This window comes from Cibotium barometz, chromosome 30 (genome assembly GCF_041138505.1).
Source record: "Cibotium barometz isolate CiBa-2024 chromosome 30, ASM4113850v1, whole genome shotgun sequence".
Taxonomy (NCBI): Eukaryota; Viridiplantae; Streptophyta; class Polypodiopsida; order Cyatheales; family Cibotiaceae; genus Cibotium; species Cibotium barometz.
This window is the reverse complement of record NC_141075.1, coordinates 9,532,847-9,604,935: the sequence shown is the minus strand read 5'-3', so window position 1 is coordinate 9,604,935 and position 72,089 is coordinate 9,532,847. Positions and strand designations below refer to the sequence as shown.

General features: G+C 43.5%; 1 protein-coding gene across 3 annotated transcripts; it reads right to left on the bottom strand.

Annotated features, from left to right (window-relative positions):
• Positions 1-15,866: 15,866 nt before the first annotated feature.
• LOC147621132 (uncharacterized) lies at positions 15,867-59,930 on the bottom strand. Of its 3 annotated transcripts, XM_086823866.1 has the most exons (14): positions 59,345-59,770; positions 57,388-58,405; positions 57,027-57,272; positions 56,582-56,823; positions 24,890-24,964; positions 24,685-24,756; positions 23,339-23,437; positions 23,178-23,249; positions 22,825-22,939; positions 22,653-22,721; positions 21,287-21,596; positions 17,062-17,206; positions 16,634-16,968; positions 15,867-16,550 (listed from the first exon to the last, which is right to left on the bottom strand). In XM_086823866.1, the coding sequence occupies exons 1-14, from the start codon at positions 59,471-59,473 to the stop codon at positions 16,487-16,489; spliced, it is 2,991 nt and encodes a 996-aa protein (XP_086679992.1). In that variant the 5' UTR covers positions 59,474-59,770; the 3' UTR covers positions 15,867-16,486. The 3 variants fall into 3 exon arrangements, with proteins under 3 accessions (XP_086679992.1, XP_086679990.1, XP_086679991.1); XM_086823864.1 differs by having other exon boundaries at positions 15,867-16,968; positions 59,345-59,930; XM_086823865.1 differs by having other exon boundaries at positions 15,867-16,968; positions 56,582-56,805; positions 59,345-59,760.
• Positions 59,931-72,089: the final 12,159 nt, after the last annotated feature.

Genomic DNA, 72,089 nt, shown 5'->3' with positions numbered 1-72,089 from the left:
CATTTTGGGAAATCTCTCTAGGTCTTGCTTTCTAGGTGAGGTGTTTCACTAGAAGCTCTTCTACCAGCCCCAGCTCATATCCACAAACCTGAGGAGACAAGAGAGAGCCCACGATATGCAGAGAGAGAGAGAGAGAGAGACAGAGAGAGAGACCCAAGGAGACAAGAGAAAAAGAGACCCACGATACCCCTCATAAAAATCCTCCACCGCCTAAAATCTTATAGAAAAATCTCCCTCGCCCCCCCACCCCCCCTCACGCACACGTGTATACAAGCACTAACCCCTCATTTAATATTTCCACTAAGGTCCTTTCACTTTAATCTTTCCATATCTCTTCCCATTAATTCATTAATGCAAAAAAATGTTTGGGACCATATTCTCACATGAAATGTTTCTAAAGTTTAGTAATGTCTATTCACTTATTCTTACTATTCAATTTTCATTTTTACTCAACTTCCCTATTCCACAAGTTTGTTCGCGCGTGTTGTACAAGTCTTTCCACATGATCTCTTATGGTAAGTTTATTGTAAGGTTGAAACAATAAAAATTAAGGTTGACTTCCCTGTTCCACAAGTTTGTTGGAGTGTTGTACAAGTCTTTCCACATGATCTCTCACATTTTGCCCGTATCTGCACAGCATGGCCTCCATCTCATAAAATAGCCACCCACCTTCACTCAAAAACCTTTGTTTGCAACAACAATCAGTAAGTAATACCTTGTAATATTCCCCAAAAAAAAAACTTTACGGGCTCTTATTTTTCTCTTGTCTAGCACTAGTTCCATTAAAAAGATTAGGTATATACCTTAGCTTGAATTTTACACAGATTAGAAAACACAAACATGATCCCCCATGATTACAAAACACCATTGTCCAATCTTCATACAAACCGGGTCAATGTTCAATTCTCATGTGTTTTATATTTCCATTAGTGCAAGTATACATTTCTTGTCCAATTTTCGTTCAACCTTCATCGACCATCTTCATTGTTGTCCATCAAAAAACATTCACCTGTAGATTGATTCCCTCTTACTCTTCTTGTTCACATTTTGAGGCAAGCCTCCTCCTCCCCCCCGTGTTCTAGCGCTCTTTGTTAAAATCAAAGTTCACTGGATTTTTTTCTAACTAGTAGCATTCAAAATAAATCTTATAAATTTAAAAAATCTATAAATCTCATAATACTTAATATAAATAGTCGAGAATGCACATAAACACTCTTAAAGCATAGATCTAGGCATGGCTGATTTAGCACATTCAATCGTGCCATTTAGGTCTAGTACGATTGATGATCCTACTTTTACAATCACCTGATTCTTGCACTAGATTCTTATAGAAATCATGGGATTCACAACACAATTCAATCATGCGATTCAAGACCAACTCAATCGGTGATCCAACTTATTCAATCATTCAATTGATCTTTTTTTATTGTTTGATTCAATCGACTTTTTGATGATTTAACTTTTTTGATCAAGCGATTCGACTTCTTTGATCGTTCGCAAATCTCCTATAGTAATCGTTTGATCTAGGACTTTAATCGTCTGATTCTACTACAATTCGATCATTCGAACCAACCTTAATAATCGTCGAAGTTGAGTCGATCGCTCGACTCAACTTTTGCCCGCGCGAATCTTCTGCAGAGCCAATCGTCTAATCGAGGACTCCAATCATCCGATTGCACTAAAATTTGATTGCTTGGATCAACTCGTTGTAAACCATTCAGAATAAAGTAGGAAAACATGGCATTATAACAGCAGGAATCAGGTATCCATCGGTGACCCGACGTACCCACATCTGCACATGGAATTATCGGTGTCCCAAGTTATCCATATCAACATAGAGAGTTATCAACGTCTCGATGAGTCACATATGTTCATCCGTAAACCATCAAGTTGACTGTATAAATCACCTAAAGGACGGAACTAGAGAAAGGAATGCCAACAAAGGAAGAATCCAAATTTCCTTAATCCGAACACAATAAGATAAACTCGTTGAACTCTAAAGAAAGAGATTTTAAGTGAATATGCCGACGAGGTTACCCTCATCAAAACATGCAGGCTATAGATAAAAGAAGTTTATCTAAAGAATGCCCACACAACAACTTTAAATGAATTCATAAAATGAGATTGTCTTTGAATGTTGAGGTCAACATGCTAAGTGATGTTAGCAAAGCAACAATCTTGAGCCCAAATTATCCCATAAGATAATATATGTGAGGGATTGCTAGCGTCCCATACCACCATGATACCACCTATACATACCTTACCAATTTGAAACTCCCTAGTTTGTCGTCTAAGAAATATAAATAAAATCCTGTATAAAAGGAATAAGATGGCCTTATCCTAGACTTTCACATACTAAAACCTGTCTCTATATTCCTGAGACCATATCAAGGAATAACTCTTTTCAAGTTAGAAAAGAATTTTGAATTATTGGCGCCTTTCTAATGATAACTACCCAATAAACACAATAAAGCTGGGGTTTTAAAAAAATTCGCCTAGATACATAAATAACTAGGTATCCAAGCTGGAATATGTACAAGAGTACAAGGAATATACTCCAAAATTATGTGCAAAAAATGAAGGCAAATGCTACCCTCAAAGCACATGAAATTATCCAAAAGATCAAAAGATCCTTATAAAACCATGGATAAAAGCATAGAAGCTCCTCGAATCCATGAAAACCATAGTTGATCATAAGAATCAATGCATACCATCTAATGAACATTAATCATGCCAAAAGAAGCATTAAAATTGGTGGCCAACTCATCAATCCGGAGTATATGAACGTGGTGTCGTTCAAGAAAAACTCCAAAGTAAGCAAGTGAAACACATGTGTGTAGCACTTATTAAAACCCTGTAGACACAAGTGATCTAGGCAAAACCTAATGAGTCCATATAAAACTTGGAAAACATCCAATAAAATCCACCAAAACAAACCGATCGACACCCATGATAGAATTTGTCTTAGGCTTAGGAAATTAAGCATAGACCACACTTAAAAAAGTGCAAAATAAATTATCATGGAAAAGTGTCAAAGGCGAGAGACACACTTTGAACACAAATTATAGCCATCATTGAAGAAATTAAGGAACATGTCCCAAAAAAATGGCTAAACAATGGTAAAAAATGGCTAAACAATGGTAAAAAATCATGAAAACATCGTTCAAAATTAATCCAAACAAAAATATATACTACTACGAGGTACAATCGTATTAATAATATGCGAATAACCCGCATCTATCTAATGACAGCACGAGAAAACAAACTTCAACATTAAACCCTCAAAAATATTAAATTCTCGAGAAAAATAATTATCATGATTTTTTTCTAGTTTTCCTTATTTGTATAGGGCCTCAAAATACAATAATTTTGAATTCCACCAAGCCTATCTTATGGCATTCCAAACCTATATTTTTCCAAAAAAAAAATTTACAAATAGATTTTGCCAAAATACCATTGATATTTAAAAAATACCAATTTTTAGGATTTCTAAAAATAATTTCTAAAATATTCCTAATTTCTCCTGAGAATCCCATCGTTCATGAAATTTCTAATTCCGCCCGACAATTCTCAAATCCAATAAAAATTTATAATTTTAATAGATTTTCTAATTTTTTGGGTCAAAAAATATATTTTTAAAGGATTTTGAATGGTCACAGGTGCCTCAATGGACACACCACATGCCAAACACCAACCCCATATTTTCTAGAATTTAAAAATAACCTTTGTCTAATTTTTTACTAATTTCTTAGAATTTTTTAAAATTTTTAATTTACCCCAAACGCATTTAGAATACGAACGGTCAAAAAATTTCGGAATCCCAATGGTCTTTCCGGAATACGGAAAGCCAACAGTTTTGGGAAAATGAAAAGACAAAAAAAAAAATCGGAATGTGAAAGGTCAAAAGTTTCCAAAATCCGAAAGGTCAAAAGATTTTCCGAGGTCAAAAGATTTTCTGAAATTCAGAAAGCCAAAAGGTTTCAAGAAAGCGAAAAGCCAAGAGGTTTCAAGAAGATAATTTTCAGAAAATTCCAAAGTATTTTTTTTCTCGAATCTCATATTTCCTCATTTTTTCAGGCTTTTCCAAGCTTTTTTTGTTGGAAAAGATTTCAAAAGCTTTTTTTGTAAATAAAAAACACTTTTTTTAATAAATAAAATCTTTAATAAAGCTTACTTAAGCTTTAAGCAAAAAGCTTTTTTAAAAAAATTCTAAAGGGGGGGCGATTTTCGCCCAATGGGCTGCAGTACACCCCCCCCCCCCCGCGCGTTGAAAAACCATGGAGAGGGAGAGTTCCCTCCCCTCTCCTCGCTCCTCCCCTTCTTCTCATTCAATCCTACTCTCACACCACCCCATCCTTCTCTCTTTTTTGTTAATAGAGAGGATTAAGCCTTAATTGAAAAACTTAATCATAATCAATTATTAATAATGATTAATGTTTAAGCAAATTATGCCATCTAAGAGGTGTTCACACGGGCACGAGAGAAAAATAGAAAGAAAATTCAGAATTGAGAGACGAAGAGGATCCCATGCACACAAGAGAGAATTCCATGCATCAATTGACTGCCCCACACTGCATCAATTGACTGCTCCACACTGCATTTCAGTAGAAAATTAGCAGAAGATCAAAAGCATATCCGCGGAAAACCCGCAACCCGCAAAACCCACAAAACCCGCAAAAATGCATTAAAAATACATTTTTAACCATAAAAATGCTCTAAAAGTTTCTAAAAAAATTAGAAAAAATTCCTAAAAATTATAGAAATTCAGGAATTCATTCTACCAAAAATATTTGTGATAAAATATGTGATATTTTGGTAAAAATTTACATTAATACTTATTTTAAACCATAAAAAATAGAGAAAAATAGCATTAAACTCACAGAATTTCCCCGTAACGTCGATTCATCCATTGAATTGAAGAAACACGTGTTCCAATTGCCATATCGACGATCCACGTGATAATCATCAACACAAATCAATAAACTAATATTTTTATTTAGTAAATATTAAAATTTACTTTAAAAAATGCCAAAAATTGCAATAAGAAAGAAAAATCAACAACAATTAACTAGAGATTGCTCTGATACCACTGTTAAAACCCTAAGATCTCTCTAGATAATTGTTATGCATAAACATGCATAAATCAGACATAATCTCATACACCCGACCACCCTTGAGCCCAAGGGATGCACACATAAATTATAATGAAGTACATCATACCTTTACCTTGATTTCCCATACCATCAAGAGGTATAACTCCAATCCAGCAGCATGTAGCTATAGTGTGAAATGGTAGGTGAGTAGTTATGATCCTCTACATAAGAGAGCATAACATAACCTAACCTCAAGAGAACCTCCCTTGAGTGTGCCCCATGCCCCTATTATATAGGAGGGCCCTCAAGTGACGCTTGACTCTCCATTTCCCATGTGTGACCCTTAGATGCCTGACCGTAACCTTAACCCTTAAGGTTAATCCTAACCCATGCTCTACTAGAGCTTGTTCCCATGCTCCCATGCTCACAAGCCTAATGTGGGTTAGCCTCCTAGTATATGCACACATAATGTGCATATAACACTAAGGCTGGCCATTATAGTCTTGCAAACCTTAGGTCGTCACTCGGAAGTCCTTTGGGTACTCGCTATAATCATCTCCTTGCATCACCTCTGCTAACACACAACTATGCTTACAACCTTGAAGTTAACAAAAACCTTGTACAAGCATTGATTTGATAGAAAGAGAAATGATGATAGGAATACCTAGGAAATCCGTCATCTATGATACCTAGACATGAATATCTCTTTAGCCTCTGCGTTAGAGTAGCTTTGATATTAACTATAAAGTCCTTCCCTAAATCTCCCTAAACACAACTAAAAACAAGGTTAGACCTTAACCAAATCATGAAGTAACAGGCTCGCTCAGCTCCCAACCGTAGGATCAATACTTCGATCCACCCTCGAGTCAGGCTAGGGCTCTAACACAATCCCATAGGCCTGTGTCTAACTCTGCTGTCCCATGCCACACCAAAGCCCGCCCATAGGTCTTCGACACACCAACCTACATACTTGCCATGTGCGTGGCATGAGCATGTTTGCTCTCCTAGTCCAAGTCAAACCATTAGTGGTGCATCCACATAACTATGCCTCATAATAATAACCCAAGATCTCACTTATATAGTGATAACTATGCCATAAATAGCTAACTCTCTATAAAAGGCCATTAATCTTGTTTTATTAATCTAAGAATCCTAGCCAAGTATCAGCCCATTAATCCCTAATCTTGGGGCTCCCCTAACTTATTGGATTAGTCCCTCGTCCATAGATTAGTGTCTGGGTACATAATATGAGCTAACCATTCGACCTCGACCACCAACTCCATGGCGTATCCTAGACCATCCACATCATCTGTGTCTCGACAACATCTTGAGATCTTACAAGCACACACACACACACAATAACGAAGAAGACACGCACACAGAGATGGAAGGCTGAAAACTTCTTCTACTTTTTGCTCTCAAAATATGTCTACAAAAGATAAGTGAAAACCAACAGAAGTACTAGAGTACTATGAACAAGTGTTCCACAACGCGAATATGCTAAGCTAGCAAGATAAGTATGCCATAACTTGGTTGGGCTAGGTAGGTGTAGTCCAACTGTAGAATCACTGGCAAATCATTGTCAGCAACTGTAGATCACTAGCGAGGATCCATCATTGTTAGCAACTACCAAACGTGCCAATGGTGTAAAGGTGGAACAGTCACCGAGGCATGTCATGAGTGCTAGATCCTGTTGAGCTTAGCATCTCAACACTCGCCCTCAAGCTCAATTCCATCTTCAAGACTCCAAGAAATGTACGAAATGTGTGAAGCTTCTCAGCTCCCAAGGCCTTGCTGAAAATGCGAGCTACCTGAGTACTGCTCCTCTATGCTAACATATATGAGATCAACATCTTCTGCCAAGACCTTCTCTTTGATGAAGTAATAATGAACCTCTATATGTTTGGTCCGTGCATGAAACACTGTGTTCTTGGCCAACTATATGCTACTAAGGTTGTCACAATATATAATAACTTGTTTCATGCAGCCACAAATCTACAAGTAGCTTACGTAACCAAGCTACCTGACATGTTGCCATCAAAGCACCCCTCTACTCGACAAGGCAATTGTCAAGCGCTTCTTGCTTTTTCATGTAACAACACCATTCCCAAAGAAAAACATAAACCCACTAGTAAATCTTATCCAAGATGCTACTAGCCCAATCCACATTACTGTATCCATATGCCTACAACTATATACCAACCTCATAGAAGAGGCCATAATCCACTATGGATCTCATGTAGCATAGTGTGCACCTCACACTATCCAATTACGACTTCTGAGGAACCTATATAAACTGGCTCTCCAAACCAACTGTATAGTTTATGTCTAGCGTGGTGATTGTCATGTAGATCAAACTGCCCATTATCTTCTTGTACATAGTGGCATTCTCCAAAATCTCACCTGTATTTGCACTCAGCTTGCCATTATGATCTAATGCTATAGAAAATGACTTACAGAGCCAGCCATACCATATTTAGAATGCATATTTTCCATCTTCCAAAGCAATTCTGCACCTGGAAAGCACCCACTAGTGAAATTCTTTTGCATCAATTTAATCCCAATTGGCAGAGTCCCCATGCCTACCCTCCACCCACAAGAAAACCTGAAATTTAATAGGTAGCTGAGTGGGGGGGTTAAATTTACCACAGCCCCAAGCTGAGCATAGAGTTCCCAGAAGCTCTACATCCCCCATCCCAAGCCATGAGACTGAAGCCTTCCTTCCACCTGTTGGTCAACATCCTGCATACAGAAGAGCCTATCATGTTGATCAGCATCCTGCATAAAGAAGAGCCTATCATCCTGCATACAGAAGAGCCTATCATCTTCAAAGGGGCCTAGGAAAATAGTTTGTCCTTCAAACCCAACCCCTTCCAATTTCCTTTAGCTTAAACCATTGATATCTCCACCAACTCTCTCACCATCATTGACCATGTTTCTTTTGTATGAATACATTTGGGAAGAAGCAAAGTAGCCCTTGCTAGGGTTTGGCTTGGTAGATACAAAATTCCAATACCCCCTTCCCCTTTAGGAATAGACATCTTGTCCCAAGCAAGCCAGGATGGAACTCTTCTCATAGATCTACCATTTCTCCATAAGACGTATCTAATGGGACCCACTATCTTTTTTCAATGACACTTTCCAAATTCAAGCATAGGACACCAAAAAATAATGTAAGCATTCAGCATAGTATTACATATTACTATCCTGTCATGAAAAGGAACTCTAATCCCCTCCCATTTATTTAACTTTCCAAGAAATCTATCTGATGCCCAATCAATCAGTTGTTCGTTTGTAACTTCAACCCCAAATGGGATTCCCAGATGTCTGACAATTTGTCCTTTTTTAACCACCTCACACCCCCACCTCTCCAGTTCAAAATCATTGTCCTCAATCAAACTTATAATTCAGGGTTTGTGAATGTTGCATCTGGATCCAGATGCCATAGCAAATTCATGTATGATAGACAAAGCCTGTCTCATGTTATTATTCTCAGCTTCTAGGAACAATAATGAATCATCAGTAAAGCACTGAATAATCAGTTGCTGTCACTGTGTCTCAACTTTAGTCCAGTTATGTTTCCTTTCCTACAAGCATCTTCCAAAGTCACCACCATGGGATGAGAAGCAATAGCAAATAATAGGGGGGCAAGAGGACATCCTTGTCTCACAGATCTATTGACTTCAAACCCCCCAACCACCCTCCCATTTCACAAGACATTAGAATGTCCACCCCAAGTCAGAATGTAAATACATGTAGCCATTTTAATTCCAAACCCAAGTTTTTCCATGACTCTTTCCACAAAAGGCCAATGCACCCTATCATAAGCCTTTTCCACGTCCAATTGCAACATGATGCACTTCTATTGGGTTTTAAAGGCCACATCTCTCCCCAACATGGCTACAAAGATATTATCATATATTGATCTACCCTTAATGAACCCATGCTATTTCTTAGAAATGACTTCTTGTCAAACATGAGTGATTCTAAAAGCAATCACCTTAGCCAAGATCTTAGATGACAATCAACAAGGTGATAGGCCTCCAATGACCAAATCTACTGCAAGAAGTTTGCTTAGGGATTAACTTCACTAAGCCTTCTTTGAAATCCTTATCGAGACTGCCAAAGCTGAAGGCCTTTTTACACACTTCCCACACTATATCCTTTAGGGATTGCCAAAAGGAAATGAAGAATTCCACAGACATACCATCCCATCTTAGAGCTTTGTCTCTTTCCAACACTCCTCAATATCAACCTCCCTCTCCAACCATCTAGCTTTGTCAGGATCCGCATTATTCTTAACTGGTCCTAACAATTTATTTTCTGTCGAAAACCTCTTGTGAGAGAAATCCTCCTTCAAACTAAGGGTGGATCCAAGGAACTCTACCCATTTTCTTGCAATTTGCTCAACATTCTCCAATTGTTGTCCATTCTCATCTAAAATTTTCCCTTCCTTACTATTTCTCCCTTTTGACAGTCTAAAGAGATATCTCTCTCATTTCCTTTTATTATTAAATGATTTTCATTTTGCCCAATTCCCCTCCTCTCTAGCACACCTATCATCCTCTTGTTTCAACCCAGATTGGCATCTGAAGTACATATTAACTTCCTCATCTCAGTAAGTTTGTTAACCTGTCTTTTCCTTTGCAAACTTTCCAGTTGCATTTGCTAATTCTTCCTCTCATGCCTCCTCTCCTCAGCTCTCAGATTACCAATAGCTCTGATGATTCCTTGCATCTCATTTAGCAAACTGTCTCCATGACCCCTCAGACATACCTCTCCTTTTCAATCTCCCAATGGCTTCCTCAGTGTATCCACAACAAAGACATCATCTTTGAGTAATAGATTATTAACTCTCAATTTGTTAGTAGGAAACTGATTCAGCTGCATTTCCTCCCAATCTGTTGAGTGCCAACCCCATTTCAAGGGCATGTGGCCAGAGATGGCAGTACTAGGGTCTATAAAAACCCTCAAAGTATGAGGGACCCATGAGGCTTGTTGGCTGAAAAAACACTCTATCACTTCTGGAAGAGGAATTAAGGTATTGCATGCTAAAGTAGGTATGCCCAGGATTCTCTCTCCAATCCCCTAAGCTCCAACTATCAACCAAACCCAAATTTCCTCTTAACTCCTCCCATTTTCCTTTCTCTTGAACCGTCAGGATGGTACTTCCCTTAGATCTATCTAATAGTCTCTCAACCATATTAAAATCCCCCAAAATGATGCAAGAACTTGAATGTTTAAATTGGCAATCCAATCCCACATCCCACTCCTAATCTTATGATTATGAGCACCATAAATGTTAATTATCCAGACTTTTTTCCCACTGACTTGAATATCCACCACAAGGATCCTACCATTAGGGTGATTAGCTATAATAGTCGCACCACCATATCCAGCCTTCACCCCCCCATACATCACCACCCAATCCCTAAACATCTCTCTCCTTAAACTATTAGTCCCAAAAAGGTTACATTCTTGTATAGCCGAACAGATAATCCCCAATCTTTAACTAACCCCCAAAAAGAAGTACTCTTTTTTAATCCTTAGTACCTTTAATATTCCGTGTACTACTAAAAATATCTATTAACTTATTCATGACAGGGCAATTTCAAGTACCATATCTACTTCCTCAACTTCCCTAATTGTCACATCCTCCTTCTGAATTCCCTTCCAAGCCTCCTCAACATGATAATTAAACCTCTGAACAGAGGAGGTGCCACTGTCCTCATCTAAGGATTAGAATACTCAGTGGGCTCAACTACCTTGAGACTTATTCTCCTTTCCTTCTCCCCCCAGTTTTGCATGGGTTCTTCTAGCCTCTTCTTTGGCTTGTCTGACACTGACTTTCCCTTTTACTCTAATCCACTCCCCTTCTAACTGACCCCCTCCCCCATCCTGCACCTTGTCTTTCCCTTTTACTTCTTTCATTTGACTAGTGTTAGAATCTATCTTTTAGCACTATTTTCTCGTCCCCTTATCCTCATCAGACTTACCATGTCCTTGCCCCACACAATTTTCGGCTATATGTCCGAACCCCCCACGTTTAAAACATGCACCCGAAAAAGAACCAAATTTCAGACCCAGTTCTAATATTCCTAGATCACCCAAATCAACATCAATTGTTTTAGGGATTTCAATCATAGTATTCCAAGATACACATACACTATTAGCTTGCCGACCCCCAGCTTCATCATTTGAAGATGTAATATCGGACCCAATGAGCATGCAATCTCTCGAAGTGCAAGCCTAAGACAAGGAGGGAGTCCAACTATTTCTACCCACACCGGACAAGCATTTTGCAGGCTTTTATTCACATCAGACAAGGGATCAAAAGGGAACACATGCACCAGCTTCTGCTCCATGAAGAGAGGAGATTTTGCAAACAATTCTGACACAAACTGCCCTTTTATAAATAGAACATTGAAAAAACCCTTGCCTAGATAGAACACCTTCAAATCCACTTTGTCATGCAAAATATCCTCTTGAAGCCACTTACCCACCTCAGCCTCTGAAGGCGGTCTCCCGGGGCAAAATATAATAGCAATACACAGAGAGAAGAGCCTAACCTAATTCCCAATCAACTCTGCATTAACCTTCAAGCATACCTCCTTCCCTCGATTCAAGGCTTGTGAGCTAAGCTTCACATTCATCCAGTCAGGGACATTCTTCTTCCTTGCACTCTCACCGCCTTCCCCTTCCCGAAACCACTTCATCTCCTCCGAATTGTTGACCTTCCAGTCCCCCCATTCGCTCGCAACTTCTACCACCCCTTGTTGCTAAAGGCTTGCCATCCCCTGCATGCAATCTCACACGGCTCAATGTACAAGCGCATGTGTCTAACGCGTGTAGATTTAATCAATAGTATAGCCCACTACCCCACTCATTCGCCACCTCACTCGCTCTCCTAATTTAAAAAAAAACTTTATTATATTAGGCACATGAAGTACATCAGCTAAGTACCTTATCTTGCCATCCTGAATAGCCAATGGCAATGTGAGCAATAGAATAAGTTGTGTCATTCCCCATCTTTACATAACCTGGTTTTTCTAAATTTTTAACATCTCTAAATCACTCACCATGACAGGTCATGTGGTTAGAGGCTCTCGAATCCACATATCATACATCATCACCGTTTGTGGATACATCTACAGTCATTGAATTCAATATGTGTTGCATAACAAACAAATGCTCACATCTATCTTTAGCATGCTTGCTTGAAGATGCATAATTGTTTTACTCTGCAACTTGTCATTTTTTATATCACTCTACGTCTTGCGACATTTTGCTACAAAGTGACTCGGTTTACCACAATAAAAGCAATCCTTTGAACCTGATCCCAATTGATGTCTTTGCCAATTTTCTCAGTCTCTATGGCTCCCCTGCCTTGAGACTCGCGTCTTTCACATGTGTGTGTTTGCTACTGTTGTGCAAATCATTGGATTGTTGCTGTTGTCCATAATTCTGATTTCCCAAACGACCACAACCTTCGCCTAAATCGTGACCTCTACCTCTACTCTACCTGAATTTCAATAGAAGGCCCATTCTGAAGTGTTCTTGCTTTGTGAGGAAGAGTATTCACCCAAATACTTCTCTTCTATGATTAATATAGATATCAAACCCTGAAAGTTGGGAACATTGTCTCTTACAGCAACATAAGTCTTGAATGGCTTGTATTCTTTGCCAAGCCTATTCAAATAGATACTCACCAAGTCATCGCCTTCCACTAAGACATTAATAGATCCAAGGGATTCAACAATACCCTTGATCTTCTACGCATACTCATTGATGGACATTTTCTTCTTCTCCCACTATATACAACTCTTGTTTTAGTTGCAACTTCCTTGCCTTTATGTTTATCTAGAACATCTTCACCAAGTTTTACCATGCAAATGCTGGAGTGTTGGCATCTTACATATACCTTATCACAGTGTCTATCACACTGATTGAAAGCCAATACATGACTTTTCTTGTACCCTAGCTCCAATCCTTGAATGCTTTTATCTCTACTGAAGTAGCATTCTCTTCACGCAATTCAGGACGCTTCTCATTGTCTTCTTCACCATAGTCTCAAAATCTTTTTCCCATCAAAAAATTAGTTGTTTTAAACTTCCACGCATGGAAGTTGTTCTTGTCAAGCTTCTCAGTGATAATTTAGTTGACGTTGTCAATACACATCTTTTCTTGCAACAACCAAAACTCTGCAAACAGATAATTTGTGTACACAACTTGCAACACAGCAGTATCTGCTGAAACAGTATATGTTATAACTCTTATAGCGATACTTCTGCATAATCTACATGTCACAACATGTGACTAGAGTACACATACATATACCCACAATCAGCAATACATGTGTAATCACTGTTTGCATACCCAAAATGTACTGCTGGATTGTAATAACCAAAGTTCAGACAGACAATTCCAAACTAGAACTTTCCATAAGTTCCCTAACACACCTTATACTAGCCAAACGGAGGCTGAAAACACCTTATACTAGCTAAACGGATGTCGAAACGCACCCAAAACGCAAATCTAGTCATAAAACTATTGTACAAAGTACTGCGCACATCATAGGTATCTCTGTAGCTGCGAAGATAGCTCGTCAATCGGAGATGTGTAGCTCCCAAAACTACCCAGGGGGTGTCATACCAAAACAAGAAGGGGAGGAGATGATGCTGCTGCTCTTATCCGTATACTGCTTCATTTGCCTTTGCGTAGCTTCCTTTTCTTTCCACTCAACTCCTTAGCCTGAACCACCTTGAGCTCTTGCAAGCACACACACACTTATACAACATAAGTACTAGAGTACTATGTACAAGTGGTCCATAATGTGAACACGCTAAGTAAGTGAGCTAGCAAGATAAGTATGCCATAACTTGGATGGACTAGGTAGGTGTAGTCCAGTTGTAGAATCATTGGTAAAGATCCGTCATGTCAGCTACCCAAAACGTGCTAGTGGTGCAAAGGTGGAACGGTCGCCCACGCACATCATGAGTGTCAACTCGTGTTAAGCTTGACATCTCAACACAAATTGGGTGACACGAAGACGCGATCGCCATTAAGAAGCGGGGTATGTTAACCACTCCATTGGTTAACATGGTGTTCCCCACACCAAGGCGCTTCATCATCTTGTTGCACGAACAACTTCACTTTTGTAAGACGACGCTGGAACATATAAAGCGGCCTTACCATGAGCTTAATGTCAAATAGAAAAATTCTAGTACTCCGTGTATATAGTTGTGAAGACTAGTAATGAAAGCAGGACCACTTTTAAGTTTGGACGGCCTAGTGTAAAAACTAGTCATTTTTATTTTTTACAATAAACAAGACAATCATTCTTTTGCAATAGTTTTCTTGTGAGCTCTTTTTCTTCCCTCTTCTTGCTTGCTCACAAGCTATTGTATTCTTACTTACTTGATGGATGTTGTTTGAACAAGTGTGATTGTAGGTTTCCCTCTTTCGTTAGCTTCTACTTTCACGTCTTTTGTAAGACAAAACCATTGTGAAGGACCAGCTATTCTTGCATCCATCTAGGCATTGAGAGCTCTCCCTTCACCCCTCTGACAAGTAGCAATCCGGTGTGACAACGGAGTGAGAATGCGATGAACGAGCTAGTGTACCCACAATGAAAAGTTGCATTTGTGGCTCAAAGGCAAGACCCAAGACACATGCTTCATCAAGGCTAAGGTGAGCTCTTGACTTGAACAACACCAAAAACATAAAAGTCACCAAGCTCGTGTATATACTTGCTCTTAAGACTAGAACTACTGTGACCTAAGAATATTTTTAAGTTTTGTTCGACCTAGTGTGAAAGCTAGTCATTTGCATATAAGTAAATTTTGACATTAAGCTACACATTCTTTCCTTACAAATAGGATACTCGTGATGAGCTCTCCCTCTTCTCTGCTTGTGTTTTGTTAGATTCTTGCATGTTTGCTGGTTTGTTTGCTGGTTTGAATCTGTTGCCCAAGTTGGGTATGACAATTCTTTTTCAAAAACCCATTGGGTTTTAGGAGTTTTAGTGGGTGAGTTGACATGTCAGTAAGTCCCACAGTACCTAGACTCCCTAACAAGAGTACTTGATCATTGTCACACACCTAGAGCAATTTACGATGCTAGGTCCTCCAAGGTCTTACCCTAAGGTTGCAGCTTATTGATGTGGATGCCCCAATAGTGGGCAAACATGCTGGGTGATGCCAATGGAGTGGCCCTTGCTAGCTAGTGTTTTGGTGTGAAGTGCCATTGTTAGTCGCAACTACAAAGGAATTTGTACATCCCGTAAAACTCTTCCAGTGTAACAATATCCTCCTGCAAGTTTTTTCTCTTTGGACTGTTTTATTAAGGACATTTCCAAAAGCTACAAATGTTTAACCACCAACATAACCAATTACTTACCACCCGTAAAATGGATGCATTCTCTCAAAATCAAAGCTCACTAATCCGACCTTGGAAGTGGTGGCTAGTGAAGTTGTCAAACTTTCCTTGAAATCAAAGTTCATATGTACGTACTATGAACAGTCCACCTTGTCTCAGTTGAGTTTGGACCAATAATACGTTCAGCATTTGCTCACTACAGCTAGAGTGATTGAATAGCAGTCAAAGGACTCGGTGTAGGTTTGAGCATGAAGGCATTATCAGTGCTCTTCATATTGAAAGGAAACGTACAATGAACTTAATCCTGCTCCCATCTCAAGTGGGGGAACCTGGGCACACTAAAAGAAGTTGTCTCATCACAAGAATGGTCCCATGCATTCACCCATTGAAAATAGTTAGGAGGGTGACAGAGTAGTAAAATTGTATTATCATGTTTCAAAAAAATTCTTTATAAGACAGCCCTTGAAGAGGCATGGAAAAAAATTTATTGAAATCTTTCATCTTTGAATGACACCCGTCACCTTCAATCTTTGTTACAATCAACAATAGAATACAACTAACCTATATCCATGAATCTTGGATATTATGTATAAAAGAACTGAAAGAATGTTAATGTCTCCGAGTTGAAGAAAAAAGGTCAACACCAAGGATGCCACAGGTTGACACAAAATCTCTCTTCACAGTCCTCCATCAGCAATACTTCCTGAAACCTGAAAGCCACACGAATCATACTCCCATCTTTTCAAAGATAGAATCCTGCCTGAATTCCACACAGATCATACTCCCTTTGCAGTCCTCCAACAGCAATACTTCCTTCAACTAAATTACTAAAACCTGAAAGCCACACAAATCATACTCCCATCTTTTCAAAGATAGAATCCTTCCTGTATTCCATCAATCAATCACTCGCCCTCTGGAACTCACCCGTCACAAAAGTGTTTTTTTTCTTGAGCAAAACAAACAACCCTTGATGTGGCATGAAGAGAACCAATGCACTGCTCTGCACTCATGGTTAACTAAAAGAGCTCCATGTATTCATACTCCCTTTGGGAGTCTGGCCACCTCCAAAAGGGCTGGTGCCTGAAAATAGATCATTATCATCAAATGATGGTGTGATATCCCGTCCTGCTCCAGCATCAAGCATGCTACTAAAGGAGTCAAACCTCGCAAAGCCGTTGGAAGGTTGGCTAACATCATTGATATTGCTGCTAAATGAGTCAAACCGGACGAACTGTTCCCGACTAGGCAAGTGATTATCAAAAAATCCTCCACTAGAACTGCGAACAGGAGACATGTCGTTGTAAAAAGGGGTGCTTGGAACTGAGTTATCAAAAAAGACAGAGGAGGTTTCTTTTGTGCGAATGGGTCCGAATGAAGGTAGATCTTCTTGTGAATCCTTGGCATGTCCTGTGTTGGACAGCATGTCAAAAGGATCACTGAACTCAAAGGAGGCAGCAGAGCTGGGCTTCCCTGCTTGAAAGCTAGTATGCAACAGAACCTGTGCATCAACACAAGCAGATATATTAAAACACTTGGACTAATCAAACATAAAGACAATTTGTACTTGATATTTGGGCACAAAAAATGTAACCTTAGAACTCGTGGTATCATTTATCGCCCAGGATGCATTCAAGTACATGTCATCAGTCCCGTGGCTGAAGACTGATGCCCAATCGCCTCCATTGTCAGCATTGGTATCAGCTCCAAATTTTGAAGAAGAGGAACCGTTATTGTGGCTGCAAGAAGCAATCAAGGGCTCAAATCTTGGTAGCATCATCATGCCCAACACACAAAAGCACATATTTATTACATGTGCATACAAATGTTTATCAACAAATCATGTATGATTCATGCTGCATGCAAAGTAATCCAACTCTTACATCAGATCGGTTGCACGCACGTACAAAATTTTAGTAAACATTCCAATATATGAATCATCAGGCATCTAAAAACATCTAAGCGTATGATGTATTTACATATGCCATACGCTGCATGCACTCTTTGAGTCAGCAGGAAATCATAAAGTCACTCCCATGAGGGGAAAGAACATTTGTTTTCCTCCACATAAAATATATTTCTATTTCCACCCTCCCTCCTGCGCCACCATTGCTTCTGGGTTTCTTGTCCGTGTGCATCAATCATTATGATTTTTAGAGTAGCCCTGGTCTTCCTCTCCCCTCCAGAGGAGACCATGGCAGCCGCTCACCTTCCCCAACCAAGGCCACCCTCTTTTGCCCATTTTCGAAAGCAAACCTCCAGCTCATATCATCCCCCATTGCCTCTCTGGAGGCCACCACCCTTATCAGCAGGTTCACCTGTAGTACACCGACCGAAGGGCAGATCTGAGATCTCCTGCGAGCCGCGCTAGTCAGCGAGCAAGGCCGCATTTCCAGCATCTAGTTCCTTGGCAACGAATATATTTGGTTTCAGTTTGACTTCGCCATCCTCAGGGATAGTCCAGCAGCTGAGCCCTATCACAGTACACAACGTACATGAGTCCTTAGCCATATGGCACTATGGCTTCACGCCCGACTCTAACCTGCTGGCCTCCACGATCCGCTTTCCAGAGACTGTCTGCTTCCCAAGCCCACCCATGGAGTATCATGAGCTCCTCCCGACCAAACAACCATAGCTGTCAGTTGTCATGGCTCAGGCTGCACACTTCCCGTCCATCTCACTGATTATCCCCTCATCCAAGAGCCTCCATATTACCTCTCAATTCCCTGCCTTGATGGCTCTCATTTCATATAGAGAATTGAGTTCTCAGGGCTCCCTGTACCATGCTTCGTATATCCCCAGGTGGTACATAATGCGCAGTCCTGCCTCCAGTGCTGCACTAGCATACCCCCCCCCCTCCCAAAAAAAAAAAGGGCAGATCATCATAAGTGGCATACCAGTCCCAAGTAGGGCTGGCAAACCCCTCACCACCATCAGCAGCATGCCACCAATCCCAAGTGGAACGGCTCCTTGGTGGAGGCCACGATCCAGGACCAGACCATTTTCTTTCTCGGGGCATCTACATCACACACAAATCTCAAGCATCTCCGCTCGCATACAAACGACCACTACTCTCTCAAAACCCCTCACAAAGTCCTCCCATCCAAAAGGGAACTTGACTAGAGTCCATGACCTCTTCCCCTGACCATGCACATCGTCTCTTGGAATGTATATGGGCTACCCGTGCAGTGAGCCCCCCACCTCCCCTCCCCCCCGCATGCTGATTTTCTGAGAGCCCCTGATAGCAGGAGCACAGTCCCAACCATTCCCAGAGAGGCCTAGCCATGTGCCCTCCAGACCCCTCCCCCTCCGGCAACAGCCTTCATATTCTCTCTTGAGGCACCGTCCCCCTGTCTCCCTCACACGCCTCTCCTTTTCCCATCCACCCGTTGCCCTTGACCCAACAACCTCAACCAGGCACCACTTTGTCCAGTGCTTGTCTGACGTGCTTGATCCGGTTATGGCCTTCGTATCCATCGTCACCCTTCCTCTGAAGACCCCCCCCCCCCCCCCCCCCCCCCCCCCCCGCACGCGGATCAGGAGGAACCCATTTCTGAAACACTCCTGTCCCACATGCAAGGTCGGTCAACTAGTGTGTAAGGTACTAAAAGGTAATAGAACAATCTTATTTGGGAATTGTGTCTCACGGAAAGGAGGTTATCCATAAGATTGGTTCTAGTTAGTATATACAAGTATGCACTAGGAAAAGAGTTGATGGTAACCAGGTAAAGCTTCTGAGTGATCATGACACTCGAGAAGTAAAAAAGAGCAATGAAAAGTCATTAACTGCATACAAGCCTCTGATCAAGGACATATGCAAAGTTGGTGGACATAATCATATTAGTTTGTCCTCGTGTTAAGCATCAACCGGAACAAAATATTCATCTTAGAAGAAGGTGTTAAAGCCAACCTCATTGTTTTAAAGGTAACATAAAGTTCAACACCGTCACATCTATATGGTGTAATAACACTTCAATGGACAGTAGGTGTTTTTTTTTTTTAAAGATACTCTCTAGTAGAAAGGGAGTTTAAGAACACATGAACGAGAAAGTAATATTCCTCTACTAAAGGAAGTGTTTCTATAATTGAAATACTTATAAAAGAGAACTTATTCCAAGTTGAGTAGCTACACTGAAGAAAAGGTTTCCTAAGTTTGTTTTCGAGGACGAAAACTTTTCTTTCAAAGGAGAGGAAATGTTATGAAACTGACAAGAAACACTATAAGATAAGACTAGAAAAGATTATTTATATGTAAAAGGTTTGCATATAAATAAGGTTTAGGGGATTTCAAATTGGAAATACCTAAAGGAATGGTTAATAGGCATTAAGGTCAATGTAAAAGGGATGTAGATGGTACATAAGAGAAGCCCAAAGGCCACAGAAGTAGGCACCCCCTTCTAGGGGGAGCTGAGGAGGCATTGGATAGTGAAAGGGCCATGCCTAGCCATTGAAAGGTCAAGGGGCTCTGAAGTTGGAAGTTCATGCATAACCCTAGGCCTATATAACCATGTGTTTAGGTTCCATTTGGGATATGGTTGGGTGGAGAATCAAAGTTCTAGTCTTACAAGTCCTCAAGCTTATGATGCAAGGAGCATTACACCCGAGCAAGAGCCGATGCGACAATGGGGGGGGGGATCCATCCCTCTACCGATAGCGCCCCCTGAGGAAGAGGAAGGTATTCCTTCCTGAGGCTTGGGAAGCATACCATCATGGGAAAGCCTAAAACGCTGGCCAGTGGGTCAGATGTGGATCGAAGCCATGCTGCCACCTCACAAAGAAGACCTGGGCCGTACGCAGTGTGACAAGGCTCAGCTGCATGACTCTATCTGACGCCGCTGGCGAGTCAAACTCAACCTAGTAGTAGACACACCCCAAAGGATGAATATCAGTAATCTTTCTAGGCACGCCGAGGCTAACCTGTAAAAGATCCCTAAGCTGTCCGCACACCAGGCAGCCACCAGCAATCTTGCACACCAAAGTGGAGGCCTCTGGGGATGCGGCTGTCGAAGCAAGGAGCTGAAGGTCCACTTCTGAAAAGGATATGCAAGGTACAGCAGCCTCGGTCAGCAATGATGGAGTGGCTGCCATGGAGTCCTCCTAGGGGATGAACACTAGAAGAGGCCGACGCTAGCCAAAAGATAAAGATGCCCAAGAACTCAAAACCTACCTTTAGATTACGGAAGAGAAGAGGCGAGAAGGGAAGAGGGAGTGGGAAGAGGAGAAGCCAAAAGGGACCAGGGAGAAGAAAACAGGTGGTGGAAGGGGGGGTGTGGGGGAAACGGAGATGGAGAAGGGGCAGGGGGCACAAGCATGGGGTGAAGGAGGGGGGGAGCAGCGCGAGAGGGAGGTGAAGGGAAAAAGGGGCAGCAGGCAGGCTCAAGGGAGGAGGGGGGGTGGCGGCAGCTAGCAGGAGTGGAGGACACAAGGGGCAGGGCGACAGGGGCGAGGGGGGATGGGGGAAACGGGGGGGGAACATGGGCGAATGCATGAAGGGGAGGGGGGGGAGGAGGGAGAATGCACGAAGGGGAGGGGGGGCAGCGATGGCGAACATGGGTAGGGCCGGCGATGGCGGGCAGGTACAGGTTGGGGGCTCACAGCTCACGTTCTTATCCAGGTATTTTGGGTTTATTTGAAAGCTTTAAAGCCTTTTACTCTCCTGATTACCTGCTTTTTCCCGCTATACACACTAATGCAGACGTCCTGACATTGCAAATACACAACTTTCCATGCCAACTATTACCCCAAATAAAAACACTAGCAGAGTCACAGGCAAGAATGCCACCAGGAAAGACAAATACAGGCCAAACCAAGTAACTCACTTATGTAACTCCTTGTCAGTTGCAGTTGGATAACTGAAAATGCCTGATTCAAGATGCCCTGGACTAGAAGGAGATGACTCCTCGTGCTGACTACTGTCTCCATTTATGACCACTCCACCATCATCACTGTCAGCTGGTGGAGATAAACTTCCAGCGTGTTCACTGGATGGCCTGTCTTCAGCATGGATCTCTACATCCTCAAAGCCATCCTCAACTCGACCATCATCATCCCAGCTAGCAATAATTGTTGGTTTGGCTGCATCAATCCCTGCACTTCCTTCCTCCATAAATTCTTGAACATATGCAAAGCCTGCTCAGAATTTACAAAAAATCTTGATCTTCTTAATACAAAAAATACCATAAAGAAAAATTCATTTATTGAAAACAGAACTTTTTCCAAGTAGAACATGCATGCTTTCAGGCAACAGGCCAACCAATATAGCAGATAATTGTGAAAATCCTTCACAGTAACAATCGATCTATTGCATGGCTATCCACAAAGCAGTATAAACATGTCCGATACTTTCACACAGCAGTCCATGTAATATATTGCTGTCCAAATAAACAAGCATAAAGAGTGAAAAGACAAAGGCAAATACATATCAGTACGAAGTGTATCCATGCCCTATCTGCCATAGCAAAGCAGCTGGAGATTGTGGCTGTATGTCAGCTGTTGCACCTGGTATCCTTGGTTTGACAGCTCTGGCATGATACTTGGTCCAAAGATGCCATTAATGGCCTGCCAATCCAATGGTCACTCTAACTGGGAGATGATTGGCAGCCTATGGCAAGGCATGTTCATGCCGCTGTGTATACCAAGGTCAAGATGCCTATGGATATGACTATAGATGCAAGTGGACAAAACATGGATTCCTGTGATGAGACAATAGATGCATGCAACATAATTACAGATGCCTGAGGACAAGACCAATGACTTCATTTAGGTGAACTTGAATAAGGGAGACTGCAAAACAACCAAGGTGACTCCTGGATATGCACCATAAATCCCTGGCCTTCTTTCCTAGTGTCAATACATTCAATTTGTTACACAATGTTCAAAGTTTGGTGACATGAATGGCAGCCGTAATGTTTTTCTGCCATAAGAAGTGCCTGAGAGTTGTCTTCATGTGCAAACGCACCATGCTGATGCAACTATGAACTAAAATCAGTCTTACAGGTGACATTTCTGCAGCCACACATGTGAGGTAGAGAGCAGCATATTTTATCAAGTATCTGCTTTCAAGATCAACATAGATAATATGCAACCTGTATTTAAGAAGAATAAAAAAAAACAGCAAGAGCTGTTGCCTAAACAGAGGAGCCAAGTCTAGCCCTTCATGCACCAGGAGTTCACTAATGAACAAACCTTCATCATGGAACTTGTCCCAATCCTCATCCCATTGTGCAGCGTTTTCCTGCACTCCTGGCTGCCAACCTGAGCGCAAAGAACTTCATTACGTGGCTTGCATTGCCAAAAGCAAAAAGCACGCAAGTCATCTCAACAAGCTAAACTGAAGATGCCAGTTTGATGAACTCACCATAAGGCAGCTCTACAAGAGAAGTGGGCTTTATTCTCAAACAAAAATGCTTGCATTTTGCATTTAGAGCTCTCCTTAATTCGTCCAAATCATTGTGTAACCGATCCGCATGAGACTGCAAGTACAGACCCCTTGCTCCATTACATAAAAATAACTTGACACAGCTCTAAATATCAACTGCATCAACCAATATATTGCTAATATATATTAGCTGCACAGAGAACTCTGAAAAAGGGGAAAAGAGTGGGCCCAAAAATGCCAGGGGAGCAGGAAAAACAGCTCATCAAGATCCACACGAGACAGGAGAATAATTCATCAAACAAAAATCATCTTTACACAGAGACTGCCATTACCTGCAGTAAAGCATTGCCATCCCCACCTTGTTCCATTCTGAGTATTGCATTGTAAAGCTCCAGCCTTCGCTCCTGATTACAATCAAACCCTTGTCTTCAAGTTGTAGAAGATGATGTATACCACCCAAATACGGTATTTAAGAGTATTTTTTCATCCTGACCTGGATGTCACGGAAGGCTGCTTCATCAGCAAGCAAACGAGACTGAGATTCCCCTGCCTGCTTGAATTTTTCATCATATCTCTTTGCCAAAGATTCCACCTGCACACGGCTATGATTCAGAAAACTGCAGCTGCAACAAAAAATATTCCAAACTTATCTTGAAAGTACAATAAGAGTGAATGAAGTGATCCAATCGGAAATCTGCAATAAGTAATATATGGTATTATTAGTAGTGTCTAAAAATAGAAGGCACTTTTAACTACAGCTGCTAAAAATTGCATAAGCCAAAGAAGCAGCAAATGCCAAGATGTGTAACTTGAGGCTATATCTACGGATAAGACAAAGGGCCTGTTTAAGAGAGTTTGAATGCTTGAGGGTGTTTTCAGTAGAACAGTTCTGAATGGGCCATGCCCCGCATCTGCACCATGAAATCAATCTAAAGAAGTAACCTTTGCTATGTGACTACTGTGCCTCAAGAGACCTCAGTAAATCCTTCAAAACCAACAGACCAAAACAATTCACCTGAGTAATTGTTTGTCTACTCCTGACAAACAAACATTCAACAAATCAACCTCTTCTTTGTCGTATCCAGAAACTGGTCCAAAAAATACCCCAGGGGACTCTTTCAAGGACACAAACTGCCATGCTTTATACACACACACACACACATATATACTTACACACACACACACACACACACACACACGTATATGTATATATTATATATGTATGTATATGTACATATCTATATATGTATATGTACATATCTATATATGTATATATACATATACGTATATATATACATGTATGTATATATATTTGTGTGTGTGTGTGTGTGTGTGTATCTATATATTATACATACATACATACGTACGTATATGTATTGTATATGTATATGTGTGAGTGTGTGTGTGTGTGTGTGTGTGTACACGCGCGCGTGCGCACATGTATGTATATGTTATGACCCTACTAATGAGGACACCTTGGTAAAGCAGCCCGCGGGTAAGGCATGGCGGCATACAATTGCACATCACCACTTATGAGATTAAGTATGAACAGGAAACGTTCATGGGTGATGGTTGTAGGCCAAAGACCCCGCACGGTACCAACAGGGACATAGAGGGCACATGATTATGGTGTGTGACTGATAAGGTACACATTAGACACCCAAGGTCGATGGTATATATAATGATTGGGTGGTTAAACTAAGTATGCCGTGCTAGGGTTGTTTTTGATATCTTCAAGCTGTAGAACTAAGGGGGTAGAGATGTTACGACCCTAACGAGGGCACCTACTCCATAACATACAAGAAGACTAGACAAGTTAAAAGACTAGATAGGCCCAACCTCACGCTTGTCACCAGCAGCTCTTTCAGTTATTTCACTGAGGCGATTATCACATCTAGTTTTAAACAGCACCTGCGAAGTGAACAAAGATAGCATTCAAATGTATCGGACAAATTTCCACAAAAAAGAAAAAAAGGATGGAGAATCGTATAAAACATAAAGAGAATCCAAAAACACAATACAAAGCTAAGGGGGTGAACCATACAATATCTTGCAGCTTTGAACGATAATAATCCATTTTTTCTTTGGAATCCATAATTTCTTTTTCCAATTCAAGTACCTGCTCCAGCACAATGGCACTTCAAACCACAGACTATGAGCACAACTGAGCTTCATTTCAGTGGAAAACTGAATATAGTAAGAAAAAAGCATGACCAATAGTACTCCGCATGCTTATAAGCAATGACTTACAACTCCCTCAACCTTCACTAGAGGCTAGAGATAGCCTACAGACTTCATTAGAACCAAAAAGAACTGCTCTTGGCATAACTCTTGTTAAGCTGCTCTAAGCTGCTCTATAATGAATCGATTAATGAACTTCCCCTCAAGTAGTTGTTAACAATAGCCAATTTATTTACTAACATTTAACTTCTGATGATTTCTGAGGGTGATAAACTTTTACAAATTCACAATGAGCTGGCACATATTTGTAGGCAAGCCCATGCACACTGAGTTACACAGAAGACCTGACTCAAAAAACGAGTCAAAGCTCCTCTCTTTGAGTGTGTTTATGGTGTGATTTGCCAGGATATGCAAACTCCACGTTTACGTTGTAGCATGTTTCAATGCAAATCTCAAATTGCTACCACCATAAAATTTTGTAGGCAGTAAAGTAGAGTTTCTCTTGATAGAATGTGCAGCGGAAGAAGGGAAAGTGGAAACACAAGAGAGAGAGTGAGAGAGAGAGAGATGGAGAGGAAACCCAGGTGAGAACCTGCTCTCAATATCATCACCAAAAGGAATACATGTCCCGAGCAAGAGGGGAGAACCTCGTATGTGAGGGACTGCAGCTAGACAAGCGGAAAGCAATGAATATGTGAGGGAGGCATGCCGGCTATATATACTACTACATGTAGGCAGCCGACTGGAGCAAAAGACCTCCACAACTGGGAAAAATACCCAGGACAATAAATGGGGAATAAATATGGGTAAAATATGAGTGAGGGGTGACCAGCCCCTCAGACTAACATGGTCAGCCCTAGAGGCTAAAATAGGAAACCAAATAGGAAGCCAACAAGTAGGGGATGATGTCTAACATCTCTATGGGATAAAACCACCATGAAATTCCAATGTACATGTAGCGTCTAAGTTTCTGGTCCAGATTCTTTCATCAAGCCAACCTGTGTTGAAGCCTGCTTCCTTCAAAAGCTTCTCTCTCAAATGCTACTCCATGAACCACTCGGGCTCTAAGTCATAAGATATATTACAAGTTTAGTTGTTGAAACGGTCCATTGACAAGGTCCCAATGCTGTTGCTCACGTTTGAGAGGTGTCACTGTTGGAAGTCACCTTGTCTCAAGGGGCGGTGACCTTGAGATTAGGTCCTAATCTAGGTAGGGTTCATTATTATTGATAATCCATGGTTACTAGCTATTTATGATTGGATGATTTATTATTTATAGCGGCAATAGTCACTATACAAGTAACTTATGGATTATTGAGGTCATATTGCTATACCATGGCCATGGTGGTCCACAAGCAGTCTTTGCCGAGGGTCCCATAGGACTTAAAGAGTATCATGATCGATAAAGCTAGGGATTTCTTAGCAGATATGCAAGAGATGCTAGTTACTGCATGGGATGCTATCAAGAGTGCTTAGGCAGATATGCAAGAGATGCTAGTTACTGCATGGGATGCTATCAAGAGTGTGCTTAGGATAGAGCATGATTTTATGCTAATAGGCAGCATTCACCGAGGGAGTTATCCAAGGGAATGTTGGTTTACTGTACCCAAGAGTTCTCACACGTTGCGGATGGGGAAGGTTGGAAAGTTGTCCCCTAGGTACTGTGGACCTTACAGGATCCTGAAGAGGGTTGGTGAGGTGCTAGCTGCAAGGTGGGTGGTTCGGCCCATGGTCATGCGATGTGTATGACAATGACGGGTGCGTGAAACCTCATCAGGGTTTTGGTTCTAGGTCAGATAATCCTGAAAAGGGTTGGTGAGGTGCTAGCTACAAGGTGGGTGGTTCAGCCCATGGTCATGTGATGTGTACGACGACGACGGGTGCATGAAACCTCATCAGGGTTTCGGCTCTTGAACGTGGTCTGTGAAGACCTTACACCGTGGGTGGAGACAACTTGCGCAAAGATTCGATCGATTGAGGAGAGGAGGGTGTTGGAAATTGGGTGGGGGGCCAAGTCCCAGGAGGTCACTGATCCCAATTGTGTTCACACCAATGCACACTTGACCGGAGGTTTCCAAAAATTGGTACCTCCGCTAAAGATCACCCATTGCACGCCCACCCCCGACTCTCCAGTAGTGGCCTCGTCACTCGACACTTGTCAACGTTGTGAGATCATCAGTAGCATTGCGGCATGGCACATCTGGCGCACATGGTGCAACAAGGCCGTTGAGGTCCCCCCCCCCCCCCCCCCCCCCCCCCCGCCTTCCTCCTTTTTCCAAAAAAGCAAATCCCATCCTTGCCATATGGCCAAATATCATTCATACCATCGCAACCAGTGGGGGAACTTCAGGGAGATTTCGACCGCATGCAGAGACGTCAAGACGCCTTCCTTCGCGGCCCCTTCCTCCCTTCCTCTCAGACAAGGCCGCTGACCCAACTTGGCACTACATGCTACCAGTTTGAGTCTCTCTCTCTCTCTCTCTCTCTCTCTCTCTCTCTCTCTCTCTCTCTCTCTCTCTCATGGCTTGTTTGCTTTAGACCTGCATAGCCCTCTACGGAGATCACGAGAGGATTGGCAGGTGTACTACATGCATCCGCCTCATGCGCTTCCCTGCACTATGATCCCTTCCACCCCAACCCCCCCGCAGCACTGCCCCACAGAACAGTTGGTATGATGATGAGTGTCGTGAGACACGAGCATAGCTACAGCGTGAGATTGCCATTGGGAGATAGGCTAGGATGATCTTTCGACGCCTTTTGCGGAGGAAGAAACGAGCCTACTTGGCTAAGCTAGAGGAGGAGATCTACCAACTCTTCATGGGGAAGGACACCAAGAGGGCATGGAAGAAGATGTTTCAAGAGAGACAGCCTGGTACTCCGATTATTGCACCTGAGGCATGGCATACTTTTGCTAGAGAGCTATATGATGCACCAGGACAGCCCCCCACCCCCCCTCCATTGGGAGCTAGACCGGCTAGCAACACCTTTTTTACTATGCGGATGGTGCTAGATGCGATATATAGGTTACAGAATGGAAAGGCACAGGATCATGATGGGCTAGTTGGAGAGCACTTCTCATATGCGCGCGACACTTTGGCTCCGCTCATCGTACATGTATTTAATCGTGCCATTTGTGAGGGTTTCCTGGCAAGCTAGACAGAGCATATCATTGTACCACTCTTTAAGAGTGGGGACCCCATGGTACCAGGCAATTACAGGACAATCATGATTGGTCATTACTTGGCCAAACTATATGGCTCTATATTGGAGTCGGAGCTGAGCCGCTGGGCAGAGAGGCATGGTCATCGAGCACATGGACAGGCCGGCTTCAGGAGAGGATTTACTACCTTGGATCACATACTGACACTTCGGGCACTTATTGCAGAGGGCAAGGCATAGAAGAGAAGGATATACTGCAGCTTTGTGGACTCCCGCAAAGCCTTCGATACCGTACCACATGCCAGGCTTATGCATAGATTGCATGACATTGAGGTACCCGAGGATATGCAGTGGGGGATATATGCTTTGTATGAGTCTATGACAGGCAGAGTCTAAGCACCAGGCGGACTATCCGATATGGTGACCAGCACGATAGGGGTGAAGAAAGGATGCCCGCTATTGCCCACCCTCTTTGGACTGTACATTGATGTTGCCTCCGATTATGACAGATTGGGAGGCCCAGGGGCATGCCTGGCAGGGGTGTTGATACCCATCTTGTTATATGCTGATGATATTGTTCTAATCTCGGACTCTGGTGAGGGATTACAGAGACACCTGGATGCATTACAAGCTTTCTGTGCGGATAGAGATCTGACAGTGAACCTTGGGAAAACCAAGGTTATGGTGTACCACACAGGCATGGGTGACGAGATCAAAGCCTCAATTCACTTTCCGAGGGAAGCCGGTTGAGTACGTCAGGTCATATGTTAACTTGGGAGTTACTTTCACAGGACCGCATTTCTCCCTGAAGGAGGCAGCAGCAGCTAGATTAGCTCGAGGGCATGCAGCCTTGGGGGCACTTGAGAGGCAGCGTGCACACATACAGTTTTAGGAGCCGCGCACCAAATTGTGGCTATTTGATACGCTTGTGACACCGACCCTCGTGTACGGAGCTCCAATTTGGGGGCCCAACATACATCACAGATGTCAGAGAGGGACGGATGAGGGATGGAGGCAAATGGCGAGACCACTGATTATGATGATTGCCCGCATGATTCGGAGCAAATCATCAATACCACATGAGATTGTTCGGGCTGAGCTGGGTGCCGCACCAGGTGACCGAGCCCTATTCCAAGCAATTACCTTTTTACAGCGGCTATGGGAGCTCCCTCAGCAGAGGTACTCCCAGATAATCATTGCTGGTACGCTCACATGAGATCATGGTTTGACCCACATGGTTTGCAGATAGAGGCAGTACCACCCTTTCAGTACAGTCTGGATTGTCCATTTTTGGATCTCACCCGCTCAGAGCAAAACCGCGTGATCAGGATGGATATCATCAGAGTGGACACAGAGAGGACATGGACTAGTCCCCTTGAGCCCTTAGGCACGAAAATGGCTCATTACAAGAGCCATTTTCTACACCTCTCACCAAATGATTTCATCACCCGCCCAGCGTACATGGAGTACACCTATCACATGGGATACGTTGTGCCATTGGACAGATCCAAACCTCATCACACCAACTGCGGATTGAGACAGGGCAATACATGGAGTACACCTATCACATGGGATACGTTGTGCCATTGGACAGATCCAGACCTCATCACACCAGCTGCGGATTGAGACAGGGCGATATGTGCATCAGATCTTGGATGACCGCATTTGTCAGCTATGCTACCAGGAGGCAGAGACAAAGGAGCACTACATTTGCCAATGTACAGTCTATTATGAGATCCAAGGGAGATATCACTTCCTCTTCCGAGAGGGTTTTGGGCCGTTACACAGGGTCATGGAGTTTGAGGATCAAAGATGCCTGGGATTGTTCCTACTTGAGCTCAAGAGACACAGAGAGACCCTCTTGGCAGACAGGAGACCGAGCCATGATGTACCTAGACAGAGGACCCTGACAGATTTCTTTGGCACCAGCACCAACAACCTTAGCCCACACACCTCCTGATACCTCCTCCATTGGGACATCAGGGCACCCAACCACGCTCCCAGGGAGTCACCACTGATAGAGCAGTCATCTTATGTCGTGCTCGTCGGCCATGCCCACCAGGATCCCGACCACGGCATCCTCGCCATCGCCAGATCAGAGCCATTATTGCTCGGTATCGGAGGCGCCTACCTCGCTTCTACGACCTCTCCATTCTAGACAACCCCATGGCAGAGATATTTGATCTAAGGAGAGGGCAACACTTCAACTGATCAGCATACATGGATCTACTTGATATACATTTTCCAGTATTTTCTACCATTGTCACAGGGGACGGAGGGGACAGACCCTTGGAAGGGGGGGGGGAGCCGTCCCGGGAACAGTGGGACGGGGACGAAAGGGGACAGATGGACGTCCCCAGCTGGGCGTCCCTCACAAGGGACGGCGTTCCAGGGACGGATCCAGAAGGGGACGGTTGTGGGGGACGGCTGCATGGGAACACCTGATGTTACTGTTTGGGCAATGGTCACATTTTTGACCTTTTTTTGGACCGTTTGGGAGGGGCTTTTCGTGGGCCTTTAGCCTTGGCCCATAGGCCTTGAGCCTTTGAGGCTTTGGGCCTTGGCCTCTCTCTTGCCTCCCTCCCTATAAGAAGACACACACATACACACTCCCTCTCACACTTCAAGCTTTAGCTTCACACACACACACTGTCTCCCTCAAGCGGAAAGCCTCAAGGGCCAATGTCTCAAGTTTCAAGCTCTCACACAAGCAAGCTGTAGCCTCTCAAGACACACACTCTCCCTCACACACACACTCTCTCAAGCTTCACACACACACACACACACCCTCTGTTGGAAATAAGTGCACACTAGGTGTACTATTTCTAGTCTAGTTTCACTTAAGTCTTTGTGTCTTGAGTCTAGTGCCATGTGGCATCTCTACATTTATCCCATAAGTCAGTCTACTCAATCTTGTACTTCTCACCTATATATTGTAGGTGTCACATCAATGAAAGTATCAATCTTGTGTCTTGTCTACACTCATCTCAAGGTAACTCTTTGTCTTTCATTTGTTTTGTTTCATTTCTAGTTTTGCTATTGCTTTCATGTTTCTCTACATGGTATCAGAGCAAGTTTTTAGGGTTTCCTTGTTTTTCTTATGAGCTTTCGCCATTCTCTCCAAGTTGTCCCACTCAACTCAGCGCAGCCCATCTGTTGCCCTGCGTAGATCTGCACATGTTGTGTAACTTGACTTGCATTTGTTGTCCAACGTCACCTCTCAAGCTGCACGTGCTGCCCAGCACATTCTGAACCTTCTGTCCGCCAGCTTTTGCTGTCCGCCGGCCTGTTTACAGTTGCTGCTGCCTGCGCTTCACCCTCTACAGGCTGCGCATCACTCCATACCTGCAGCTATTGTCGGTCTCCCTCTCCTCTTGAAGAATCTACAAGGTACATGCTACATTGTCTCCTTCAGTTTGCTGGTCAGTCCTTTCCTCATATCTGCAAACTGCTAGTTCCTCATGCTTCGATAGGCTGTCACATGCTATGGCCTTGACAAGTGGTGAGAGAGCCGGCTTCTAAAAACAGTTTGGATCTCTTTTTCATTCATTTCTGCAATCTTGTAAGGGAATAGACACTGCCCTTGCATTTTAGCAAGAGGTAAGACCTTCCCACATGGCCTCTTCTACTCATTCTCTCATGTCTATCGACAAATTCAATGGCTCCAACTTTCATACTTGGCAAATCAAAATCAAGTGCCATCTTATGAAAGAAGGTCTTTGGGACGTTGTTCACCATGCTGCTCCCGAAGATTCAGACATTGAGCAAGTTATCACTTATGCTCCCACTGCCAAGAATGACAAAGCCTATGCTATCATCCTGCTCGGTCTTGGCGATGATTACATTCATCACATCTCCGACATACAGTCTGCTTCTCGAGCATGGATCACTTTGGATACCCTTTTTGGACCTCGTTCTAAAAACTCTAAGATTGCACTTATGATCTCATTCTTTGATCTATATATGCAGGAGGGAGCTACTATAGCCTCTCATGTCAATTATTTTCGCAGTCTTATGGTTCAGCTTGCTTCAGTGAAGTCCCCCATCTCCGAAGATATTGCTATTGCTGTGCTTCTCAAAAGCTTACCTGAAACCTATGCTACTCTTGTCACTACCTTCAAGTATCACAATAATCCTACTCTTGAAGGTATCATCAATGCTCTCCAAGAAGAGGAAAGAACAAAACAACAAAAGGTAACTGACACTGCTTTTTTAGCAAAGAAAGGAGGTTCTAAGGTAAGAAAGCCTTGCACCCATTGTGGAAAAACTAATCATTTGGAGAAGGACTGCTTCAAGGCTCATCCATGCACCATTTGTGGCCGTGATAATCACCGGGAGAAGGACTGCTACTCTAAAACCTCTACATCAGCCCCTGTATCTACCTCAGCCCATGTTGCTACAGCATCTACATCAGCAGATCTTGCTGTTCATTCCTCACATGATGAGGAATGGGCTTTCTGATTACTTCACCTTTCTTGTCTACCACTTTGACCACCGATGATGTAGGTCAAGGGGTTCTAGTGTCTTACTCATTCTGCTTTAGGACCTCTCTCTTGTCCCTACTTGAGAGGCAGAGATTGCCCTTGAGGAGGGATGTCTTCAAGGTCCATCTGTTTGTCTACAGTCAGTTCTACAGTCAGTCTTCTGTCTATCTAGTCTTGTCTGTCTATCTATCTGTTGTCTGTCTATCTGTCTATCAATCTGACTGTGTCTTGTTTTAGATCCATCTTGTCCCTACCCTTGTGGACCCATATGAGGATATCACTTGAGGAGGGGTGTCTTAGGATTTTTTTTGTCTCTCGTGTCTAGTCTCTCAGTTTATCAGTCTTTATGTCTATCTTCTAGTCTTGTCTTTTTTTGTCTTCCTCCTAGTGTCTACTTAAGGAGGGTGTTGGAAATAAGTGCACACTAGGTGTACTATTTCTAGTCTAGTTTCACTTAAGTCTTTGTGTCTTGAGTCTAGTGCCATGTGGCATCTCTACATTTATCCCATAAGTCAGTCTACTCAATCTTGTACTTCTCACCTATATATTGTAGGTGTCACATCAATGAAAGTATCAATCTTGTGTCTTGTCTACACTCATCTCAAGGTAACTCTTTGTCTTTCATTTGTTTTGAGTAGTCATCTTAGCAGTCCATCTTGCATCTGCAAGGCATACATGTTACCCATGAACTCTCTGGGAAAGAATGACATCCATCATCAAAGGAGGACATAAGTTTTGGGCTTCAACTGGCAGCAGCAGGGGGTTTCTCTTCCACAGAAGACGGAAGTTTGCTCCAACATCGCCTCAGGAGGTTCAGAGCTTCAGGAACGACGGAGATGGTAGGTGAAAGGTTTCCACAGGCAAGTCAAGGTGACTCAGGTATTTCCAAGCAGTTTAGCAGCATTTGCCATTCAGTTCCCGCAGTACATGGAGTCTTGGCTCAGAGGATTTCACTCCTACAGACGACCTCAGTCCCGGCAGCAGAAGACAGAAGGGGGCAGTGGTTCGGAGGAGAAGGATCACAAAGGAGTCGAAGGTTGCCAGGTATACCACCCAGCAACAGTTTAGCAGCGGGGAATGTCACGTGCACACCATTCAGGTGTACAGTGACATGGCATCATTTTAGCATCATAGACATCATCAGGCATTTAATCATGATTTAGTCAGGCATATATGAGGGTGTTTTATCACCAACATAAGCATGTAAGGTATTCATTATGGGCAGCCAACAGCATATGGTGACCAGCCGACAGCACATGGTAGTCATGATGGGCAGCCGACCAGCATTTATGCTATTTTTGGCATTCAGTCGTGGGCTTCTGACATCTGGCCGACTGCAGCCAGGCTGGCCGACCAGCCCCCCTCACCCATATATATAGAGACCTCAGCATTCAGTTCAGATCATCATCATCATCCGTCATCAGCGCATCTCAACGCATCTCAGATAGCAGCATTCAGCAGGGTGTTCTCCAACGCATCTCCTCCAGGAAGCTTTGGGAGCAGCATATTCAACAACGCATCATCATCAGCATTCAGTACTTCATCTTCAGCAAACGCATCTATTCTCCTCAGCGTTTCCTTCCCAGGTAACAGGAGTACATCTGCGTTTCATCATCAAGTCAGCATAGCATCTGTTCCAAAGCATCCCTTCAGCGTTTCCTTCCCAGGAGACAAGGGAAAGATAGTGGACAGCAGTTCATATAGCATATCAGCATATTCAGCAGCATAGATCCATTTGGATCTCATTGTAACCGCATTCATCATCTAATATAGCTGCATTGCATTATTTGTCTATCTCTTAAACATCATTAAGTGCAGTTCAGTTAGACTAAGGTTGTGATTACTACGGTCTTAACCTCTCGCATGTCACACCGTAGAAGGACAACGGGATGGACATGGTGGGATGAGGTCAATCACACCCCATCCCCTCATGGAGGTGGTGCACAGCCATGGACATGCAATCTTTGCCCGTATAGGCGAGTGGGTGGTACTGACAAAATAATTTTTAAGTGCCGTTCCTACCCCCGTCCCCATTCCCTACATATGGCCGTCCCCCGTCCCGTTCCTGTCCCCATCCCCCGTTACCGTCCCCCGTCCCTTGTGACTATGTAAATTTCTACTCAGTATCATCTCGGAGTCTTACAATTCTGTTCTTATACCTGTAAGACACTTAGTTTATAGTACTTTTTAGTCTCATTTAGTTGTTCTCTTTGATAAGACACCAACTTCAGATGTACTCTCAGTTTTGGTCTCATAGGCCATTATGGACTCTTAGAGATGTGAATATATCATTTCATCTCTCTCTCTCTCTCTCTCTCTCTCTCTCTCAGAGAGCATTCTTAGCTCGGCTGGAGAGAGACATGTATCAGCTGTTTTTGAGTCGGGATTCTGGGGAGGCCTGGAGATTGCTTAGACAGCACCCCCCCGCCTCCGGCCATTACCTCTCCAAATACATGGGGCGAGTATGCAGCCTCCCTCTACACAGTACCAGGGCAGCCACCACTACCGAACCCTCCAGAGCCCTATCCACCCACTTCTACCTTCTTCACAGCAACAGATTGCATACAGGGAGGGCACAGGATCATGAGGGCATTGTAGCCGAGCATTTCATACATGCTAGAGATATGATTGCAGACTTGCTAGATCTCATGTTTAATAGAGCCATGTGTGAGGGGTTTCTTGGGACTTGGAGTACTTCCACGATTGTGCCGGTACTCAAGTCTGGAGATCCGAGCCTGCCGACTAACTACCGCACCACTATGATTGGTCACTCGCTGGCCAAGCTATTTGCGTCTATTCTTGAGCAGGAGTTGAGCAGATGCACAGAGAGACAAGGGGTCCAAGCTCAGGGACAGGCCGGTTTCAGGAGGAGATTCTCTACTTTGGTTCATATCTTTCCCCTCATGGCTATCATTGAGGAGGGCAGAGCACATGGGAGGAGGATCTACTGTGGCTTTGTGGATTTCCACAAAGCCAGTGCCCAGAGCTAGACTGATGCACAGGCTGCAAGACTTGGGGGTTCCATGTGAGCTCATTTGGGGTATTATGGCACTTTATGAGACAGTAGTTGGGCAGGTGCGGACTTCAGAGGGTCTCTCCCAGCCTGCGCAGATAGCATCCTGGTTTGAGCTCCATGGGTTCAGTTTAGACATACTTCCACCCTTCCAGTACTCTCTAGAGGCACCCTCTCTCACCTTGACACATTCTGAGATTAGTAGAGTCATCAAACAGGACCTCATTCAGTTGGACACTAGGAGGACATGGCTAGAGCCCTCATAGGAGTTGGGGACGAAGATGGCTTTCTATAGAGACCATCTTCTCCGCACCACTGAGGATAGCTTTATACTTAGACCGAGCTACATGGATACCCATCTGTCTCATGGATTGAGGTGTGCCATTGGGCAGATCCGCACCTCTTCACATCAGTTAGAGATAGAGACAGGCAGATTTAGAGGCATACCCCTAGGGGACAGGATTTGTCAGATTTGTTGGATAGAGCCAGAGACGGAGGAGCACTACATCTGTCGCTGCACAGCATATTATGAGATTCGAGGGCGCTACCATTGCCTTTTCAGAGAGGGATTTGGACCACTGGCTAGAGTCATGGACTATTGTGATCAGAGATGCTTGCGTTTTTATCTCCCGGAGATCTGCAGGCTCAGAGAGTCCATTATCAGGAGCAGACGCCCGACTAGCAAGGAGTCCACATAGAGACAGATTACTAACTTCTTTAGGGGGACTACCCGGGAGGGGACACAACCGACAGCTCAGCAACAGGCACCCCGTGGGACTCTAGTTGAGAGAGCTATCCAGTTGGGCAGATCCAAACGCCCGAGGGTTCGCGGATCCTCACATCGGAGACGGTGCCTACACCAGAGGATTCAGAGCATCATAGCAAGGCATCGGGCTCGTCCAACCAGGCACCTCACTATGGCAGATATCCAGGCCATCCGGCAAAGACCCATGCTAGAGCTCCTAGGATGATTACCACTCCAGCCATATACTGTTGTACTCACTGTCACTTTTGTACTCCCCCATATTCATGTATTCATGTATCCATGTACTCATGTACCCCATTTTGACTAGTAGCATTAGCTTCCCACTCTCCCTAGTTGCTGCTTCCGGATGCTCCCTACTGATGTATTGTAGGGCTAGATACTTACCTTCAGTTCTTTCTTTTCTTTTCCAGACAGTGTATCAGATGTCACATGGTTGTAACTTTGGTCTCATAGGTCACTTTGGCCTTTTGAAGACGTTAATATAACATTTCATTTCATTTCATCTCTCTCTCTCTCTCTCTCTCTCTCTCTCTGTGGAATAGCAGTGGATCATGCTATCTTGTCCTTCACTCTTACATTTCAGTTCAGCATCGCTCCATTGGGACAGGTCTCCACACACACTCGTTATACCTTTACGAGGGAGACTAACACCGTGTACACAGATGAGATATACAGACGCTTATGTGCCGAGGAGCCAGAACGGCCATTAGATGAGCTCACTCAGATATTGATAGATACGCTTCATGCTGCAGCATCAGAGGCATATCCCCATAGTCAGCCTACACGGAGACGATCTGGGAACATGCCCCAGAACAGTTGGTATGATGAGGAGTGCAGAGAGATGAGGATCAGATTACAGAGAGAGGTGCTCATGGGTGTTACCACTCACAGACAGTCACGGATTACCTTCCGGCACCTAGTGCGACGGAAGAAGAGGGCTTATCTTGCTCAGTTAGAGAGGGATTTGTATCAGTTATTTATGAGTCAGGACTCAGGCGAGGCATGGAGACTATTCCATGAGCATTCACCATCACCAGCCATTACCTCCACACAGATTTGGGGTGAGTATGCAGCATCCCTGTACACAGCAGCAGGACAGCCGCCCCTGCCAGACCCATCGGAGCCATGCCCAGAGACATGTGCTTTCTTTACTGCTGAGATGGTAAGGAAAGCTATTGACAAGATGAGGACTGGGAGAGCATATGATCATGATGGTTTGGTAGCAGAGCACTTTATTCATGCCAGAGATATGCTTGCAGAGCTTATTGCTATGATGTTTAACCGAGCCATGTGTGAGGGTTTTCCTGAGACTTGGAATATGTCCACGATTGTGCCTATCTTCAAGTCAGGGGATCCCATGCTTCCTGGGAATTATCGTACCATCATGATTGGTCACACATTGGCTAGATTATATGCATCTATTCTTGAGCACGAGTTGAGTAGATGGGCAGAGAGAGAGGGCATACGTGCATCAGGGCAGGCAGGGTTCAGGAGAGGTTTCTCCACTCTTGACCATATCTTGACACTCGGAGCTACTATTGAGGAGGGCAGATTATATGGCAGGAGGATTTATTGTTGCTTTGTGGATTTCCGCAAAGCTTTTGACACAGTACCGAGAGCCAGCCTGATGCGCAGACTACAGGAGATGGGAGTGCCCACAGAGCTGATTTGGGGAATCATGGATTTATACAGGACAATTGTGGGGCAGGTACGTACTACTCGGGGTATATCTGAGATGGTTCACTCCACTATTGGGGTGAAACAGGGCTGCCCCCTTTCTCCCACCTTATTTGGGATGTACGTGGATGAGGTTTCAGACTATGTAGAGCGGGAGGGTGACAGAGGAGCACAGCTAGCAGGGACATGGATTCCACTGTTATTGTATGCTGATGATATTGTGCTGATCTCAGATTCTCCAGAGGGGATGCAGCGTCATTTGGATGCATTGCACACCTTTGCACAGGACAGTGGATTGTCTGTTAACCTTGGTAAAACCAAGGTGATGGTGTTTAACACCACAGCACAGTGGGTTAGGAGGTCAGTACCCACCTTTACATATGGTCAGGAGACAGTGGAGTATACAGATGCATATACTTACCTTGGTGTGGTTTTCAGTGGCCCACTATTTTCCTTGAGGAGAGCAGCGGAGACCAGATTGACCAGAGCTTATGCAGCATTGGGGAGACTAGAGAGGATGTGTTCGCAGGTTCAATTTCAGGAACCTCGAACAAAGCTCTGGCTCTTTGACACTTTGGTCACTTCAGCCATGCTGTATGGAGTGGAGATATGGGGACCCTCAGTAGATCACCACAGCCGAGCTGGTAGCACTGATGGATGGAGACATATGGAGAGGCCCTTGGTTTCTATGATTTCCCGGATGATTAGGGCCAAGGCCTCCGTACCACATGATATTATCCGTGCAGAGATGGCTGCCCCCCCATTGGTAGTAGAGGCACTCACTCGATCAGTCTCCTTTATACATAGCACTTGGGCTCTCCCTAGAGACAGATATGCTCGCTTAGCCCTGGAGTCTTCACGACAGTTGGCATCACAGGGAGACGGATCATGTTGGTATGCACAGATGACAGCTTGGTTCCAGTTGCATGGCTTTAGTATGGAAAGGGTACCTCCATTTCAGTACTCCCTGGATGCACCCTCCCTCTCTCTCACACGGGCAGAGATTACCAGACTTATCAGGCAGGACTTGATTCAGCTGGACACTAGGAGGACATGGATACAGCCGACACAGGAGCTTGGTACGAAGATGGCTTTCTATAGAGATCATCTTCTCCAGCTCACGCAGGATGGGTTTGTGATTAGACCCAGCTACATGGATACTCATCTTTCTCATGGGGTACGGTGTGCTATTGGTCAGATGCGCACATCCTCACACCAGCTAGAGATTGAGACTGGCAGATTCAGAGGAGTACCAGCTGAGGCCAGGATTTGTCAGCTATGCCAGATGGAGCCAGAGACAGAGTTACATTACATATGTCACTGTCCAGTATATTATGAGATACGAGGCCGTTTTCACTGCCTGTTTAGAGAGGGTTTCGGACCACTTTCTAGAGTCATGAGATACCAGGATCAGAGATGCCTCGGATTATACTTGCTGGAGCTTCGTAGACATAGAGAGGGTCTCTTGAGAGGGAGGGGATCAGAGAGGGAGAGACACCTACAGAGGCAGATTACAGACTTCTTTCGACCAGAGATTGAGCAGTCAGGCCAGCAGGCATTGCAGCTAGCCCCAGAGTATAGCTGCACTAGAGGTACACTGATTGATCGGGCTATAGAGCTGGGGCGGTCCAGGCGCCCCAAGATGAGAGGCCCATCTCGACACCGGCGGAGACTACAACAGAGGATCAGGACCATACTAGCACGGCATGGGAGACGTCCAGTCAGAGTACTCACCATGGAGGACATTGAGGATATCCGCCATCGACCGATGAGAGACTTCTTTGGATAGTGATGTGTATGATGCTTACCTTTGTTGCTGGAGTTTTCCTCCCAGATGTTATCCATTAGGAGCTCCTAGTACCGTACTTTTCCTCATAGTTATTTCAGTTTCAGTTAGTTGTTTTTAGCTTTTCTTACACAGACATTGTATCAGATCCACCAATTGTTGTAACCTTTTTGGTCTCATAGGTCATCTTGGCCTTTTGAAGACGTTAATATATCATTTCATTTCTCTCTCTCTCTACCGGGAGATCACGACAGAGGATGTAGGGTTGCAGAGATCAGCACAGGATGAGGGGGAGATTACAGATTATGGCAGGCACACACTAGGGAGTGCACATGGATTGGTCATATACAATGGCTTATCGAGATGGCAAGGATCAGATGCTCTCACACACTGGAACTCTAAAGGGGGGAGCAAGCACACTGGACTACTTGATGGGATCTCCTTCATTGATACCTGATGTGCGGGGTTTCACGATTCCCAGTCGGCCCATTGGCATAGCAGCCGATCATGCATACCTGAGTTTCACACTAGTAGGTAGATCCCCGAGAGATGGGCCAGCCACTCATCTACCTAGATACCCAAGATATCAGTTTACACGTGAGACAGTTGGGGTTTACCGAGATGCAGTATCTGATGGCTTGTTCGCTTTAGACCCACATAGCCCTCTGGACGAGATCACGAGAGGATTGGCAAGTGTACTACATGCATCCGCCTCATATGCGTTTCCCTACACTATGATCCCTTTCACCCACCCCCGCAACATTGCCCCACAGAACAGTTGGTATGATGATGAGTGTCATGAGACACGAGCACAGCTATAGCGTGAGATTGCCATTGGGACTCACACGCATAGACAAGCCAGGATGATCTTTTGGCGCCTTGTGCGGAGGAAGAAACGAGCGTATCTAGCTAAGCTAGAGGAGGAGATCTACCGACTCTTCCTGGGGAAGGACAGCAAGAGGGCATGGAAGATGTTTCAGGAGAGACAGCCTGGTACTCCGATTACTACACCCGAGGCATGGCATACTTATGCTAGAGAGCTATATGATGCACCAGGACAGCCCCCCACCCCCCCTCCACTAGGAGCTAGACCGGCTAGCAGCACCTTTTTTACTATGCGGATGGTGCTAGATGCGATAGATAGGTTACATAATGGAAAGGCACAGGATCATGATGGGCTAGTTGGAGAGCACTTCTCGTATGCACTCGATACTTTGGCTCTGCTCATCGTACATGTGTTTAATCATGCCATTCGTGAGGGTTTCCCGGCAAGCTCGACAAAGCATATCATTGTACCACTCTTTTAAGAGTGGGGACCCCATGGTACCAGGCAACTACAGGACGATCATGGTCATTACTTGGCGGCTCTATATTGGAGTCGGGGCTGAGCCGCTGGGCAGAGAGGCATGGTCATCGAGCACATGGACAAGCCGGCTTCAGGAGAGGATTTACTACCTTAGATCACATACTGACACTTCGGGCACTTATTGAAGAGGGCAGGGCACAGAAGACAAGGATATACTACTACTTTGTGGACTTCCGCAAAGCCTTCGATACCGTACCACGTGCCAGGCTTATGCACAGATTGCATGACATTGAGGTACCCGAGGATATGCAATGGGGGATATATGCTTTGTATGAGTCTGTGAGGTGACAGGCAGAGTCTGAGCACCCGGCGGACTATCCGATATGGTGACCAGCACGATAGGGGTGAAGAAAGGATGCCCGCTATTGCTCACCCTCTTTGGACTGTACATTGATGTTGTCTCCGATTATGTAGACAGATTGGGAGGCCCAGGGGCATGCCTGGGAGGGGTGTTGATACTCATCTTGTTATATGCTGATGATATTGTTCTAATCTCAGACTCTCCGGAGGGATTACAGAGAGACCTGGATGCAATACAGGCTTTCTCTGCCGATAGAGATCTGACAGTGAACCTTGGGAAAACCAAGGTTATGGTGTTTAACACCACACAAGCATGGGTGACGAGATCAAAGCCTCAGTTCACTTTCCAAGGGGAGCCGGTTGAGTACGTCAGGTCATATGTCTACTTGGGAGTTACTTTCACAGTACCACGTTTCTCCCTGAAGGAGGCAGCAGCAGCTAGATTAGCTCGAGGGCATGCAACCTTGGGGGCACTTGAGAGGCAGTGTGCACACATACAGTTTTAGGAGCCGCACCCCAAATTGTGGCTATTTGATACGCTTGTGACACCGACCCTCCTGTACGGAGATTGTTCGGGCTGAGCTGGGTGCCGCACCAGTAGTGATCGAGACTCTATTCCAGGCAGTTACATTTTTACAGCGACTATGGGAGCTCCCTCAGCAGAGGTACTCCCGATTGGCATTGACCTCATCCATACAGTTGGCAGAGGATGGAGATACTCATTGCTGGTACGCTCAAATGAGATCATGGTTTGACCTACATGGTTTGCAGATAGAGGCACTACCACCCTTTCAGTACCTTCTGGATTGTCCATTTTTGGATCTCACCCGCTCAAGGCAAAACCGCGTGATCAGGATGGATATCATCAGAGTGGACACAGAGAGGACATGGACTAGCCCCGTTGAGCCCTTAGGCACGAAAATGGCTCATTACAAGATCCATTTTCTACACCTCTCACCAGATGATTTTATCACCCGCCCGGCGTACATGGATGTACACCTATCACATGGGATACGTTGTGCCATTGGACAAATCCGGACCTCATCACACCAGCTTCTATGGATTGAGACAGGGCGATATGTGCATCATGATGATCTTGGATGACCGCATTTGTCAGCTATGCTACCAAGAGGCAAAGACAGAGGAGCACTACATTTGTCGATGTACAGTCTATTATGAGATCCAAGGGAGATATCACTCCCTCTTCCGAGAGGGTTTTGGGCTGTTACGCAGGGTCATGGAGTTTGAGGATCAGAGATGCCTGGGATTGTTCCTACTTGAGCTTAGGAGACACAGAGAGACCCTCTTGGCAGATAGGAGACCGGCCATGATGTACCTAGACAGAGGACCCTGACAGAATTCTTCGGCACCAGCACCAGCAACCCAGCCCACACACCTCCTGATACCTTCTCCATTGGGTCATCAGGGCACCGACCACGCTCCCAAGGAGTCCCCACTGATAAAGCAGTCATCTTACGTCGTGCTCGTCGGCCACGCCCACCAGGATCCCGACCACAGCATCCTCACCATCGCTAGATCAGAGCCATTATTGCTCGGCATCGGAGGCGCCTACCTCGCTTCTACGACCTCTCCATTCTAGATAGCCCCATGGCGGAGATACTTGATCTAAGGAGAGGGCAACACTTCAACTGATCAACATACATGGATCTACCTGATATACATTTTCCAGTATTTTCTACTCAGTATCATCTCGGAGTCTTACAATTCTACTTTTTAGTCTCATTTAATTGTTCTCTTTGATGAGACACCAACTTCAGATGTACTGCCTCTTAGAGACGTTAATATATCATTTCATTTCTCTCTCTCTCCATCTTCCCTTTTATGAGGTAGTTCCCTCTAAGAGAGGCCAGCCAGGCAGGGGACAAACCTCACCAGTGTCTTTTCCTCCTTTGGAGGTTTTGAGCATATATTTCAGCCGGTTGGCTGGTTTTTCTTTTAACTAATAGAAAGATCTATTTCCCGGATTTTTTTTTTTTTAAAAGAACCAATCTCTTTTGATGAAGCACAAGAGGATCAGAATTGGATGCACACCATGCATCAAGAATTTGAAGAATGGCACTTAGGATTTAACTGACTTGCGTTTCGGCAAGAAAGCTATTGGTATGAACTGGATCTATAAGATCTAGAGAAAGTTTAATGGTAGCATTGATCGCTACAAAGCTAGACTTGTAGCAAGGGGCTATGCACAACAGAAAGGCATATATTACAATGAAACCTTTGCACCCACGTCTCGTATGACCTCCATCGGGTGCATCATTGCTATGGCAGCACATCATGGTTGGAATGTGCTTCAGTTGGACATTTAAAACGCCTTCTTGAATGTTTATTTTCACAAGGAGGTATATGTTTCTCACCTACGTCGCTTTGTTTAGCAAGGTTAGGAACACAAAGTGTGTAGGTTATGGAAGGCTTTGTATGGCCTTAAGCAGGCTCCCAGAGCATGATACGAGAAGATACATGCATACTTGGTCTCTCATGGATTTTCTAACAGTTGAACACAAAGCACCCTCTACATCAAGAAAACAAAAGAGGGTTTGTTGATCATTGTTTTATACGTTGATGACAAGCTACTCAGTGGCTCCAATGTTGAGAAGATTTCAACCTTTAAGGTGCTTCTTTTGAGATGTCGGATTTGGGCCCGTTGCATTTTTATTTGGGGATTTAGTTCTTACAACATGATGATGGGATAGTCATGATGTGATCAAAGTACATACAGAGACTGCTAAGCCCGTGCCTACACCAGTTGAGACAGGTGCCAAGCTTAGCATTCATGATTTTGGAGAGCCTTTTGATCAAACACTATATCAACAAGCTATTGAATGCTTGATCTACCTATGCAACACACAGCCAAACATTCAGTATGAGGGGTCATAGTTGAGTAGATTTATGCATTATCCGGGTACGAAGCATTGGTAGGCTATCGAGCTGGTTTTCGCTACTTATAGGGCACCCTGTTACGACCCTTACATGTGGCAACACGTGGGATGTGTACACACTGATACACGAGATTTACACGACAGTAAAGCATGGGACACGCAAACATTGTGTGGGAAACCAATGGCAGCATACTATTACACATCACCACTTATATTAATAAGCATGAACGGGTAACGTTCATGGGTGACGGTTGTAGGCCAAAGACCCAGTGATGTGTAGCATGGGAATAACAACGGGGACACAGGGGGCGTGTGAGTATGGTGTACACACTAGACACCCGGTAAAGTTCTTGGTATATATAATGGTTGGGTGGATAAACACGGTATGCCAAGCTAGGTTTGTTTTAGCTATTCTTGAGGAGTTCTTCTTCTCTCTCACGTTTTTGCATGAAGCTAGTTTTTCACACAGCTAGGCTGCCTTGCATGGAAGCCTGACATTCGGTATCAAAGCTTAGGCTTTTCTTCTTGGCTATGGGGAAAGCCTAGCTGCACGATTGAGCTTCCAAAGGTGTGGAGGATTGTTTGTTGTAACCGTCAATTTTTTTTTTCCTTGTCGCTACCGAATTTCCGTCATCCACTGTCGTTCCGTCGACGTGTTGGTCACCATTCTGTCCGCTACTGCCATTAACGTACTAGTTGCCATCTGTTCATTTCCGTTGTTGCTGCCGTCGAGCTACCGTTTACATCCTACTACCGGCTATCGCCACCACACCAAAATGTGGCTAAGCTTGTGTGGTGCTTGTGCTCTCCTACACAACCCTTCGCTATCTCGACCCTGTTGCAGTGCACATCACACAAGCCGCCCACGCCATCGCCATCGCCATCGCCATCGCCGTCGAAAACAGTAGCGTAGAAAAAAAAGGAAAAAAAAGAACCCACATCTCTTTTACACAAAAGCTTATTACCAAAACACAAAAAAGAGAAAGCCTAAGGTTTTCATTTCAAAGGTTTTAAGGGGAAGTTCCTGCGCGGTGCATCTCAGCAAAAAAAATTCCCTTCCGGTGGTCCATTGATTGCAAGTTGCAACACTTGACACAATCTTTGAAGCTGTAGCTCTACACGGCTTCCGTCTTCATCGGCTTCGACAACCATATGACCAAGAGGGCTCACTTATCCCTTCTCTTTTTATTTTCCGTCATTTGGTGCTTCTTGCATATTATTGGTTTTTAAAATGAAATCCGATCACTCTACCCCACAATCATTGGAATCTGTCCCCCTCTTCGCTAACAAACGCATGATTTGCAAGAGTAAATGAATTTATTTATGAATGATATCCACACTATGATAACACCTATAGTACCTCAGCCAACTACAGATACCCATTCCGTGGGTAATTGTAAGGGTACATCGAAAAAGGGATTAAAGCCAAAACTTGCATTAAAGGATTTGAAACCACCAAAGTACACTGACACTTTACCTTCTCACACAGCTGATGCAATAGATCAGCAGCTTTCTAAGTGGGAACAATGCTTTACTTTATGTGATATCACAAATGAGCACATTAGAATCCAACATGCTACATATAATTTACAAGATGTGGCTCATCGTTGGTGGAGAAAAATTCAGAAGGATAAGGCAATCCCAAATACTTGAGAGGAATTTTAGGATATGTTTATTCAAAATTTTGTGCCACCAGATGGGCAAAGTAGAGCCCTTGATACTTGGTTTTTTTCTCTCAAAAGAATCTTACAATTCAGGAGTATGCAGACAAGTATCGAGAGGTGCTTATGAAAATTCCACAAATTTTACCAGATTTCTTACAGGTTCATAAATTCGCCTTGGGGTTAAATGATAAACTTCGACCATTAGTGCCCCATGAGAAGTGTCAAACTCTATCCAAAGCTATAGAAATGACTTTAGTTTATGAAGATGGTTGAAAGGGTCAAAATCAGGCAGTGGGTTAAGTTTCCAAGTCTCATTTATGCGACCTACTTATGAAGCTTCGAGGTACACTAGTGGGCAAAAGGGAAAGGCATCTATGTCTAGTGTACATTCCTCTACAACGACTCTTGCAGGAGTTAAGAGAAAGGTGTCTTCTCTCACTCCAAAACAGTTTGAGAAAGCAAAAAGTGAAGGCTTATGCTATGCTTGTATGGGAAAGCATCAAAGGTGATTGTCTAGTGAAGAAGCAACGCATAGCTGCAAATATGACCACTGAGTCTATAGATTCAGATTACGGGGATCTCGAGGAAGATTTATTGGATGATACTCTAGAACAGACACCCCACCATTCTACTAAGCTACTTTCAGTGTCAATTGAGAAACAGGTACCCACCGCTGTAGATACAGTCTTATCTTCAAAGGCTAGTCGCGGTTACCAGTTTCCGGTTACAAAACTTAGTCATGAAGGGTTCAATTGAAGGGACTAGTGAGGGTACTCTTCGATACGAGCTCTAGTCATAATGTGGTTAGTTCTCAACTTGTCAAGAAGTTAAAATTGAAGACTCAACCATCGCCATATCAGTACACAGTTAAGCTAGCAGATGGCAAAGAAACAGAGGTTTGGGATCAACAGGTTGTAGGCCTTGGTCTCACCATTCAATCCTACTTTGAGAAGCGCAAGTTTGATATTACTCGACTAGCATGTTTTGATGTTGTGGTAGGAAAAGAATGGCATGTTCAGAAGAAGCCTCTCATTGACTTCGCAATGCATGTCTATCGATTTACGTGTGAGGGGAGGATGCATCACATTAAAGGTGAGGGGAGGATGCATCGCATTAAAGGTGAGGCAAATCTACCCAAGAATGCATTAATTACTGCTACACAAATGCTTAGAATATCTTATAAGTCTCTTTTTTTAGGTTGGGTTCATAGAGTTCCAAGTGCTATAGACACGTATGAAAGTGGAGCTCCAACTTGTAATGCCACAAAATCTTTGCAAGAGAAAATTCTGACGGAATTTTTTGATGTTTTTAAATCTAACCTACCCTCTTCTTTGTCTCCGTGTAGAAATGTGAAGCATCGAATAGAGCTTGTGCCCGGTGCAACTACGATCGATAGACCTCCGTACCAGATGAGTTTGGTTAAGGAGAACGAGGTGTCAAAGGTGATTGAGGAGTACCTAGCAAAAGGACTCATTCCCCCCACTTTCTCACCGTTTGCTTCTCCGGTTTTGCTAGTTAAGAAGAAAGATGGTTCTTCTCGAATGTGTATCAATTATAGAGCCTTAAATATGTGAAGAAACAGCACTTTTCCAGCCCTAAAAAGGGAATTTCTGGTTATTTTATATTTTATATTTTTGGGGTTTTTGTCTTGGCTGCTGGCCTACACCTTTATGGTGACCGACCAGCACCCCCGTTTACTATAAATCGCATTGCCCATACCTCATCATCAGTGTACCACTTCATCACCATATCAAGTACCACCTGGCCGCCTACAAGCAGAGGCTCATATCTGCGTTTTCCTCTGCTGGTCCAGGCCGCCTTCTGCAGGGCTCACATCAGCCAACATCAGGCTGTTTTCTTGGCGCTTACATCAGGCCTTCTTCTGCTCACATCTGTGTTTTACTTCAGCACTTGTCAACGCCTACATCAGAGCATACATCAGCATACATCAGCTTACATCAGAGCATACATCAGCTTACATCAGCGTTTTGGTTCAGCAGACATCTTAGTTTTGCTGCGCTATACATCAGCCCACCTCTGCGCTTACATCAGGCTTACGTCAGGGTTTATATCAGCGTTTATCTCAGCCTTCTTCAGTGCATACATCAGGGCTCACATCCAGCATATCTTGTGCGTTTTGGCACAGCCCTTGGGACAGCAGCCCTCTCTACTACTTCGGGACAGCAGCCCTCTCTGCTTCAGGTACGTAGCACCCATGTCACCAGAGCTTGCACCACTCGGGACGGCAACCCTCTCTGCTCCAGGTACGCAGCACCCATGTCATCAGAGACTGAACCACCATCATCGTCATCGACGTTACCTTTCTCCGCTGCCACTATCACCTCGGAGTGCTTTGCCACACATCGACGCGAGCCTTCGTCACTCCGACGTCCTTCTCTGCTTCAGCACTGGTCTTCTTTTTGCTCAAAGTCACCTCTCATATGAGGGCTCTTGTACATATCTGCACTCACCTTTTTATATATATTCACTCACATATCTATGTGGTTTTACTCTGATCTCTCGTACATCTAATCCTTCCGTCCTTTTGCCCTCACATGGTCTCAGAGCTATCGTGAGCAAAGGGATTGAAGACCTCGAGAGCACACAGCATGGATCGTCTACCCGCACTCCCAGAGGACCGATTCTTCTCACTAGAAGATGCTTCTCCAAACTCTGATCTGGACCACATAGGGAATGGGATTTCTTACTCAGTGGAGAATCCTGTTCAAGATCATACTTTGGGAGATGATCAACGCATGCACATCACCTCATCCACACCACCTTTGCCATCACGATTGCCCTCTCCAACTTTATCAGATCTTGTTTCCAGAGGGGGATACATTCCTTCCGCCATTGTGTTTGTGTGGGACCCTGGCATACTTCATCTTCTCTCATGGTCCCCTTTTTGGCCTGAGAGGGGGTGTGAAGAAACAGCACTTTTCCAGCCCTAAAAAGGGAGTTTCTGGTTATTTTATATTTTATATTTTTGGGGTTTTTGTCTTGGCTTCTGGCCTACACCTTTATGGTGACCGACCAGCACCCCCCTTTACTATAAATAGCATTGCCCATACCTCATCATCAGTGTACCACTTCATCACCATATCAGGTACCACCTGGCCGCCTACAAGCAGAGGCTCATATCTGCGTTTTCCTCTGCTGGTCCAGGCTGCCTTCTGCAGGGCTCACATCAGCCAACATCAGGCTGTTTTCTTGGCGCTTACATCAGGCCTTCTTCTGCTCACATCTGCGTTTTACTTCAGCACTTGTCAGCGCCTACATCAGAGCATACATCAGCTTACATCAGTGTTTTGCTTCAGCCGACATTTGCCTTTTGCTGCAGCATACATCAGCGCTATACATCAGCCCACCTCTGCGCTTACATCAAGCTTACATCAGGGTTTATATCAGCGTTTATCTCAACCTTCTTCAGCGCATACATCAGGGCTCACATCCAACATATCTTGTGCATTTTGGCACAGCCCTTGGGACAGCAGCCCTCTCTGCTGCATCGGGACAGCAGCCCTCTCTACCTCAGGGACGCACCACCCGTGTCACCAGAGCTTGCACCACTCGGGACAGCAGCCCTCTCTGCTGCATCGGGACAGCAGCCCTCTCTACCTCAGGGACGCACCACCCGTGTCACCAGAGCTTGCACCACTCGGGACGGCAACCCTCTCTACTCCAAGTACGCAGCACCCGTGTCATCAGAGACTGCAGCATGACCGAAATGAGTACGAAAAGCACTCTTAGATACATCTTAGTCTTTCATACGAATATGATGATATCCACTTTTTAAATCTATCTTACTGAAGACCTTAGCTCCACCTAGAGCGTCTATCAAATCATTGATCCGTGGCATTGGATTTTGATGTTTTATAGTAAGTTTATTTTGTGAGGGCAAAAGGACGGAAGGACCAGATATACGAGAGATCAGAGTAAAACCACACAGCATGAAATATGTGAGTGAATATATATAAAAAGGTGAGTGCAGATATGTACAAGAGCCCTCATATGAGAGGTGACTTTGAGCAAAAAGAAGACTAGTGCTGAAGCAGAGAAGGACGTCAGAGCTGAAGCACGGTCGATGACGAAGGCTCGCGTTGATGTGTGGCAACGCACTCCGAGTTGATAGTGGCAGCGGAAAAAGGTAACGTCGATGACGATGATACCTTGTTATGCCATTTGGGCTTACTAATGCACCAGCCACATTTATGATGTTAATGAAAGGCTATTCATGGATAAATTTGTGGTGGATTTTATTGATGATATTTTGGTTTATAGTAAATCTTTACTACAGCACGAACCAAACTTGTTTACTGTATTTGGCGTGCTTAGGGAAAATGTGTTATATGCCAATAAACAAAAGACTTTCCTATGTCAAGAGGAAGTTGAATATTTGGGACACTATATCAGCACTAGGTGTAAAGATGGATCCAAAGAAAGTAGCAGTAATCTTGGCTTGGTCTATTCCACAAGACATTACTGTGCTCAAATCTTTCTTAGGACTATCTGGTTTTTATAGAAAGTATTTTATTTTCTATTTTGAAATAGCAGCACCATTGACTGACTTGTTGCAAGTTACCGTTGTTTATATCTCCACCGACATTCAACATCAAAGTTTTGATAAATTAAAGCAAGCAGTTGCAACTGCACCTATGTCGAAGATCGTGGATCCATCATTACCTTTTGTCATTGAGACAGATGCTAGTAGCATTGCTATAGGAGCTGTGTTGAGCCAAGAAGGCTGACCAGTGGCGTTTGAGAATAAGAAACTCAATAGTTCGCAACGCAAGTGGCCTACACATGAGCTTGAATTGTACACACTTATACATGCACTCAAGGTGTGGAGGCATTACTTGTATGGAGCTAAGTTTAAGGTATACACGGATCATGATACACTGAAGTATTTTTGTAACCAGCTCGATTTAAGAGGCCTCTAGCAAGATGGGCCGATGTAAACCGGCCTCGGTCTTCAGACAAAACCAGGGCAGTGCAAAAACTAACTTGCACACAAAACACTTCAACACCTTTGAGGACCAAGAAAAAGAAAACAAACAGAGGGAGCTAGAGTGCTCCTGCAAACAGTACACGCACACCGATTGGCCCCAAAACGCAATGGCGCCCCTTGCAGTATTTCTTTATTTGATTATAAGAGAGCTTTGATTACAATAAGGCTGGAAACTCAACCGTCACAGTAGAACTCCTGAAGCCTACAAAGACCCCGCATCATGGCTTCTTGTCCACTCAGCATCCACAAATAATTCCAACTATTGTTCACATCAAAAGACTCTTTCACATTGAGTCCTGCATACATAACCTTTCTCCCATGATCAGGGCTGCCACAACCATCCATCCATAGCCTCTCACCCTATGAACAGCATCACACCCTGACATATCCAGTGCTCCTGCATCACAACAAAGACTCCAAACTATTCTCCAAAAGAGAACTCACGTCATAGCAAAGCATACCATACAGTCGACACACCTCTACCAACTCCCTCTGCCTTCCAAGGGTACTATCCATCTCAGTCATGGATTCCCAAACCCCTGTCCAATCAGCAGCAAGGCTATACCAAACATGTGTCCATTCCTGTACCCTCTGCCTGCATGTGACCTATCTCCTGGCCAAACCAAAAACATGTTTCCTCGAGAAACCTACGACCTGTTTCCACATGAAACCCTTAGGCCTGTTTCCCCTTGAAACCTTTGTCATATTTCCATACAGAACCATTCACAGGACCATTCAACAACAATGCCAACAACGGCATACATCTAGTTACCTGTTCCCTCACGAAACATACGGAAACATAGAGATGCCCATAACTGTAGGTCCCTCTGTTCCTTTCCAGCAGGAAGAAAACAATCTGCTCCATGAGCATTCAGCCATGCGAGCTTGCATCACTCCCATGCCAAGAAACACATCCAAGTGACCTGTACTTGCAGCCAGAAACTAAAGCACACAGCTGAATTTGCAGCCAACCAAAAACAGCCCATAAACAGTCCTCAAACTGACCTCAAAACAGTCCCGGAATTGCTCATGTTCGTAGCCACATGCACTGCCACGAAACAATCCATAAACCCTTTCCAAAACAGTCCTGAACCAAAGCAAAGAGAAGCTGAACATTCCATCAGTTGAACGCCATCAACATGATGTCTGTGTTCATGTGTTCGGAACCACCAAACACCAAGCTGATGCCGCCTACAGCCCAGCCTTCCGACAAGCAAAAGCTCCTATAGGCTGTGCGTGTACTGCAGCCGGCTCTTCCCAGAGAGAGAAAGCACACGCTTCAGGCTCCAGCCTTGCCCGCCTTGCTTTTCACTAAGAGAGAAGAGTATGCAACCCTGTGCGCCTACAGTCCAGCCCTCCGTGTGCCAAGCGAGCGAGAGAGAGAGAGAGAGAGAGAGAGAGAGAGAGAGAGAGAGAGCATGTGCCGCAGCTGTTCAGCCCTCCGCTTTTTGCACCAAAAGAGAAGCGCCCAAAAGCAGCCCGCCAGCCCCTTGTTTTCTCCCAAAAAGCAAGAGAGAGATAGAGAGAGACGTGTCTCCCAAAAGTGGAGTAACCTCCCAAATTAGCTTTTGGGCCACCAAAGGTTATAAAACCTTTTAAATTAAAATCTGTGTCCCCTTCACACTTGGGGTAGTCCACACATGGGTCTCCTTTTTTTTTAACTCCAAACTCATGCCATTCACACTGTCCACAATGTCCCCATGCACACCTGCATACTATCAAGAGAAAAACACAGGGTCGTGACAGCTAAATTGATGCAAGAGTTTCACGTGGAAATCTTGTATCGACAAGGAAAAGAGAATGTTATTGCCAATGCATTGTCTCATATAATGTATTAGATGAGTTTCAGTATAATCGAGAATGAGATCACTCATAGAATACATGAAGCTTAAAAGACGGATCCGTATGTTCAATCGTTATAGAATAAAACTAGCCAAGTAGATGAGGAATCAGCCGTGTCTGATTTATTGTCTGGTAAGCGTAGATTTACCATTGAGAATGAAATTCTCAAGAGAAACGGCAAGATATTTGCTACAGGCTCAAATAATTTGAGAGTCCTAGTGACACGAGAATGTCACGATAGTCCATGTGCTGGACACCCAGGAATTAAGAAAGCCATTGAGCTCATTAAACATTTCTCAAGAGGAACAGCAAGATATTTGCTACAGGCTCAAATAATTTGAGAGTACTAGTGACACGAGAATGTCACGATAGTCCATGTGCTAGACACCTAAGAATTAAGAAAACCATTGAACTCATAAACATTTCTACTTGTGGCCACAATTAAAGAAACATGTTAGTCATTATGTGACACATTGTTTACAGTGTCAGGTTACTAAATTCAAGCGTGTGAAGTCACTTGGATTATTACATCCGTTGCCTATTCCAGACAGAAAATGGCAAAGTATTTCCATGCATTTCATTATGGGTTTACCCCGAACCAAGAAAGGTTATAATGCTATCTTTGTCATTGTGGATAGATTATATAAGATGACACATTTTGTTCCTACTACAAACAAAGTTGAAGCTCCGCAAGTAGCGGAATTATTTATTGCCAACGTGTTTAGATTACATGGCTTGCTAGAATCCATTGTATCAGATAAAGATCCGAGGTTTACAAGTAATTTTTGGCAGCATGTTTTTAGTGAACTTAGCACACAACTCTGCATGAGTAGGGGTGATCATCCCCAGACTAATGGTCTCACCGAGAGAGTCAACCAAGTCTTGGAGGATATGTTAAGAGCTTATGTCGGGGAATGACAGAGCGATTGAGAAAAGTATTTACCTTTACGGGAGTTTGAGTATAATTCGCGTAAGCATTCCTCTACAAACTTTTCTCCATTTGCATTGAATTCTAGGTATAATCCATTGATGCTAGGTACAATTGGATTATCTCAAAAGACACCCAATGCAGCTGAATTTCTGTATCAGATGCAGTTAAATTTAGCTACAGCTTGAGATTATATCCGTCGGGCTACGGATCGGGCGGTTAAGTATGCTAAATCTCAAGCGGATAGCTCGTTCTTTTAAGGAGAGGGAGAAAGTGTTTCTACTTGTTCTTCGGAGGACTAAGATGCTTCGTGCAGGTAAATCTACTAAGTTGTCGCCTAGATATTGTGGGCCATGGACGATTTTGAAACAAGTCAGAGATGTGGCTTATAAGTTAGACTTACCACAAGACTGTCGTGTCCACCCAATATTTCATGTGAGTCGATTGAAGTGTTATCTTCACGACGGTGATAATTTAGTTGATGGTATGATTGCTTTGCAAGAACCTAATCAAGAAGATAATAGACCAGAACCAATCCTGGAACGAAGAGAAAGAGGATTGTGAAATCATACTCTTCGGGAGTTCCTTGTAAAATGGAAAGAACATCCTTTGATAGATGCAACTTGGGAAACGGAGTTCACACACCCATTATATGTTGGAAGACACAAACATGTGCACACATGCTCGTCCTTGGGTTTAACCGAGTGTCCCCAACCCTTGGCACAAATACACAGATATGCTCACAAGCATAAATCAAATGAACAAATGAATGCACAAACAATTCCTTGGTTTTGACACCGATTTCTTGGTTTTTACACCAGTTCCTACTATAGTCCAACTACCCATGTCAGTGTCTGACTATGGTAGACTAACAATATTCATATCCATGTACTCAGTTCCAATTTCCTTCACTGATAGAACAGTGCCTCCATGAGATGGCTAGTCCCATGACTCTTGTACAAAGGATTTAGTGTTGTTCAATCTCAGAATTGCTCCTTTTGGATACAACTTGGACAACAACCCTCAAGCTCGAGTTCTAGAATACTCGATTCCCTACAATGGAATATAAACCTTAAGCATTCTCCTTTGTTCCTCGTTCCTTGGATGTCAAAATACAAAGGCAGTGACAGTTCACAAGAGGTTGAACCTAATAGAAGGAAGTTTTCGAGGACGCGACGAGCTTCTAGGACCGGAAGTGACTCAAGAGATAGTAAGGAGTGTAGACAGGTGGAGGATCTTATGGAGGTGTTAATGTCACTAGCACTAGAGTCGAAGCAAGTACAGAATCACTCTCATAGAGGCTAGAGTTTGTGTAGTTGAAGGTCATCCGGTTCCAATTCCCGAGATCCATACCGGCGAGGGTGAAAGCACCAGTTCCAAGACGCGTACCTTGCAAGTTGTTTTAATGGAGATAGCAAAGCAAAAGAATTTGGAGCAAAGCCTACGACTGAACCACACAGACGGAAATGTGCTTGTAGCTTCCTCATATCTGTTGATTGTGACAGGTAGTTTACTAGTAGTTGCAATTGCCGATTGTGAAGACTAGAGTTCCGCAAGTTGTGTGACAGTTGGTATGTTGCTTTTTTAACCATTATGTGCGGTCACTCCACTTTCTGACAGATAGGTGCTAGGAGGCCATCATCACGGAGTGACTAATCCAAGCAGAAGTGGAGAAAAGGTGCATCATGTGTCCCACTGCTCCAAGGTTAGCAGAAGGGCATGCGATGGGCATGCTTAGGTAGAGTGGTACATGGACATGTGTTTCGACTACAATAGCCTGAGGGGCGATTTCCCAGGGGTGTGGACCAGATCACCAGTGTTTGGGCAGCAGGATAGTGGACTGCCAGACCCCACAGTCAGGACATGTGTGGACAGCCAAACAATGCACTCTATTGGATCGTGGATAGTTGGCCAACGGCCAACCAGTCCCTAGCATCTGAGCAGCCTTCATGTATCTAAAAATTAGGCAGCCCAAGGGTCATTGTAGGCATCCATAAGCAAGAATCTGTAAAGCCAGAGTCATCAGCACAGCCGAGGGTGAATTGTAGGTCATTACAAGGCAATTACCCAAGCGTTTTCCAGAGGACATTTGAACCATCAGTTTAGATTTATGCATGAACCAAGGTTTGCACAGCGTACAGGACAGATCTAAGTTTACGATCTTTTCATGTTTTGGCAATATACTATTAGGTCTCTCTGGTCTTATCTATTGTGTACTTGCATAGTTGATTAGCGTTTCTTAATCATGTTAAATTAGTATTAATTAGATCAGCTTCAGCAGCTATATTATTCTAGCATTATTTGCATATATTTTTCAGATAATGTAACATGCTGTAAACAGAACACTACATAGAAAAATGAGAATGGACTTGAAAAACTTACACAAGACATGCTTTTTAAGCATCTTATCAAGGCTGAAACTTCTACAAAATGTACTCCATAGAACGTAAGCAAGTGGACTTGCCTACTCTTAAAACCCCTTTCTATAAACCCTTCATATATTAATGGCTTGCTTGAGCCAGGCTGAGCCCACCACTTTGCTAGTATTGAACAAAGAATGAAACAATCAAGTTGTGCATAAAAAATTGTAAAATGCCATCCCCCGAAGTACATGTTCCAAACTTCTATAAACAAGCTTACACAGTTCTAGAGGACTTAAGTGCACCTTTTTTTCAGCATCCAAAGTTTCCTGATGCTTGGTCTGAAGTGTCAACTGGTCATCTGCATTTAATTGATTAACAAGGTTCATCTCCAGCACGGGGGCTCTGGAATTTTGTTGTAGTGCTTGCCTAGGAAGTGCTGGCGTTGGTGCAGGAAATGGGACTGGTGCTTGAGGCAACACCGAACCTGCAGGGACTGGCCGTGGCGGTAAACCAGGCATAGCATGCCCTGAATGTTGAAGTATGCCTGCACAAGGGTCAATCAAATAAATCATCAAAATCAGGTCAAAAAAATCATAATATAAAACGCTGCACGAGCACCCAATACTTTCTAATACACATTATTATTAATCACAAAAGCAACCCATCAGCATCTTTGATTTATAATTTTTCCACCATGTAGCTCTTTGCAAAACCCAACTTCACATAGATAGCAACTGCATATTGTACCTGGATTCTGCTTCCAAGCTGGTAAATTGTAGCCTGCAGAGTTCTGAGCAACTGCAACCTGAGCCTCGGCAATACGAAGAGCTTGAATACCAGACTCCTCAAAACAATACACAGAAGGGATAGCAGCAGGCAACCTATGGCCTTCCCGATACCGTTCCATGATGTAAAGTGCAGTGCAAAACTCACGCAAAGACAGCATACTGTCATGATCCTGATCAGACAAATCCCAAATCTGCTTCAAAACCTCTGAAAAAGAGTCAATGCCTTAGAATGGATGAGAAGGGTACTGTTAAAAGCATGACAAACTTGGACTGGTATAATAATGAGACAATATAGTCTGAAGAAAAGTAACATATCCAACCTCGTGGAATTTTCCAGCTAAGGAACAGATCACGAGCTTGTATACCACTAATCTTCCCATCCTTGTCAGTGTCCACTTCAAGGAAAACCTTGGTGTAGCGCTGCACTACTGAGTCTCTCATTTTGGGCCACATCTTTGACCCATCATTTCCAGGTGTAATTCCAAATCCTCGATCCTGCAAATCTGATCTCACTGGCATGGCGACAGGTTGGAGCTGGTTGGACGCAGCAGCTGGTGCAACAGGAGTAGGAACCAACGCAAAGGATGTTGGATCTGTGCAAACAGGTGGTTGTATTCCCCTTGACTGAGGTGCCTGAGGTGCTGGCAAGTTTGCTGGTAGTAAGTTCAAACTTGGCTGTGATGCTGACGTATTTCGCTGAGGTGGAGCAGCTGGAGGCTTCACTGGGACAGCTGTAAAAATGTCTCCTCCAAAGAGGTCTGGCTCAGCACTACTAGAAGGTGGGGCCTTCGTAGCATTTAAGTTACCTCCGGCCTGAAATAAGCTTCCCCCAAATACATTTTGTGGTGCCCCTTGAGGAGGAGGAGTTGTAGCTGCTTCCTTTAACTGAATATCGGTGAGGTTACTACTTGAAGCTGGGCCCGGCCATGACGATGACTTGCTGGTTGCCCATTCAGCTGGGCTGCCTGTTGATCCACCAAAGGTTTGTACAGTGGGAGTTCTAGGTTGAGATGTTAATGCGATTGGTCGAGGCCCTGGGGGCAAAGATGGGACAGGCTGGGAAACTCCACTGGGAGATTGTTGAACCTGTTGTGAAGGAGGTCCTAGAGGGCGAACAGGCCTTGCAGCTCCCACCACTTGCGAGACCAGGGTAGGACCAGGAGCCAGTTGTATTTGTGGGGCAGGGATTTGAGATGCAGCTGGCCCTTGTAATGCACGGCTCACAATTGCTGGTGTCAGCTCCCGACCAGTCTGAACCACTGTAACCAGCTTAAGTGCATTGTAAAATTCTGGTCTAGAAAGGAATCCAGTTTGCCCTTGATCAGCATACTGCCAAATCTGCCAATCCCAATGAAGATCCAAGTAAGAACAGTGGTCCCTAAAACCAGAACGATCTGCAAAGGCAGTTTGGTTTCAATTACTACAAAGCAGCGGCTCCATATAATATTTCCTAAGACACCAGATGGTTCCATCACCGCAATGCAGTGATGCCTGCAATTTTGCAAGAGCTATCAGATTTTTAGGCTAATGGCTACTGAATTTGCCTGTAGATGATGTCTACTAATTCTCAAGCGTTCTAGGAAGCATGACAGCAATCAAAAACCATTAACTTGGATTCTCATAGAACCATCCAAACTCAAACATACTAGGTATTAGATCTCATTTGCAGCCCTAAAGATGGAAGACAAACGCATTTCCAAAGGCTCGCATGGATGATGGTGTGTTTTCACATGCATTCTAAGGAGAGGCTGCACTGCCACCATCCCAAAAGATCCCATGTGCTTATATGCAAGGATGGTGTGCTTTCCTATAGATTCTGATAAAAGGATACACTGCCACAATCAGATATCCCAAAATCTCCAAGTGTTTCTGAGCAAGAAAGAATGGTATCTTTCCCATACGTTCTTAGGAAAGACTGCCCTGCCGTGATGGCAATGGCGGCTCAGGATCCAACATAGACATAAAAATCAGTCCACAAGGTGAGGGCAACGCTATACAGTCCATGTAACCGCGAAGCTACAATACAGAGATGGTAATGGCAGCTTCTGAAGCAGCAAAACCACTAAAACGTACAAGAAAAATCTAGGGCAAGGCTACATACAACAAAGGCAATGGCAATGGCGATCGCAATCGCAATCGCAATGGCAATGGCACAATTTGTAAAGAAATCTAGGGCAACCGTTAGGCTACAGAGATCTTCTGATGCAACAGAGCCATCAAAACAAAAGCAATCTCGATCATACAGATCTCGTTGCATGAAGGTAACAGACAGGGCACCTTGGCCAGAATTTCACGGTTGAGGTTTGCGCCCTGGAAGAATGTGACGGCCTCCTGGCCACTGATGCGGCCATCGCGATCGGCATCAGCTCGCCGGAAATAAGTTTCGAACAGGTCGGGGCTAGCCATGGCGAGAGGGAAGGAGTACACAGTAGATCATGGGCATCAAAGGAAGAGAGCGTGAGGTTTAGGGTTTCTCAGGTTTCGAGGCTCTGCAATGGGAGAGATTTCGAAGCTTTCCGAGCTCTGCTCAGGAGGAGATTTCGCTTCACGGAGACTGCTCGCCACCTAAGAGTCCATATTTTTCATCGTTTGCTCCTCCCAAGGTTTGAACACGTATGTCCTTTTTACTGTCTTTTTTTCCATGTTCCTTAAGAATTCTGTCAAGTGTTAGGACCTTGTGTTTTTTTGTGTCCCTAAATTCATGAAATATAAAAGCATAAGAAAAAAGTGTGTAGCCCTCGCGCGCGTAGTCTAGCCGGTAGAACAGTTGGGGCCCATTAGGAGGGCACGAGTTCGATGCCAGTGCACTACGCTATGGGGGGTAGTTTGTGTGAGTTGATGGAGTTATCCACCTTCCCAACACAAAAGAGAGAGTTTGTGTATGTGCGTTAGCTCTTTGATGGTTTGGCTTGAGTGATTAACGTGGATTAATTTTCTATGCTTGAAGAAAACTTGTGAACGATTAATATTTCTTCTTTTGCCATGTTCTTAAGGATTCAAAAAGGCAAGTGTACATAATTACAGCTAGAAGACAAAGCAAAATCAGACAAGCCAACAAGCAACAATACAAAACACTAATCGGTAGGTCAGTTGGTTAAAGTGGATGGCTTGTAACCCAACGTAATGGGTTCAATCCACGGCTGCCTACATTGCATGGTGCTACCTTGTACCTCATGAACCCGTAGGTGTGTGTGTGTTTGTAAAAAGGGTATGCAGGACCCTCATGTAATAAAAATCCTCCAACTTTAAAAAAAAACAATACAAAACACTCAAGAAATCAAAGTATTTACTCAACAAATTAAAGGAGGCAACAACAATAGTCGTGTATTTATTACATGTGTAGATGACTTTATAACTATTTTGGTGTATGTTGTTAGTAAAAACATCAATTATTTCATCATGGGTAAAGCAAATGTAAAGTCCCATAAATTTCATTTATTATCAATAGAAACTTTTGTTAAAAATAAAAATAATAAAACCTTGGAAAATGTTGTTTAATGATGGCAAGTGAACTTCCTCTAGAATGGCCATGCTAAAGTGAAGGGTATGTGTGTGGGGAGTGTTCAAAAGAGATGGCGATCCATGTTTGGAAGCCATGGTTAAAAGTTGGAGTTTTACATGGTTGTGATCATGGTGATCCTCCATGGTTGTGAAAGCCTTAGAGTTTTGCATGGTTGTATATTGTTGTGATAATGTTCAACTGCAATGCTTTGTTAGCCATTTGTTAAGGGTGGTCCTACAAATAAAAGAAAGAACATTTGTTAAGGGTGGCCCTACAAATAAAAGAAAGAACATTTGCTAAGGGTGGCCTACAAATAAAGAAAAACCATTATCAACTACTTTTTACAAAGAAACTTTTCCTTACATCAAGGGCCTTGGCCCTTGCAGCTCCATCTCACCATCCTCAGGGGTAACAACTATCACAAGTTTCATGGAGTAAAAACTAGCATGCCATTAATCTTGTGTGACTAACTAATGCCTCATAAGAGGGGCATGTTCTTTGACCACAAATGTAAGTGGTTGAGTCTTAAAATGTTGTATGGCTGACTGATTGCAATAAAATACTTTTAGTAGTGTCATTATGGTACTTTTTTTAATCATGAAATAGTCTCTAACAAATGATACCCAAGATATGAATGCTTGATCAAACCTACCTCACATTACTTGAGGAAATGGAGCTTTACAACAAAGCAATGAGTGGCATAACTCCTTATGTGTCAAGATGGGTTATTGTTTTTTTGTGTAAATTCACAATCAACATAAATTTGCATGTTTGGTGCATTTGAATGAGTTTTTATAAAATTTAGAAGAGTTTGGTACATTTGAATGATTTTGGATAAATTTTAGAAGATTTAGGCGAATATAATTGTTTCAAGACCTTTAATCCAAGTATTACATACCTCTCACAAAAACACGCAAAAACATAAATTAAACTTTAACAAATCTCACCACAAACCATAGAATACAATAAAATTATTCAAGAGCACAAAGACAAAAACATTGGGTGTAATCTCCCCCCCAAATTGAGTGGCCCTCTTCTCGACGAGGGTATTTATAATGTATTCCCAAAAGTAGGCATGTTGAGCCAAAAATAAAGTGTACATCTATATTTGGACCTTTGCCATATAAATAGCTTTAGTGCTCAAACCTTCTAAGGTCTATACAAACTTATAAATGGAATAAGGTAACTTGTGCACACATTGTGCACACACGGACATTACAAAAATGTCCAGGCTATACAAATAGCATATAAATTAAATCCTTAAGTACCAGCACACGGCCACAAAATATTCTATTAAATAGCTATACAAATACAAATAGTGTATAAATTAAATACTTAAGTACTTGCACACCACCACAAAATATTCTATTACGTCACTCAATCCGCCATCTACGCAACACGTGCACATTGATATCCTCGCATTGTGTGACACCTCCTCTATCGGTATCCTCACATAGCTTATACCCTAGAACTCACAAATGTAAACACGTCAGTTGAGCAATCAATTGAAGTCATATCAATCAATCCCGATACATTTCATGAGTAATAGGACAATGCAATAAATCAATACCAAATACTAGAACATCAATATATCACATGGGAATTCACCCAACATAGGAATCCATCTACAATTGAATACCTTAACTAGTAAAACAATTTACACAAGCATCGACGTCAATGAATAAATAAAAGTGTGTCCCCGAAATACATGGATAAATCAATTTTATAAAAGTCCTCCCTCTTGGGAAGAAACTGTCCTCGATGTTGTAATTGGATGAGTGGATGGCTTCATGATAAATGTAAAAGACATGATCAAAATATAAGTGAACGCATGTGAAACAGGTCTAAGTGCCCCATACCACAAGGGCACATTCCACATACACACACATGTTGGTGAAAGATAGAAGACATAAATGTGTCTAGTCCATTCATATATGAAATGAAACTAGTGTCCCATACCACACATTAACTCCATATAAACATTCCTTATTTACGAACAGAAGTTTGAGACAAAGTGGTCACTTCCCTCTGAAACTTACATTCCAGCATAAATTTTTCGTTATCTTAAGGAGGCTGCTAATTTGGTTGCTTACTTCAAAATTTTTCTTTATCTTAAGGAGGCCGTTAATTTGGTTTCTTACTTCAAAATTTAGAAATCAATGCCAATGTTGTAAAAGATATACAAAATATTAGTTAAAACAAATAAGTATTGTCAAATCAAAGATCAGTATATAGTTACTGAAATGTTTGAGATATTTTCTTTGATGAATGGTACACTTATAGTTTAGATCTTGTTTTAATGGTTGAGCTGGTCTTTGACTTTAATTTTAAAGTCCTTAGTTGTCTTGGGAGGAATTTCAGTACTTAATTTGGAAATTATGATTATTTATAATTCTTGAATTATTAATCCGTTTTGCAAAGCTTGTAAATTTTAAAATCTAGATGTTATAATCTTGTTCTTAAACTCGAAGAAATTATCACTTCTTAAATGATTTAGTTAGAGTGTGATTTTTGAGAGAGCTTGGTGGAGGGAGCTTTTGTTGGCAACTCTTCTTTCTAAAAAATGTGGACATTCTCTCTCTAATCCCTCCACCACTACCTCCTCCCATCTCCTCCAACTACCTCCACTACCACCTCTTAGCCCAACTTAGCTCCTCTCTCTCTCTCTCTCTCTCTCTCTCTCTCTCTCTCTCTCTCTCTCTCTCTCTCTCTCTTTCCACACCCTCTTCCCTCTCTCTCTCTTCCTCTTCACCCTCTTCCCTCTCCCTCTCTTCCTCTCCCCCCCTATCTCCCTCTCCCACACTCCAATGACAGTGCCCAAGGGACCCACACGCATCCCCACACCATCGACATCACCACACCATCGACATCACCCGTGGTAATTGGCACAAGCGACCAGAGGAGCAGCGCATAGTGGCACAGACCACCGAGACCAGTAGAGCCGACGGCACACTAGATCGGCATAGAGCGTCAGCAACAACACAACTGTCGACAAGCGCACCGCTAGTAGTAAATGATAAAGCGCACACTGAGCCCCTTGCCATCGTTTAGAATAGCATGTCGTCGAGCTCCTTACTATCCATAGCAGAGCAAGGGCCCCACGCTCCTTACTATCCGTAGTATAGCAGGGCTCCTATTCAATGACCATCACGAAGCTTTCCCACTGCTGAGTAGCCTCTCCGTGGACGCCGTCACCAGAGCTAAGCTTCTTCTTCTCCTCGACAGAGGGTAGTCACACCACCACCAAGCTTAGCATGGCTGAGCATCTTCTAACTACAACTTAATGTCCTATGACACATGGTATTCTCTCGAAAGCCCAACCTTACTACCTACACCGTCACTCTCAACTACACCAAGCTAGGCAGCTAGGGCTTGAAGACCATAGCATGGCCTCACGACTAAGTGCCACGGGGTCTTAAAGACCCTTGTCAGGTGACATTAATGGATGGCATTGATCAAAATCGCGATACCTTTTTTCAATCATCAAATAAAGTAAACTAGGTCGAGTAAACTAGGGGTGAAAAACATAGAATATAATGGCCTGAAACCACATGGTTTCGTTGCTTGAAGGTATAGTGTAGTGGTAAGATGTTACCCAAGGTCTTGAGTTCAAATCCTCTTTTGCACATAACATATTGTTCCAAAATTTTCTAAGTCCCGAACCCAAATTCACCCTCATTCCATGATGTAAACTAGGAAGCAAACTATGATTTGCTGAGTAAACTAGGAAGTAAACTAACTATATCCGCTTAGTAAACTAGGAAGTAAACTATGATCGCTTAGTAACCTAGTTTACTCGGCCTAGTTTACTTTATCCGATGGTCGAAAAAAAGGCATCGCGATTTTGATCAACGCCATCCATTGATGTCACCTGACCAGGGTCTTTAAGACTCTGTGGCACTTAGTCTTGAGACCATACAAAGGCTAACATGTTCAGAGTTAATTGAACACCATACAGGAGATTAAAAATTATGTACAATAGACATATTAAGTGGGAATTTTCTCATCAAGAAGCAAGGAGGGAGTTTGTGCACAAATGCTTCCATGATACTAGTTAGTTGGGAGGAAAATTAGTCACATAAAGCATACATTGGCTCTTACCTCTCGTGTGTGTGCCCAAGGACATCTGGGAGGATACGAGCAAGAGACATCTCCACCCACGATAACATAGCTCGTCCTTGGCATTGACTTCACATTAGGTCGGTACTCACAAGAAATCTCGTAATCCGACACTTGTGTTCATTTTTTACATCATTCTTTCGTGTCATTCTTTTTGCATAATTTATCATTTGCACTCATCGTGGCGTCAAGTGATAGCCCTACCTTGACCTCAAGGGCACCTTCTAGGCAAGTGTTGCCTCTCCAGACCACAGAATTTAGGGAAGTGACAATCTATCAACTAATAGCACAAGCAATGTGGCAATCGTCATTTGGGCCACATGATTTGGTCCGAATACATAGTTTGATCAATGATCGTAGAATCATCATAATGATCGATGACAGTGTGCCACATAATTTTTTTAACTACGTGTTGGTTAAGAAATTGAAATTACCTGAAATCCATAGAGAGATCATAAGTACATGGTCTCATTGGCAAATGGCTTTGATCAAACCATTTGGGATACGGTGGTTTTAGGAGTGCCTATCTCACTCCAAGGTTATGAGACCAAACTTGACTTTTAAGTGATGCACTTGACTAGAGTTGATGTGATACTAGAGGAAGGGAGTGGTTATTCCACCTGGGCCCTAGCCTACGTAGTAGTTACCAACACAACAACTTTGAGTTTATGCATGAGGATAGAATCATCACATTGCATGGTAAGCATGATGTGCTACCATCACCGTTGATTTCTTCTATGGAGTTGTACCACGCCATTGAGCTTGACCAGGTTGATCATCAGGCATATTCTTGTACTCTTTGTTTTGATAATGTTATTGTTTCCGTAGTTGAAACAAAACACATTAATGACTTTGGCAGAGACCCACTTTTTGTAAACCCTATTTTATTTGCTTTACAATCAAAACATAAAATAGTCCAAAGTCGGAGATGAAAATTTGAAAAATTAAAAATATGTAATTACTTTAAACTTGTTAAGAATATAAGGATGTTTTTCTCGAAGACCTACTAGATGGTGTTCCACCATCAAGGGTTGTTGATCATACCATTGAGGCATTACTTGTTTCAAAACTAATAAGTAAGCCTGCTTATAGGCTTAGCCACTCCAAAGCACAAGAGGTGGAGCAGCAGGTTGACTGACAATTTGAAGAAGGGTTTTATTAAACCTAGTTCTTCGCATTGGGCATCCCCCATTCTCCTGGTAAAGAAGAAAGATGGATCTATGCAGATGTGTATAGACTACCATGATCTTAATCAGATAACAATTAAGAATAAATATCTAATGATGAGTTATTTGATCAACTCAATGGAGCTCGATATTTTACTAAGATAGATCTTAGGTCGGGTTACCATTAAGTCTATATACAGGAGCAAGGTGTTCCCAAGACTACGTTTAGGACTCGCTTTGGGCATTATGAATTCTTGGTTATGCCGTCTAGCCTAACAAACACACCAGTGACCTTCATGACATTGATGGACAATCTTTTATGTCCATACTTGGAAAATAGAATTATCCAATTCGAGAGGCAGAATAGGGGAGTGAACCTAGTTTCAACTGGCCCTATGAGATTTTTGGATACGGGCAAGGCTAAACAACCAACCCTGTCGCAATTGGAGACTCCCTCGATGAGTCCCGTAGATCCTTCATATGTTGTTTCGCCAGGAGTCTCAATGCAGATTGAGCCCACGAGTAGTAACTTTAGCTTTCCAACTTTGGCTCAACTTTCCATTAGGGAATCCACAATGCCTACTCCAATGATGAGCTTGACGGAAAGTGCACCCGTACCACTGTACAACACTGCTACCTAGTGGTACAGTACCTACAACAGTGCATACCATTGCATATCAACCATATGTACCTATCACTACTCATGCTCATGTAGCTCCTACGCCTCCTATTATGCCAATGGCGTATGCTCCATGAATGCCTTATCAGAACCCTTATCCAAGAGGAGCTATGCCTAGTCACATATCATATCCTGCATCAGCTGCATACATACCAAGACCAATGCCAACTCCTATCAACCAGGCCATCCCAGAAGTGCCTCCACCAGCTATGCCTAGTCACATATCATATCCTGCATCAGCTGCATACATACCAAGACCAATGCCAACTCCTATCAACCAGGCCATCCCAGAAGTGCCTCCACCAGCTATGCCTGCTCACTTAGGTGATCTAGCAGCGTTTGCTCAAACGATCGGACGATCTATTGCGGAAAACATGCGTGGCATACCTGAGAGAGAGCCTAGAAGCAAGGCGGTACAAGTTGCCAAGCTCACTCAGAACTTCAGTGGGGTAACGAAGATGTTAGGAAGCACATTGAAGTTTTGAACACGTGTGTGATTCCTTGGAAGAGCACAATGAGCTACATAAGTGTAAAGCCTTAGGCTTAACCTTGAGTGGAAAAGCCAGAGATTGGCATCAAACTTTAAGGGTTGAAGAGCGTACTCACTATCCCACTCTCAAGAGATTGTTCTTGAAAGAAAACATACGTGAGGGTGTGCTTTCGGGTGTAGCATCTCAACTCCAAAAAGCTGAACGCAAGGAAGGAGAGTCAGTGAGAGACTTTATTAGTTGACTAAAGCATCTAAATTCTTGCTATACTCTCGATGATGAGCGCTTCAATAACAACCAACTTCTTGATAGATTCAATAATAACCAACTTCTTGATAGATCGAAGGATTATGCCACGAGGACATATACAATGGCCTAGTCATTAGAGGTCTTATAATGTGGGAAGCAGGCACTGCCAATGCAATCCAATTAGAAGACAACTTGATGATTGCAGGTAAAAAGGTGTCTTTGGAGACAAAGTCTGTTAGTTCGCAAGTATATGGGCACGAGCCAATGACTGTAAAACCTATTGCCAAGGAGCCCAAGATATCCAAAATGTCTATAGCTGACCTTACTAATTCTCTCCAAGAATACTGTAGGGGTAATCGAGCTCCTCAAAATAGCCATATATACCCAAGAAGAGAGCAACAATGGTGTTCGGTTTGCTTAGGACCACATAGCACGAGTGAATGTCCCACATTCAGAGTTAAATTCAATGGGACTTGCAATACATGTGGTAAGTATGACCATCAATCTAAGGATTGCCTAGTACTTAAGCGTATGTTAGTAAATCAGGCACCACTAGCCTTGTCAAACACACCTCAAGTACCCACACTGATGCCTGCACCACCTGTCGAGCAACCGTTCACAACACATAGTTCCAAGGAACCCAAATTTAGTCCAGTCTGTGCCGTTACCACTGCCAGTGCTAGGACCACAACCTCAGCATCCGTTACCCCTATAAACCAGATGGGTTGTGAGTCACATAGTGTGTGTGGGGATTATGAAGAGGATATAGACCCCATTGTTCCATATGGGATTGATACGTTTGAAGTGACTCCCCAGTACTACATGGAGGATCATTTCGGGCAAGTCAAGCCTGTATATCAAGCGGCTGCTCTCGCCACAAGAGGGCAAAACCTTAATACCTTTGCAGGAGACCACCTCTTCAATGCTACAATTGTGGTGGACCGCATCGTGTAGCGGAGTGCCCTAATAGGCTACAGAAGATCGCTACTCAAATGCAACCAAATCAAGGGAGCACATCGAGAATGCCGGTGCTTACATGTAATCGTTGTGGCATAGATCATTTGATTGCTCAATGCCCACATAATCCAAGTGCACCCAAGATTACGCCATTGAATTTGGTTGAGGTCACCAATGAGGCACTAGAAACCACACCTGTTGTACCCGCAAATGTAGTCACAAGGTCAATGCTTCAAAATCAAAACTACATTCTTGAAGAGAGGGATACTGCATCAATTGCTCGAGTAAAGAAAAAGAAACGCGACAGAAGAGATCGCTTAATGCCACAAGCTCCAAACCTAGTTCAAAGACTGATATAGGGACAAGAGACGACCCTGTGTATAAGAATGATCCTGAAGATGATTCTGATTCAATAGAAACCATGAAGACCAAAGCCACTACTTTAAGGGAGGAACCCACTCGGGAGAGCAATGAAGGAGAATCAAGCAAAGACATAAATCGGGGGAAACAAAAGGAAACTCCTCCTGCCCCACAACCAAGTCAGCTAATGCCCTCTCGGCTACCCAGACTGACTGAGACTCTCAAAGACAAGCCACGTGGGCCAAAGACCCTCAAGAAAAAGATTGGGACTTACCCAATCCCAGTAGAGGAGATTGAACGAGTGCAACACTTAAGGGGTTTGGTGAAAGAAACACGAAGAGAACTGGAGATAGAACCTAGAAAAATCAAGATCCTAGACACAGTGTTTCCTACACAAGTTCAGCCTCACAAGAGCCATAAACCGTTAGCTATACCTACTAGTATCATTCGGGAAGAAAGTGAGGATAGGACATCAGGAAGTGGGCAAACACCCTTCTTGCTTGAAAGAATGTTTAGTGAGGGAATGCCTGACCCCATCGAAGAGGAAGTGATTCCATCTTCACCAGTCCCCCTAGTCAAGGGCCGATATCTCAAAAAGTACCGTTGAATGTGTCCAAACTAATGGATTTCATGTCCTCTGAAATCAGAACCACGATCATATCCAAGTTATACGGAGATCCTGAGCTATTCTTAGCTCTTCGGGCATTTCTCAATGGAGAACTGAAGGTGGGGTTACCACAATTTACAAATATGGATAGACCCGACACGCTTCAAGATGTGGAGGAACATTTGGATCTACAGCCCAACCTAGATGAAGACTCGATTGTTGAAATACCTGTTAACAAGTCAGGACAGTACCTTGAAGGTGACGAATCTAATGTAACCCTCCCCATTACTACGAAGGGATTAACTCTAAAGGGAATACTTGATGGTTGTGCTGGAATGAGCATTTGTGACTAAAAACTGCTGGGAATCTATGGGAAGACCTCACTTAGAAGTCACAAACATAGTGGTTAAGATGGCAAACGGAACTATAGCTAAACCTATTGGAATGCTAAGGGACCTTAAGATCAAGGTTCTGGGATACAAGGTAAGGCATACCTTCATTGTAATAGATTTCTCTAAGCATCCTATGTCATATCAAATGAGCTAGGACGTCCTTTCATGAGGGAAGCATAAATGGTGCATGACTAGTCAAAAAACCATGTCTACTTCCAATTCCAGGACTCTGTCATTTGAGTTGATCTTGAGAATGGTCGTGTGCATCCTTTAGGAAAGCAAGGTTATCATTGATAATCGATCGGATACCACTATTCACTCAGCCCCATTAAAGTATTGCTATACATGCAAAAAAGAGACCGATGATGGGGAAGATTCTCCTATATGGATGTCCTACTGGGCATGACTGAGTCAGATAACGTAGATTGGGTACACCTAGTGGCATCCATAGACACATGGGGAAATAGAGGCACAAGTTGGGTAACACCTGAGGGGCAAGATATGCCACCATTAGTGCCAGTAAACATGATAGGTGTTATGCACTTGACTTCTGACGGCAAGAAAGTGGCAAACTCCCTTGACGCTGAAAGTAGCGAAGACTCTGACCAATGTGACTCCGAGTCTGAATCTCAAGAAGAAACTGACTCTGAGCCTAATAGGTGCGATGAATTGAATATTCACCCAAGTGTGGAAGCCACGTGCTCAAGGCCTAGGACAATAACCTCTTGCAGTTCATCCGAGAGAGCGAGGGGGGCACAAGTGAAGATCGATCAAGTGAGTCTAAATCTGATATAAACAAAAATCAAAAACTAGGTAAGAAGAAGATGAGACATAAGCGACAACGCTATCAAGCTAATGTACGAGCTAGAATAAACAAAGAGAGATCCACTGCAGAATGGCTTAGTTATGTAGGAGCATATGACGCTCATCGTCCGAAGTTAATGGATAATTGGGGAGAATACCTCCAAAGTGTCATGTGGTGTAGTCCGCAACCTCATGACATCTCCCAATTAGAAATCGAAGGGAAGCCGAAACTAAGTCGTGCTACGAGAAGGCGTCAAAACCGAGAGTTAGCTCAGCAACAAAAGGAAGTAGAATTTAAAGAAAAAAGAATGGCACAACAAGAACCGGTAGACTTACACCCCGAACCCGAGCATTTCAAATCTTTTACCCCACGGGGGAACGTAAAGTCGTCTACACAAAAGCCCAACGAACGCCTACCAATGGGAGTAGTGGTGTCTACTACGATGGCCCGGCGGTAGTTAAGGAGATACAACTAGCAAATCCAGGTGAGGAGTCTAAACCAGTTTTCATTGCTCAAGACCTCACCAAGACGGAAGAAGCTACACTTAAGATGCTTCTTAAAGAATTCAAGGACATATTTTCCTGGACACCATGATATGAAGGGTGTTCCACCCAATGTGATGCAACACACAATTCCAATGATTAGCACTGCTAAACCAGTCCAGCAACGTCCCTACACCCAATGAATCCTAAGCATGCAAAGATTGTACAAGAGGAAATTGAAAAGCTTATAAAATGTGGATTCATATACCCTATTGAGCACTCAGAATGGGTTTCTTCAATAGTCATTGTACCAAAGAAGAATGGGAAACTCAAAGTGTGCGTTGATCTCATCACAATTGCAGTAGAGGACCAAGCTAAAATAGCTTTTATAATGGAGTTTGGAGTGTTTGCCTTTCACATCATGGCCTTTGGCTTAACCAATGCACCTGCCACATTCTAAAACGATTGATAAACACAGCCTTTAAGGAATATCTAAGGGACTTTTGTGAAACCTTCTTAGATGATCTAAGGGACTTTTGTGAAGCCTTCTTAGATGATCTTTGTGTTCATTCCTCTTGGGACAAGCACTTGATGTGTTTATGAAAAGTATTTGAAAGGTGTAGATTATATCGCATCTCATTGAATCCTTTCAAATGCCAATTCTGGGTTAAACACGGAGTTATTCTAGGGCATATAGTGTCCAAAAATGGGATTTCCACTGACGAAAGTAAAATCAAGGTTATTCAAGAATTGCCCCCACCCACCAACTATAAGGGAGTCCAGTGCTTTATGGGCCATGTTGGTTATTATTCGAAGGTTTATTTTATTCTTCGTTGAGATAGCTTGACCATTGTACAAGCTTCTCATCGAGTTTATTTGGACCGAAGATTGTGACTGTGCATATGAGTTATTAAAGAAGCGAGTGCTCCAATCTTGCAAATGCCTAACTAGGATTTAATCTTCCATGTGCATATTGATGCATTAAACTTTGCTATTGGGTGTGTACTAACTTAACCTGGAGAACATAAACTAGACTACCCCATTAGCTTTGCCACTCTCGCCAGTTGAACGATGCTGAAATGAACTACACCACTACGGAGCGAGAAGGGTTGGCAATGATATATGCAGTAAAGAAATTTCGTTATTACCTTCTTGCCACCGAGTTTGTTTTCTATGTGGATCATCAAGAATTGTTGTATCTGGTGAACAAACCATG

Excerpts from the sequence above, each read along its gene's own strand:
- LOC147621132 (XM_086823864.1), bottom strand. The coding sequence starts at position 59,473 with ATGGCTAGCCCCGACCTGTTCGAAACTTATTTCCGGCGAGCTGATGCC. Across the intron at positions 22,940-23,177 it reads ATGGCAATGCTTTACTGCAG|TCTCATGCGGATCGGTTACA; the intron begins GTAATGGCAGTC and ends CTGTACTTGCAG. Across the intron at positions 22,722-22,824 it reads TCTTGTAGAGCTGCCTTATG|GTTGGCAGCCAGGAGTGCAG; the intron begins GTGAGTTCATCA and ends CTTTGCGCTCAG.